At 37.5% G+C, this 71,680-nt stretch overlaps 6 protein-coding genes across 6 annotated transcripts; 4 read left to right on the top strand and 2 right to left on the bottom strand.

Annotated features, from left to right (window-relative positions):
- Window positions 1–24,348: 24,348 nt before the first annotated feature.
- Window positions 24,349–28,290, top strand: LOC147859804 (pectin acetylesterase 3-like). The gene is made up of 13 exons (XM_087325173.1): window positions 24,349–24,481; window positions 24,603–24,659; window positions 24,769–24,851; window positions 24,975–25,101; window positions 25,501–25,604; window positions 25,733–25,819; window positions 26,153–26,277; window positions 26,419–26,479; window positions 26,561–26,614; window positions 26,796–26,873; window positions 27,132–27,237; window positions 27,431–27,570; window positions 27,983–28,290. Exons 1-13 carry the CDS (start codon window positions 24,409–24,411, stop codon window positions 28,073–28,075), a joined length of 1,188 nt encoding a protein of 395 aa, XP_087181299.1. The 5' UTR covers window positions 24,349–24,408; the 3' UTR covers window positions 28,076–28,290.
- A 3,796-nt stretch (window positions 28,291–32,086) lies between these two features.
- AXR4 (alpha/beta-Hydrolases superfamily protein) lies at window positions 32,087–35,283 on the top strand. Its single transcript, XM_087324739.1, has 2 exons — window positions 32,087–33,360; window positions 34,937–35,283. Exons 1-2 carry the CDS (start codon window positions 32,155–32,157, stop codon window positions 35,216–35,218), a joined length of 1,488 nt encoding a protein of 495 aa, XP_087180865.1. The 5' UTR covers window positions 32,087–32,154; the 3' UTR covers window positions 35,219–35,283.
- Window positions 35,284–40,694: 5,411 nt separating this feature from the next.
- Window positions 40,695–43,379, top strand: LOC147859802 (uncharacterized). The gene is made up of 5 exons (XM_087325126.1): window positions 40,695–41,979; window positions 42,387–42,480; window positions 42,564–42,682; window positions 42,802–42,899; window positions 43,130–43,379. The coding sequence occupies exons 1-5, from the start codon at window positions 40,723–40,725 to the stop codon at window positions 43,227–43,229; spliced, it is 1,668 nt and encodes a 555-aa protein (XP_087181252.1). The 5' UTR covers window positions 40,695–40,722; the 3' UTR covers window positions 43,230–43,379.
- A 5,902-nt stretch (window positions 43,380–49,281) lies between these two features.
- LOC147859801 (phospholipid-transporting ATPase 1-like) lies at window positions 49,282–55,802 on the top strand. The gene is made up of 7 exons (XM_087324190.1): window positions 49,282–51,429; window positions 51,575–51,896; window positions 52,348–53,224; window positions 53,359–53,482; window positions 53,822–54,041; window positions 54,454–54,918; window positions 55,213–55,802. Exons 1-7 carry the CDS (start codon window positions 49,479–49,481, stop codon window positions 55,394–55,396), a joined length of 4,143 nt encoding a protein of 1,380 aa, XP_087180316.1. The 5' UTR covers window positions 49,282–49,478; the 3' UTR covers window positions 55,397–55,802.
- A 2,817-nt stretch (window positions 55,803–58,619) lies between these two features.
- Window positions 58,620–61,473, bottom strand: LOC147859800 (thiamine phosphate phosphatase-like protein). Its single transcript, XM_087325098.1, has 5 exons — window positions 61,198–61,473; window positions 60,798–60,937; window positions 59,489–59,690; window positions 59,269–59,402; window positions 58,620–59,170 (listed from the first exon to the last, which is right to left on the bottom strand). Exons 1-5 carry the CDS (start codon window positions 61,330–61,332, stop codon window positions 58,945–58,947), a joined length of 837 nt encoding a protein of 278 aa, XP_087181224.1. The 5' UTR covers window positions 61,333–61,473; the 3' UTR covers window positions 58,620–58,944.
- A 2,237-nt stretch (window positions 61,474–63,710) lies between these two features.
- On the bottom strand, window positions 63,711–67,072 carry LOC147859799 (pentatricopeptide repeat-containing protein At2g33680-like). Its single transcript, XM_087324493.1, has 2 exons — window positions 66,916–67,072; window positions 63,711–66,645 (listed from the first exon to the last, which is right to left on the bottom strand). The coding sequence occupies exons 1-2, from the start codon at window positions 67,025–67,027 to the stop codon at window positions 64,157–64,159; spliced, it is 2,601 nt and encodes an 866-aa protein (XP_087180619.1). The 5' UTR covers window positions 67,028–67,072; the 3' UTR covers window positions 63,711–64,156.
- Between the last annotated feature and the right edge of the window lie 4,608 nt (window positions 67,073–71,680).

Here is a 71,680-nt window from a genome sequence, read left to right as displayed (position 1 = left end):
TGACCGGCAACGGCAGACCAGTCGAGCCTTTGAGAGGCAAGCACGCGGCAAGAGACGAAGCGATGAGTTGTCGGGATCGGCAGATGAACGACGAGAGCGGAGGATGGTGCGTGGAGAGCAAAGAACTACGCACCGAGGAGAGAAAAAGTGGTGTCCCGGGGGACGTGCAAGGCCAAGCGGGCCAAGAGGATGCAAGTCGGGATGAAGCGGTAATGAGAGCCGCGAAGGACCCCGACACGAAGGTCGGGATGACGATACACTCTACTATGAGAGAGCACGGAGAGCAAGGGAGAATCGAGGTGCACGTAATGGGGTCACCTAAGGACCAAAGAATGAGCGTGCATTCAGAGGAGCCACAACGAGTGACCGACGATGACAGCCGGAGGAAGCCTATGGGAGGCAAGCGCGGAACGGGAAGAGTCGACACATCGAGGTGTTCGGCATGCGGAGATGATAAAACCAAAGGAGCGGCACGCAAAGGGCGGAAACCGGAGTGCGATCGGAGAGATCCGGAGCGCATCCGGAGGACATACGAGGCGAACCAAGAGGGTGTACCTCGGGGCGAAGCGGCAACATCGGAGGTTGCGGAGGACACCGAAGACGAGAGCATCGACTCGGATGTCAGGGAAGCAACGTACCTTTTCGAAAGGGTACACAGAGTGGAGCGGAGTGCGAGACGTGCGATGTGGCCGCGTAAGGGTCGAGCGACGAGCACGAGGATAATCGACAACGAAGTTCGGTGCGTGTCAGTGCCGAGTCGAGGAAGCGGCCGAGGTGAGACAAGCCTGGACGAAGAGCACACGGTGCAATATCCGGCAAACAGTCGGGAAGAATGAGGATTCGGCCTAAGGTCGTAGGCGAAAAATGAAGGAAGCCGAAGAGAGGCATGCGAAGATCAAGTCTGGCGGATCGGGCGGAGACAATGGTTCGGCGAACTCCGTCGAGTATGGTGGATCGGATGGAGCCAACGATTCGAGAGCATACGACAGATAAGGCGGACTGGGAGGCTACGGTGGTCGATGTGGGACGGATGGGCTTGCTCGAAGTGGGAGACGAAGTCGGGCAAAGCTGAAAAAGACGTTAAGGACTCGGTTGACTGCCATGGCCGAAGATCTCACCTATTTCCCCTTCCTGGCACATACCGGTGGATGTGCGGTTTGGTGGGGGCGGATGTCGTGAAGATTTTCGTCCATAGGCGGAAACCGGGGTAGAAAGGGCAAGTCGGTGGTGTGCAACATGTGCACACGTGTACTAGGAAATGGTGTATAGAAATAAAAGGGAAAATTTTGTCCCACATTGTAAGGTCCCTCCCTCCTTGGGCTATAAAAGGAGGGGAGGGGTCACTTATGAAGGGTTGCCTATTTTGCGTATGAAAGGTATACCACTTAGTGTAGAGTTCTTACCGTTTTAGGGTTAGGGTTTCGTTTAGGGTCTCCTTGTTCATCCCCGGTTAGGGTTTTCTCATAGTTTTGGTGCGGTCCATGCGGCCACCATCGTTGTAATCAATCGTTCGTTTTAATATATCTTGTTGTGGATCTTGCTTCCATCTATTTTGGTCTATGTTTATGTGCTACTCTTCATCTTCTCATCCGGTGTTAAGCTTCCATTTCTCATATCTTATTCTTTCTCCTCTACTCCCTAGTCCAAGACCCCCGTGGTCCCGCCCCTTCTACACACACGCGCGTAACAACGGGACAACGCTCGTCGTGGTTTGGGGGTCGTCGAGCTTTGGGCAACAAGACAAAAAGGACTAGCAATATGTTCACGTTCACAAGTGGAAGGATTGCGCATAAATGGAAGGATAAGGAATATTCCTCTTGATTTTGTGGCTTTTATATCCACTTCACAAAATACATTGATACCAATATCATAAATATTCAAAAAGATGTTTAAAAAGCTCAAAATTTAACCATTTTGAAACATTGAAAATACGTAAATTTGGGACAAATTCAAAAAGTTATATAACGTAATTTTTCCCGGAAAAAGGAAAAGTAATGGTTTTCTAATGTCCACTCAATTTAAGGAGTTTATGTTATCAAAAATAATTAACTTTTATACCACTCGAGTTCTTACAAAATTGTATTTGTTACATCTTTATGCCAAAAATATACATTTCTGAGTGTTTTAAACTCTTCCATCACTCCTTTCATGAGCATCATTACTATAGCTAATATACAATGGTGATTGATCCTCTTCATCTTCAGATGTTCCAATCAAAACATTATCCTCATCTAAAACCATATGGTGTGACTCTAAATTATGAGTTGTTGATCTAGTTCTCCCTCGATCAGAGACACCTTGTAGAACTGGTAATTTCTCCTTTATTATATCTATCGTTGTTTTCCTTAAATGTCTAGCTTTTGTCAACGTAAAGTCATACACAATAATATCCACTTCAGTAATGTCAAGGATCGATGTATTACGGATATTTCTTTTCCTCTTTCTGTTTCCCCTTGACCTTGGGCATTCCAACATCTCTAAAGTATATTTGACAGTAAATGCATTTTTACTTCTAGTGTTGTACCAATGCATCTTTATAGAGTCGATCTCATTTTGGTCTTCATGCATCATCACATCCAACACTTTACCAATCCAAAATTGGTGCCCGAGGTCATTGACATCTGCAGGTGTCACAATTAACATCCCAACGTTAAGCTCTTGTAAATTTCCTTGCCACCTAGATTTTGTTGCTTTTGTCAATCTTGGTCCCACATAATTGTTCCTTTGTTGTGGATGAAGCAAATTCTCTATATTCCCATTGGGTGCATGAATTGGTGATTGTGAGCCACCAGAATGTTGTACATAGACCATGTAAATGGCATTTCCAATGTCCAACTACCAGCAACACAATTATCAATAATTTTTTCTTGATCAATGAAGAAGTCGTCCCACCATGACGTATCTTGTTGTGCAGCATACTTCTTTGCATTATCAATATGCTTCCTTTTATCTTTTAAGGCTTGCATCCAACAACTCTTCTGTTCATCTACCAAAACACTGTGCAATTCCTGTTTTGTCTCAATTACCATTTGTGTTGCACCATAAATTGTAGTAGATGGCATATGAAGCAAGAATTGACAACCACATTCAAGCTCACAACATGGAGAAGATGAATAGTGCTTTGCATATAACAATGTACAACCAATTAAAACAGTTTTCTTTATTAAGAAAATGTGATTGAAGCTTATATTATTTAATTGGGCTAAAACTTTATAATTCCCCTCCCCACCATCTGATATGTATCTCCTAAAGTTATATCTGCTAATGCACGAGGGAAACGTTAACACATAAGCACAAATGTCCGAATGCCTTTGCGAAGGGAGAGGTGCATGGGCAAGCCCCAAACGCTCCCCTAGTCACGAGGTGAACGAACGCACAAGATGAAGACTAACACACAAACACGGATGTTCAAACGCCTTTGTGAAGAGGAGCAGTGCATGGGTAGGCCTAAAATGCACCCTAGTCACAAGGCGTCTGAACGCACAGGAAAGAGACGAACACACAAAGCACGAATGTTTGAACTCCTTTGCAAAGAGGAGAGGTGCATGGTCAAGCCTGAAACGCTCCCTAGTCACAAGACTTCCGAACGCACAAGAAGAAAATAAACACACAAAGCACAAATGGATGGAAAAAAAAACAAACACACAATGATAACGCAAGAGTGCCCTTTTACAAAATAGGCTTTTTGATTAAAAGAAGGAAAGAGATGAGGGGGGTTACAAAGTGGCAACTTCTAGTTATCCACAAGCTCAACAGGAGTAAGGAGACAAATGGAGCAAAATAGTATATGCCCTTCGCAACAAAGGCTATACTCGAAAACCAAATGACAAGCACACGTACACCGAAGACAACAACTGAATACAAGCACATGAACTGACAACAACGAACTCACAAATATAGGAGACAAAGAAGATGATGAAGAAGAAGAGCTCTCAAAACAAAATGGCCAAAATCTCCTCCCCAAAAAATGAAGACCGAAAATGGGCCCTCTACTCCTTTTATAGGGAAAGGGGGAGGGGGTGCCACATTTGCATTTAATGCATATATTCCGTCTCCACTTTTTGAAAGGAGGGAAAGGAAAAAAGTTTCCTTAATCCACACTGCACTGTCGGAGATTTGAACTCCGAAGCTCTAGTACTAAGTCAATGGCGAGCCATTGACCATTTACTTTTCTTTATTATATAATTATTTACATAAGTATATGTGCATAGTCTATCTCCTTTTCTCTCTCTTTTGTTTCACACATTCTTGCATCTCTCCTCTTTCTTACTTTTTCTCCCATGCCTTCACACCATCCCTTACCTCGTTTTCACCTACGTTTCCCACCTTCAGCATGCCACATCACGACAATGCGTTTACACAACAATGTGGTCAAGATGGAGGAACAAAGACGATGAAGGCGAGATGTAGGAAATGAAGAAATGGAAAGCTCACTACCTTCGTCGCCGCCAATCATTTTCTCTTTTTGCCATATGCCGAATGATGTGCGGTTTGATGGTCGTGGATGTCATGATATGGCGTGCTCATAGGTAGAAAGTGTAGAAAGTGGATAAAAAGGGGGTACATCCACAATTATAACAACATATAGACAGTTAAAAAGATGTACTTAATAAATAAAAGTGGTTTAGTTGTAAATTGTTAGGGTCATTAACTATTAACAAAAGGTGTAGATTTTGAATCGTTGGTAGTTTGTATTAGGGAATTGTTTCCTTTTTGCAATTTTGAGACAAAAAGAGAAAACTAAGCATTTGACATAAAAAACAGTTACCTCTTTCTTTATAAAAAAAAGTAGAAAAAAAAGCATTTGATGTAAAAAATAGGTGCCTCTTTTTCTTTAAAAAGAGAAGGGGACTTATTTTGAACTCTCTCATTTTGTGGTTTGGAACATACTTGAGGTTTTTAGGGTTGTATTTTTTTCTTCTTCTTCGTGAATATCTAGGGTTCTTTATCGTCATTTTCATCTTCTTCTCAAGTGTACCATCGTTTACCTGGACCCCTACGTTCGCATCTTCGTCTTTCATTCGTGTCAACTCCTTTGTTCATCGACTCTTCGTTTGCATCATCGCTTACATTTGCGATAACTCCTTTCTTAACATCATCTCCTATGTTCACATTGTCGCCACGCAAAGAGAACAACGAAGTGGTCAAAAGAATCTTTTGACTTGGTGAATGCCCCCCCCCCCCCAGGTTCAGTTCCCGTGTGGTCTAGCTCGAGTAGCACATATGTGCGCTTCTCTACGTGACATCGTTCCTTCCCTACACCCTACATGGTATGATGACTCGACGGCACTTGAACAACGTTATTATAAGAAGAGGGGTGTTGGACCTTTAATTCATAATTTTCCAAGTGTAGCCTACTCGATCAATGTAGTTGATAATGTCAATTGCTCTCATACACCTGAATTGCCATCCAAATGGGGTTACTCTACCCAAGCCTCAATAAAATGAACCAATGAGGTGTTTCCACTGTAAGTTTAGGTAAGACAACCACCAAAATGAACAATTAAATTTTGAACATATTGTTTATTTTGACATAAAGATTACAAGATAATAAAAGCCCGCTTAACTACTACTTAAAAATGCCAAGTTACTTAACCTTTATTATTCAAAATTTGATAACGTATCGAAAATTTAAAAGCCCATCTGCTAATTATCTCTTACTCTAACCTTCTCTACAATGCCAATCTTCTTATCTATTTCCTACAAGCGCAATGTGACATGCACTTAGATTGTGATAAGCGAATTGGACATGCAATTGGATTGTATGTGTAATTGTGGACCATCACAACTTCTATGAAGCAAGAGTTCTAGTTTGACTAAAGGGTTACGCAATTAACATCAATCGAGTTAGTAATATAATGATCGAAAATCGAAATCAGTATTTTGTTTCACCTTTGGAAGAAACCATCTCAAAGAGTTGCAAGAAGTGACCACATATGGCTTTATTAAGCACAATTGTTGAGTATAGGGGTGCACAAATGTTGAAGTCATTTGGCTCAAGAAATCCTCGATAACTTCAAGGAATCTGTCCAAATTTATTGTGCTAACCCTAGAAATATGTATTTGGTATGAACATAGCATTCTATACGAAGCAAGTCATGGTGCATAACCGGTAGATCTAAAGAGTAGATCATCAATATATTTAGATCGATTGAAACATAATGGATAAGTTACCAACCACTACCGAACCGTTTGTCGATTCCTACAGGAACTTTCTGAAGCTAGAGTGTTGCCCAATCGCAAGGCATTCTATTCATGGAATCTGGAGATGTGTACTCCAATATTACTGCTTGCAAAAAACCTTGTTAAAATGTTAGCTTCTAAGTTCCGTTTTCCCCAATTCTCTAGATTCCTTTCTCCTCTTCTTGAACCAAATTCATGTACAAGTTTTCCTAAAATTTTACAATAGAAATCTAAGTGGCATATAACAAAGATAAGTTATGCAACTAGCCTCCCAAAAACCCATTAGGGTCATTGCTAGGTTAGAGAAGTAGATTTTCCTAGATCCTAACCCTTTTTTGGCAGACCACGCACGACAACTGTGGTCATTTCAAAGTAAGCCGGTGGAACATCTTAATTGGGACCTGGCTGATTATGCATGGTGGTTGGTTGGAAAGGCCTCGGCAAATGAACAAGAAAGTAGGATTCTCCCTTTTTTTCAGTATTCTGTGGCCTATGGGAGACACTTCTTGTTGCAATGCCATTCCATAAGTTCTGCTGCACAAAAGTATTGGGAGTTAGGTGCAATATCACCTCAATATTTGGCAGCTTATTGGAAAAGTTTATGGAATTTACCATGTCTACAGAGAGCCATTTCTTTTAAGTGGTTATTACTTCATTATGCTTTACCTGTAGGTTGTCATCTAAAAGGACAGGTTCAGGATCGTCATTGTTATCATGATATGGCAAGACTCGAACCCATGACCTTATGCTACATGGGTCGAGCTCTTGACCATTAGATTATACATTGTAATACGTAGAATATTATTTTCATTTATGTTTTATTATAGAAAATTGATGTATATTCCAGATTTCTCTGGAACATTCTAAAAACTTCAGGAGTATTCCTTAGAACACTATAAAAGGAGGCACAAGGCATTATTTCGAACCAAATCGGTTCAACGCCAGTCTTAAGCCTCCTAGTTAATGTACATTTTCTTCACATAATATATATCTTTTCTTATCATCACTCTCTCTCTCTCTCTCTCGATCTCTCTCTCCCTCCCTCTCACTCACTCTTTCCTTCTCTCGAGAGTTCTTCACCTCTCTTAGTACTAATACTTCTTTTAGTACTAAGTCCTTCTCTGTCTTAGTATTGTTCCTGACAGTTTGAAACGATTTGCCCTACCTTCTGTCTCTCTCATTTCCTACTAATCTCTTATTCCTCTTTTCTTTCATCCCATAGCCACTGTTAGTGCTGAAGAATATCAATCTATTTTCTCGGAATTTCAATGCTTGAAAGAGAAGTTCCATGCTTTGGAACAAGAAAACCAACGGTTGTTGGGGGATCTTCAACAAATCTCCTTAGAAAAGCAGCAAACGCAACAACAGCATGGGGAACTTGCGTTACGCGTGCAACAACTCGAAGCAACCATCGTAGCGATGCAACAACAAGGGCCCGGAACACAAGGGATTCATAAAGAACCCAAGATTGGCCTTCCCACGAAGTTCGATGGAACGTGATCGCAATTTAGAGGGTTCCTTAACTAGGTACGATTAGTTATTCAAATGTATCCTTCCCTGTATCCCACCGATGCATCACGAGTGGGTTTAGTAGGCACTTTGTTAAGTGGCTCAGCGTTGGCATGGTTCGCTCCACTATTAGAAAAGGAATCTCCGTTACTCAACAATTTTGAAGAGTTTCTAGGTGAGTTTAAAGCATGTTTCAGAGATACTGACAGCATCAGGACCGCAATCAACAAAATTCGGCGATTACGCCAAGGTGACCATCTAGCCTCCACATACGCTGCAGATTTTCGCCTACTCGCCGCCGATATCCCTTGGGATGATCAAGCGTTGATGGAGCAATTCCGTTATGGTTTACGCAACGATGTCAAGGATTTACTCTTGACCTTCCCCGAAGAGCCAAAGTCCTTAACAGAAGCAATCAGTCGCGCGGTGAGATGTGACAACCGCCTCTTTGAGCGACGTTCGGAACGACAGCTACAGATGCCGAGGGCAAGATCAGAGCCCACCTACGCCTCAGTGGTAGCAAGACCTTTTCCGAGGGAGTCATATAATGTGCCTCCAGCGAATACTCCGACTCCGATGGAGATTGACACTACACGTCGTCGAGGGCCATTATCCGAAGAAGAAAAGCAGCGACGCCGTACAAATCGACTATGTCTTTACTGTGGTGGACCAGGACATATTGCAATAAATTTCCCCCATAGGCCAAGAAGACAGGTAAACCAAATAGTCGTTAGTTCTAATTGTACTAAACCCGAGCCTATTTCAGTAGGGATATCTGATAGTCCTAATAGTATTAATAGCCCAGATCTAGCGAACAGATTTGATGTCCTTAGTCAATTAGAAGAAAAGTTAAACGACTAAGTCCAGCCAAAATAGGAGCCGTTTGGTTGGACAGTCCTAGATCTGTGCAGCCCATTAGTGGTTCCATTCCCTCTAAGCAAGTTAGTGATGTGTTCGTAGCCCAAGTAATAGTTAGTACTAAAAGTACCCCTCCAATACATGTCCTAGCACTCCTAGATTCCAGAGCTAACTCTTGCTTTATGGATAAGAAATTTTCTCAAGCTCATAAGATACCCCTAAGAAAACTCCAGTGTCCATCCTTTGTAGTAGTCATTGATGGACGTTCCATTGCTTCCGGAAATATCATAGAAGAGTTAGAGCCCATTAATATTGTCCTAGATAACTTAGCATGTGTAGTATCATTTAATATTATTAGTATCCCAGAACATCCCATAGTTTTAGGATTACCGTGGTTCGAGTTACATAACCCAGACATAGATTGGAGAACAAGAGAAATCCGGTGTCGACAAACCCAAGGGTCAACTCAGAAGATGGCAACCATTTCGCTATGTCAATTGCGTAAAGAAGGGCACAAGGAGGAAATGTTCCTCTTTGCAATATTAGTAAACCCCTCCAGCACCACTAAAGAAGAATCCACCGTTCAACTTCCCGAGAAGTATCATCATTACGCTGATGTGTTCGATAAAGTACAAGCCAACACACTTCCTCATCATCGACCGTACGATTGCCCCATCGATTTACAACCGGGAAAAGAGCCGCCATGGGGACCGATCTACAATTTGTCACCAACCGAGTTGGAAGTCCTTCGGGCCTATATAGAGGAGAATTTGGAAAATGGTTTCATCCGGCATTCGAAATCTCCAGCGGGCGCGCCCATTTTCTTCGTCAAGAAAAAGGATGGATCGCTTCGTCTCGTTGTAGATTACCGTGGCCTGAATAAGGTTACAATCAGGAATAGGTATGCTCTTCCCCTTATCTCAAGTCTTTTAGAACAGATCAATGGTGTCAGGTTCTTCACGAAGATTGACTTACAGGGAGCATATAACCTCGTACGGATCCGACCAGGAGACGAATGGAAGACCGCGTTTCGCACCAGATATGGGCACTTCGAGTATACGGTCATGCCGTTCGGCCTCACTAATGCACCGGCAGTCTTCCAACACATGGCTAATGATATATTCCGAGATCTTTTGGATGATTGTTTGATCATCTATTTGGATGATCTACTGGTTTATTCAAAGACCCAAGAAGAACAGGATTCTCATGTACTATTAGTACTAAAACGACTTCGAGAATATGGTCTACATGCAAAGCTAGAAAAATGTAGTTTCGGATGCAACCAAGTGGAATTTCTCGGCTACATCATTTCGTCAGAAGGCATCTCCATGGACCCAGCTAAGGTCAAAACGGTGGTAGAATGGCAGACTCTACGTTTGGTGCGGGATGTGCAATGCTTCCTAGGCTTTCCCAATTTTTACCGGAAGTTCATACAAGATTACTCAAAGATCGTTCTACCTCTCACACAACTTACCAGGAAGGGACAATCGTTCATCTGGTCTGAAGAAACGGATGTGGCTTTCGAGAGTCTTAAAAAGGCATTTACCTCGGCTCCAATTCTAGCTCATGTCGATCCGGAAAAACCATTCATTATCGAAGCTGACGCATCGGATTTTGCATTGGGGAGCATTCTGTCACAACAAGGGAATGATGAGAAGCTACATCCTGTGGCTTTTCACTCACGCAAGTTTGACGCCGCTGAAATCAACTACGAAATTCATGATAAGGAGCTATTGGCAATAGTGGATTCTTTTATGCAATGGAGGCATTTTCTGGAGAGATCCTCTCATCCAGTCACCGTATTTAGTGACCACAAGAACCTTGCCTACTTTCAGGATGCTCGTGTGTTGAATCGACGTCAAACTCGGTGGGCCCACTTCCTCACGCGTTTCGACTTCAAAATTACATATCGTCCGAGGAAGCACCAAGGGAAGGCAGATGCATTATCACGACGTTCGTATCTAGCACCCCGTCCCGGCGAGCCAGCTTTCGATAACCAAAAACAAGTCATCTTGGGACCGGCACGACTACAAGCAACACAGATCTTTGACATGCCCATGGATTCCCGTGTTATCGATACCATACGTGAAGACTTGAAGACAGATGCGTTCGCCCAAGCTATACTAGCACAAATTGATCCCTCTCGAGCGTCGTGTTCACAGTCGCAACCACCAGGTACGGACTATCGGCAATTCAAATACCATGATGGATTACTCTTCTTTAAAGAACTTTTGTATGTTCCTAATGGTTCTTGCCGCCTTCAAGTAGTACAAAATTGTCATGACACATATACAGTTGGGCATTTTGGTAGTACTAAAACACTACATTTAGTACAACGATCATTTTGGTGGCCCTATATGCGACAATTTGTCGAGGATTTTGTTCGGACTTGTGATACATGCTGCAGAGCGAAAATGCCAAGGCATCATCCATATGGTTTATTAGAACCATTACCAATTCCAAGCAAGCCGTGGCAGTCCATTGCTCTAGACTTCATCACAGATCTTCCAGTCTCTAAGGGGTTCAAGGCGATTCTAACGGTGGTCGATCGATATACGAAGATGGCTCATTTCTTGCCATGTACTAAGGAGATCTCTAGTGAAGACACTGCCGAAATTGTCATGCGTGAAGTATGTCGGCATCATGGACTTCCCGATAGTATCATCAGCGACCATGGACCCCAATTCGTGTCAAAATTCTGGAAGCATCTTTTTAACATGCTCAAGGTCAGTTGTAACCTCTCCTCCGGCTACCACCCACAAACCGATGGCCAAGCCGAACGAACCAATCAAACGCTGGAGCAGTATCTGCGGTGCTTTCTCAGCTATCATCAGGATGACTGGGCAGATATTCTCCACTTCGCCGAATTTGCCTATAACAACTCTATCCACGCATCCACGAAAGTTACGCCATTTTATGCTTATACGGGATGTCACCCCCGGTGGTGTGTACTTGAAACCCCAGAGGTGTCCACAAATCCTTGCGCAGAGGATCGTTTGGAGAGGTTACACAAGATACAAGCGGATTTGTCTACTCATCTCCAACAAGCTCAACAAACACACAAGGTTTATGCAGATCGTCATTGACTCCCATCTAGTTTTAACATTGGAGATCGGGTATGGCTACTCCGACGACACATCAAGACTACTCGCCCATGCGAGAAGTTGGATTATCGGCGATTAGGTCCTTTCCGTATTATAGGAAAGATTAATGATGTCGCTTTTCGTCTTGATCTACCTCCACAACTTCGGATACATCCGGTGTTTCATAGTTCTCTCCTCGAACCCTATCAAGAGAGCACCATCCCAGGCTGTATTACACAGCCTCCACCCCCGATCGAGCTTGAAGATGGACCTAAGTACGAGGTTGCCGCCATCCTTGATTCCAAGTTTGTTCGCAACAAGCTCTACTATCTAGTCGATTGGCTAGGATATAGTCCCAGCGAGCGTACTTGGGAACCGATAGAGAATGTCACCAATGCTCGTACTCTTCTTGAAGACTTCCATCGTCAATATCCAGACAAACCGGGTCCTCAATCCAAAACGACTCGTTACACTCGTCGTTTTAAAGGGGGGATAGTGTCATGATATGGCAAAACTCGAACCCATGACCTTCTGCTACATGGGTCGAGCTCTTGACCATTAGATTATACATTGTAATACATAGAATATTATTTTCATTTATATTTTATTATAGAAAATTGATGTATATTCCAGATTTCTCTGGAACATTCTAGAAACTTCAGGAGTATTCCTTAGAACACTATAAAAGGAGGCACAAGGCATTATTTCGAACCAAATCGGTTCAACACCAGTATTAAGCCTCCTAGTTACTGTACATTTTCTTCACATAATATATATCTTTTCTTATCATCTCTCTCTCTCTCTCTCGATCTCTCTCTCCCTCCCTCTCACTCACTCTTTCCTTCTCTCGAGAGTTCTTCACCTCTCTTAGTACTAATACTTCTTTTAGTACTAAGTCCTTCTCTGTCTTAGTATTGTTCCTGACAATTGTGTGTGTTGCCAATTACATGAGGAGACTTTGAAACATTTGTTTTGGACTTGTATTGCAACTCAAAAATATTGGGGAAGAATATTAAGGATGTTTTCTTGTAAATATAGAGGAGCGATTTTTACATGGGGAGTTGTTCTTTGGGGGTCTTTGGATGTCCAAGTATCCATGTACGAGGGGGAGCAATATGTGGAAGCATTGCGTGTGTCGAAGAATAGAATTGAAGTAGTTCTCCCGAATAGTCCGGGTGGTAAATATTTTAAAAAGTCTTTTGTTTGGATATTGTCTCGATTAATGCTTTATGGGTGTGGTGGAAGCGTCAGTGTAGCAAGAAATATGAAGGTATCAAGTATAATGTGGTGGATATGATAAAGATGTTCTGATCGAGTATAATGTGGTGTGATAGGGAGGTATTTATATATTTCTATTCAATGTAATTTGTATTGTTTGATACTTTTCGGCAGGTTTTGTTACTTACCTAATGGACTATGGAGCAGTGTCGTTGGATAGGTACCATGGACAGATGGTGAGCGTGGATGAAGTATTTATTAATACTATTAGAATGGATAGTGAGTGGACGTGATGAAGCATTTCTATGGAGTGACATGGAGGTTTATGTTAAATATTCTTTATTATAACTTATTTCGTATTAGTTGATAAATTTTCTTCTATAGTTGATGGAGGGTGTTGGATGAAGCATTTACTATAACTATTCAATGGTGGGGTGAATTTATTTTTCAAATTTGGGGATTGATTTTCTCATTTTTCTTAGGAGGATGAATGGAGACAAATTCTAAAAAGGTGTTGTACTAGGAGGTATACATTTGGCATTAGGATTGAATGTGAGTAGGTTGAAGGTGGAGAATAGAAGAGTGGTTTGGTTTTGCTCGGGGAAGTCTTTTTTTTTTCTTTTTTTTAACTTTGTGCTTGTGACAAAGATGGATGATGTTAAAGGATGTTGAAGCAGTTCTAGGGAGTGACACGGAGGCTAGATTATCTTTCAATTACTTTTCAAATTTGGGGAGTGGTTTTCTCATTTTTCTAGGAAGGATGATTGGAGTCAAATTGTCAAAAGGTATTATACTAGGGTGTATACATTTGGTTGCAGGTCTTATGTATGAATGGGGAAAATAGAAGACTGTCGTAAGATGCAGCTATTTTGTGTACGTTGAAAATGGAAAATAGAAGACTGGTTTGGCTTTTCTTGGGGAAGCCATCCTCATGGGAAAATCTTTTTTCTTTCTGCTTGTGACAAAGATGGATGATGTAAAAGGATGTTGAAGCAATCCTAGGGAGTGATAGGGAGGCTAGATTATGTTTTAATTACTTTTCAAATTTGGGGAGTGGTTTTCTCATTTTTCTAGGGCGGATGAGTGGAGACAAACTGTCAAAAGGTATTGTATTAAGATGTATACATTTATCGTAGGTTTTATGCATTGCTGACTATGAGCAAGTTGAATGTGGAAAATAGAATATTGCATTAAGATGCAGCTACTTTGTGTAGGTTGAAAGTGGAATTAGAAGAGTGGTTTGGCTTTGCTTGGGGAAGCCATCCTTATGGGGGAAAATCTTTTTGCTTCGTATTTTTGACAAAATTGGATGATGTTAAAGGATGTTGAAGCGGTTCTAGGGAGTGACAGGGAGGCTAGATTATGTTTCAATGACTTTTCAAAGTTGGGGAGTGGTTTTCTCATTTTTCTGGGGGGGATGAGTGGAGACAAACTATCAAAAGGTATTGTACTAGGATGTATACATTTGGTACCATGCCTTATGTTTTGCCATTTATAAGCAGGTTAAATGTGGAAAATAGAAGATTGTCTCAAGATGCAGCTACTTTGTGTACATTGAAAGTGGAAATTACAAGAGTGATTTGGCTTTGCTTGGGGAAGCCATCCTTATGAGTAAATCTTTTTACTGTGGGGCAAAGATGGATGATGTTAAAGGATGTTGAAGCAGTTCTAGGGAGTGACAAGGAGGATAAATTATGTTTCATTTACTTTTCAAATTTGGGGAGTGGTTTTCTTTTTTCCTTTTTTTCTTTTCTGGGGAGGATGAGTGGAGACAATTGGTAGCAAGTTGTACATATAGCTAACTATGCGCAGGTTGAAGAAGGATGGTGTTTCACGATGCAACTTCTTTCTGTGGAGACAAAGTAATGGAAGACGCTAAAAGGCCGCCATATGACCCTCATCTTGTGTGCTTTACCTATGAGGAAAGAGGGACTTCCGGTTCGGGTTATGGCTTCTAAAAATGCACTAATTTTAGGATATTACCAACAGGTGGCACTGTAGGAGTGTTAATAGGCACAGAAACTCGCAATGGAATCATGAGTAACATGCTACTAGAAGAAAATATTGAGCTTGGAAAGGCTTTGTTGGACATATGCTATATGTGGATAGATGGATCATGGCTCAACAAAGATTTTTTTTGTGGTTTACTTGCTGAGGTATAAGAAATATTTTCAACTTTGATTTCGAGATACAAGGATGTGGGATGCACTAATTTTGGCCTTGAGAAGTTTGCCAAGGTGGCAGTGAAAGAGTGATTGACATGCATAGAAAATCACATTGAAATTATGAGTAAGAGGTTGTTAGAAGACAATATTGAGCTTGGGAATGCTTTGTTGGATATGTATGTTATATGTGCCAATCTTGAAAAAAACACAAAAACAATCGATGATATTTCAGTTCGAGATGTAAATGATATTCTTGCAAAAAGACATGTTCTCTTGTGAAATGCATCTATTACAAGATATATTGCGCATGGATCAGCGAAGATTGGTACTGTAAAGGTGGAGCAACAATCGAAGCATGAGCACAGTTTGAGAATTTATTGTTGGTGGAAAGAAATGGGTGATCCTTAGGATGTTCATGAAAGTAATGCTAATAGGAAGGATCAAGGATTTCATTTCCAACAAGGAGTGGATGTGGCAGAACGATATAATTTAAAGAATGTTCTGCATGTTATGGTTCTCCGAAGTTGTGTGAGCATACAAGTGGTTCATTGTCTTCATGTATACGAGGTAGTTTCAAGAGAATGGAGGGAATATAGAACCAGGTTGGAAGCTTGTTTACTCAAGATATACAAGACGTTGTGAAGCAATGGTTGAAGCTTCGATTGGACCTACGGTTTTAAGATGATAGCATACATGTTGGAGGAGCGATCACGAATAATTATACTTGCAAAGTCTTATGTAATGAAGGCAAGTTGAAGGTCACCATTTATCACATATGATTCAAGGAGATATGATACAACGGCTTGCCATGTTATTGGGATATATTGAGTAGGATCAGAATGAGGATGTTATACAACTCTATCCTTGAAGGCATGTGTAAGGTGTCTAATTATTATTATGATGTCATTTTCTGGTATGATGAAAGTAGGCGGTAGGATCCATGGCTAGTCATTGGGATAGTCCTTTTTCCTCTTCTTTTTCATCTCTTTTGTAGTTTGTACTTGATAGGTTTTTTAAAACTAATGGAAGGATATTTTGTTTTGGAAAAAAAAGATAAGTACATTTTGTAGTTCCACCTTGCACAAGTTTTAATCAAAAGAAATGAATGGTGGGTGATGGGTAATTCCCTTAGGCTAACACGGAAAGAGTGTCTCAATAAGTTTCAAGAGAATACAAACATGTTCTCTCATGAGAGCCTCATTGAGCGCTTCTTTTGTAAATGATGAGTTGCCCACTTTGCATACACAAGAGTATGTATATGCAGGCACTACACAATTGGTTTCACTCATGACAAGTCATATCAAGCCATATTTTTTGTCGAGCCTATTCAATCACCTTGTCAACAAATTTGCAAGGGTTTCCCCTCTCTTTTCTTTTGCTTCTTCCTTTGGACATTGTTGCTATACAAAGAGTTTTGATATTTAAATCGATATTCGAGCAATTTTTAATACATAATGAGGAGATTTTGGCTATACATCATGTAGTTTACAATAGTTTTTCGGGGAAACATATCAAATTAGAATGAGTTTTATAATAATTAAACTCTTTTACATAGGGTGACCATTGTATCCATTAACAGAGAGTTGGGGGATATCCTTTGGTTTCGATATGGTAAGTCTACAATCAACGACAACATTGCCTTCGTCATTGTTGGCCTCAACGTGTCCTCAAGATTTGTTACCAAAGCCTTGGCACTTGATTCCCAAAATTTACAAACCTAACCACGAGCTCACTTGCTCAATATATGTATAGCCTTCAATAACTCTATTAACATATAAAAAAATATTATCTCTTTGTAAAATGCACCACAACCTTCCTATTTTCAACAAGCACATATTGATGTACTCATATTTATTGAATTGTTCCTTAATGTCACTTATTTAGTTCATTTTGAACCCTTGAACCTTTTGAGCTATGTTTTGTTATTAATTTAATTTTCTTGTTCCCACTTTCTTTGCCACTAATCACTTCAACTAAAATTCTGACCCATTATAATATGACTTTTGGCTCCTTTTGTCCTTTGCACATGCCACATAATGATAACATGTTGAGATAACAAGCCAAACCATGTTCTAGAGTCTAGAGATCATGATTGACTCTATCGATGGCATGTGGATTTGCATTAATTGAAAGGGATTTTTTATTACCCCCTTGCACTCACCCATCATTACTAGACTTATAATAGCTTCTATGAGTAATTGCATAGAGGTTTTATATAAATTGTTTTATCTTTGCAATAAACTCTTCTGTTTTTTCGCCATCCTTCACCTACTCAACAGGCAACAAATATTCCATGTTTTGAATCTTGGAACTCATTCTTCATCTCATAATGATCTTGAAGAATTTTTTGTGTCTATCGTGTTTGTAGTGTGTTAAAATTAGTGACAACAATTGGCTAATCTCCATATGATTGAGTACAAATAATTTTGCATCAAACTTTTCACAACTCCTACGTTTGCTATGAATGAAGATATCATTTCTATCGCGTCCATTTCATGTGTTGTTCCAAACGGCTTAATATCAACACTAACTCAATACTGTCTAGTATCTCAAGTGAAGTCAACATAATGGTCACTTTCGGCTTCCACAACATATGGTTCGACCCATCACATTCCCTTCAAATATTGTTGGTGGCGTTGCGTATGTCATGGTCGTTGCATCGAATCATATGATTTATTCAAGGGGAGGGCGCAAAAGTACATGAGAAGGTTTGGGGAAAGAGCATGGGATTATGTGGAATAGATGTCGAAGAGGATGAAGTGAACTGAATACTGTTATTACTTGAATATATCAATTTACACCACTTAAACAAAAGATTTCAATTGTCTCGTGAATGTAAGATGGCTTACCTTACAAAACTCATACATGTGTTAGGAACAAGATTCGAACTTGTGTTCGTCACTTAACAAACAAAAGCCTTTGTTTTGTTTTTCACCTTCCTTTGTTTTCGTTATCATAAGAAGCCCTTCCTTTTCTCCTTCGTATTCTCTCTTATCATTATCTTCTCCTTCTCCTATATCTTTATTCTTCCTCCTTAATTCACACTATTGTTTCCCAATGCTATCGTCTACTTCTTTACTTCATTCCTTGATTGATTATTTCGTCTTCATTCGTTTGTTTCCACTTTCTCCTTGAATGGTTTTTATAGGCTACTCACTATCCTCATGGGTTGTTGAGATGTTTCTGGGTTTCTTGAGAAGTTTTAAGAGGTTTCTAAAACCTTCTTTTAAAAATTATAAAAATAATCAAGTTCAATTTTAGGTCAATCATTCCTTGTAATCAAACATATGGCCTTAAATATATAGTGCATGTATTAATTCATAATTATGAAAATGGTCTTTATTACTTTCAAATCGATCCTTTCTTGAATTTACAAATATAGCCCAAATATTCAAGAGGCCAAAGCATAGTCTTTAAAAGTCTTTTGTTCTACTAAGCCCCTTATCACTAAGTGTATCTGTCTATGCCAAAATTCCACAAATTTCATCTCATGAAGTGTGAACTTCATGATAGTAGTCATGGAGCTCTACTAATAGTTCAACTTCCTACACTCTAGTGTTATGTTGATTGGGTTATTCTCTAACATAGAATAACCACTTGGGCATGCTAATACAAACACCATTGTTCTTTGATTTAATTGGAGATGTACTAACAATTCCACGTCTACAATCTAATGTTATGTTGATTGAGCTATTCTGTAACCTAGAATAATCACGTCAGCACACTTATACAAACCATTGTTTCCTTAGTAGAACCTTAAAGTTGTGATATCATGTAAGAATTAAGAAAGTGGAAGCATGAACAACAGGGCTGCATATACATCGTCACATAGAAAAATTGAGACAAAACAACAAGTTGTGAAGAGACATTTTTTAGCTCAAAAGGCTTTAGTACAACATAGAGTTATCATATACAAAGACATCTCAAAGGGCAAGGAAGGAATCTAGAGTGTTCTCGTAATCCTCTTGGCTAGACTATGCTTATCTAACATTGGACCCTCTTCCAAGTTTGTTTTTAATACGATGTTGTTAGCTCAATGATTAACCCATCAATGCATTTTGCATTCCATTGATCATATGTGTGAAGTGGTTAGCAATTGTTCACATCCAATCATTTTAGTGTAGTTCTGACAAAGGGGAATGCAATAATGAATATTCAATAAATAAAATCTTCAATGCAAAGGGGTTTACAAATGTGATTACATCAAGTTGTTATGATATAGTAGTCAAGACATTGATTTAGGGATACAAGATCCCTTTTTATGCTCTTGAAATTTCTAATTTTGTCAGTATACCAATGAGTCCTCATTTTTCCCATCCATGACGAATAGTCTTCATGGGAACGTTAGATAGCTCCACATGGTAACAACATATTGAGCAAAAAGATTATGAGTACGAAACTTCATTGCAAACGAATGATGGTGACAACAATATCAATTTCTTGTAATGAAAAATTCTATCTTCGATATTATCCATATTGCTTATTAGGGTACTCATATATATTTCTCAAGGATTAATATTTCATTCATGTAGGTAAAATGTGATAATATCAAATACACTTGAGTTTCTCAAGACTTAAGATTAAGTCATGAGTTTCATGTCAACTATCGATAAAATAAATTTGTTCAGAGACTTAAACTTAGGATCCATGTGCAAATTAAGCCGAAGTTTTTTTGACTAGTATTAGACAACATCGCTCTCCAAAATAAGACATTAAATTTCACATTTATATTTAAACTTTAGGTGGCTTGCTATCACATTTATGTTTTGTTGTTAAGACTTCATTTTCGTGTAAAGTGTGACAACAAGAGTTTTGCAATACTGGCTTTTAACTTTAATGTAGACTTTGAGAACATATTGTTTTTTTCCCAAGACTTAATCTTACTGTTATTGTGTTTGAAGGTTAAACTTTCCTTTCATAAAAACACTTTAACTATAAATTCACACTTGGACTTTTTGAAAGAGACCATTCAATGTTGCATGTATCAGTTCAAACTTTATAATACTACTTCTAAAATAAACAACACAAAACTTATATTCATTTGGGAGAAAGCGGGGACAAAGACCCCACATCATGAGGACTAAGAGGTCTATGCATTTGAGTGAGAATGTGGGTAGTAAGTTGCAAGGGGGCTACCTTGGTAGATTGGCCTTCCTAGAGAAAGTGTCCTACATGTTTTGCCTCTTGCCTCATTACATTGGTCAAAGCCACTACATCTAAATATTAAAAGGAGTTGCGTGGAATCTTAATGGAAAGTATTTGCATACATTTTATTTGCACCTTATGCAACATGAGGTGGTATACTTTATGATAATTTTAGTGAAGGTGCAACTTTGTTGGAAATCTGAGGGTATGTTAGGGAACATAAAGTTCTAAGCTTCTATGCAACAGGGAAATTGGATGAAAGCAGAAAGGGCAAGGTCAAAGTTCTTGTTGAAATGGGGTGGTTCTCCCATGATGGTCAAACCTTCGACGAGGTGTAAGTGGAACTATCGAGCACCTAGGTGGCTATTTCCACCGACGACTCCCAATATTGTACATGGGATGTAATATATGTGTATATAGTTGGAGCACAAGTGGGTTATCATAGTTGTGTTACCCGGATAACTTTGTTATAAAAGAGTACGTCGGGATAAGTAGAGTCGGAGTAAAATGGGATTTATTCCGGGTTTGTTGGGGATAAGGGCCACGTGAGTTTTGTTGGGTTTTATTCTGTTGGGTTTGGAGTTGGTCCTCCGTGTTGTATATATTGATCCCACTATGGATTCGGGTTGAACTTTGATGTATTCCGTTTGCTAACTAATGCGAAGTCGTGTTTTTTTGGTATAAAAAAAAACAAGTAAATGGGTAGGTAGGTATAAGTGTACCCTAAGCTTGGCATGGCCTTGTAATTGCACAATGCATAACCTTGTATCGTTTGTGGAATGGGATACATACACAATGCAAGCCCAAAATATTACGAGGACATGTAAAGCAATACCCTTCTAGCATGGAAAATATCATATTCTTGCAAATGTTTTGAGATCGGTATTATATTGTTAACATCCATGGGAAACTAATGTATGATTTGTGGGACATAGCTCAGCCTAGGCAAAAATTGAATTTTGAGAGTTGAATAATCATCAAATACGTCAATCATTTATTACTCTAATCCTTCTCTTTCTCTCTTTTCCTTTCCTCTCCTCAATCGAATTATTCAAAATCATTTATTATTTCCCTTTGTTTTCCTTCACCGTCTTACTAAGATATGTTTAAAGTAAAGACAAACCTATCTATTCATTTAATCTACATGGCCATGCAAGTAGCTCAAAAAACTCTTTCTATGGCCTACCTGAATGTGGCTAATGCTTTTGTGTCACATCAACATAGATTTTGATTAGGTTTCTCACATAATGGCCTCACTTCTCTTTTTGAGGATTTGCATCTTGATGCTCTGGTTTCAAGTAACCAATGACTTCGTGCCACTTCAATGTAATTATTAAGATTGGCACATGACCTCAAGAAAACAAATAAATATAGGGAAACCATATAAATATGTTTGCTTATTTGCAAAATTGCCCATGTACCCTTCATCAATGTGAGTAATCTTGATCACATTAGATATAATATTAAGCACAAAATTACACCTTGACTGATAAGTAGGAAATGAGTTCATTGTGAGTTTTTCATTAATTGCTCTCTAATTAGAAAGAAAACTTGCCTTTATTGGTTAGAAGCAGAATTTGCTAACTAGAAAGTGTGCACTGGGCATGCATTAATTGGACAAATTTGAAGGTAACCTTACTAGTTACTATTGAATGGGTTTGCATTAATTGCAAAGTGTGAACAACTTGGACCCTTTTTTTTAATTAGCACCATATGCATAATAATTCAATACATTAGCTAATGTATTATCTTTAATTATGAATACAAGGTTGATGAAGGTGATGTATATGCAAAACCTATCCTAGGATGGATGCGGATTGCTTTTGAAATTCTCGTATGGGTTGGGAACCCCCAATTGTGAATATATCTATATAGTGGGTTGTTAGATCACAAATTAGGTCATGGTCAAGGAGGATAATCTTGTCGCCCTTTCATTGGATTTTCTTTATAGAATAAATTTGAGTCATTGTTTGATGGTTTTCATGGAATATCACAATTATCACGTAGGTTGAAAAGAACGTTGATGTGGGAGATGGAGCTCTACCTTGTCCTTACAAGAGTTGCTTTTATGTCAACTAGTCCCCCAACACTTTAGAGGGTTTAACCTTGCCATGAGATCCTCACTATTGTGGTGGGGTCAACAAGGGGTTTTTTGTATTGTGATGTTCATCTATGAGAGTACCTTATGGTCGTTGGAGTTGCTTTTACATTAGCTAGTCTTACACCACCTTAGAGGCTTTACAATACTATAAAATCCTAGCTATTGTTACTTGTAGTAGTAGGCTTAAAGAAAGGGGTTTTTTGTATTTTCACGTTATTTTAATGTACAGAGGGAAAACAAATAGACAAAGAAGAAAAAGGTAAGGAAGATGAGAAAACGAGAGAGAAATAATCAGATTTATTGGGTTGTCATGACCACTAGTCTCTAATTCATTTATCTACATATTTATAGATCATTTTTTCTTGCCATCCTTCATTGACCATGTTTTTTAACACACCCATGTATTATGAAATTCTTAGATTGCAAAAAATTTGACTTCGGAAGAATGTCCAAGGCTTGCAAACATTATATGTATGTATGTACACATTCATACATACATAAATACAAACACGCATACGTTCGGAAGAATGATACAACATGGATGCATATAAGGCTAAAGAATAAGTAGATTTCGAAGTTCTGATTCGATGGTTTGTTTGAATGGAAAAGTTGCATGTGCCAAAGTATTCTAAGGAAGAGTTTAAAACCCCTCAAACTGCATGCGCTTGTAAAGAAACAATTTAATTATTGGTAATGATACATCGATTGATTGATTGTTGATGTATAAAGTGATATGCTTGAATGGAATTATGTGATGGATGAATGGAAAAGAGCATTTATGATACAAGATCGAATTATTTGGACGATGATATACGTTATAACTCATTTTTTGTGTAGAAAAAGAAAGAGCAAAAACTACAACAAAATGAGTTAGAGTGGTGGAATCATGACCCATAATCGACTTGACATTTGTTTGGTCTTATATGGACCCTACTCTTAGAGAAAAATGAAAATGATTCACATTTGGGTTTGCCCTTTGGCCCTCCAGCTAAATCTAGTTGGGTTTAAATATGCATTAGACAAACAACCACATTCACACACATGTATGTATGTGTATAAAACAAAATGTCATTTTCTTATATGATAGATCCATGAATAAAGTGGATGTTGCAACTTACACGAAAAAGGACATTACTTACTAGCATTCCGTGATAAAACTTGGACATTTATCGTGTTAGATTCATGGACTAGTTGGGGAGGGGAGTACTCTTAAGGATAAAAAAATATCAAAAGGACATTTTTCCTAGCATTGAAAGGTAGATAACATATCATGGATGGAAAGGTAAAACTTCTATGCTTAGCGAGACAAAGTGCTCGAGACGAGGCACACAAATGCCCAATAACCCTGATAACATAAAAGAATCTACTTGCTTGTTTTCTTGTTTTTGCTAGGGGTGTTTGTGTTTGTGGGTGTGCCTCGATTTGTTGTTGGCTTGTTAGCTTAGTTACAAGTTTGTGTTAGCTCATGGTATTATATATGCATAACAAAGTTCGTCCCTAAGTTTGGTGGAGTCTCTTTGCACAGTGGGGGGGGGGGGGGGGGAATAGATCCACATTCGTCATAACATAACACCTCTTGTTCGGAAACATAACATAACAAGTTCGGAAACACCTCTTGTTCGGAAACATAACATAACATAACATAACATAACAAGAGGTGTTTGGAAACATAACATAATGGGAGGTGTTCGGAAACACCTATTGACAACCCACTTTTTACCGTCTTTTTGATGCCTTGAATTCACACTCGGCATCCGAGGCGAGGGCCTTATGCTTGGCAAAGGCATTGCGTAATGGACCAAGTGATTGTATTGCTGTTTGTCTGATTGTACATACATATTGATATATGTATATGTGATGGATAATGACTCAGATCCTTCTTGTTATTACAAAAGGCTTGAAAGTTATTCCATGTTGTAGCATTTAGTTTGGAAAAGAAGAAGCTATTGTACCATTTTTACTCCATCCCTTCTATATACCATGGTGTAACAGGGGGCCATCTCATCTCCCATATTCATTCATCAATTGCAGGTGTAACACTATTAAAATTAGAGTTATTCAGCCATAATTCCTACAACAAAACTCTCTAATTCTCCCTCTTACACACACACACACACACACACACACACAGAGTAAGCAAACAACCATGGCATATAATTGGATTTTCATGTGTTGGGTCTTCCTTCTCTTCCTCATTGCCATAAGCTCATGTACCTTAGGTAACTTCCTTTGCTACTAATTCCTCTGGATCATCATCATCACCACCACCATTTATCTTCTATCTTTAATCTCACAAAGCCATTGATACTTCTTTTGTGTGTGTGTGTTCTTTTGTCACAGGAGATCCTACTCTAATCGACCTTACACTTGTCCGCGGTGCTGATACCATAGGAGCAGGTGAAAGAAATAATCAATTTAAATTGTAGCCTATCCAAATAGAAGAAGGAAGATAGATATAAAAGAAGACATTGTCAAGAGTTTCTAATAACCTTTCCATTTTTGTTAGTTTGCCTTGATGGAAGTCTACCAGGCTATCATCTAGATCCTGGCAATGGAAATGGTGCCAAAAACTGGATAGTTCACCTCCAAGTAAGAAAAGAAAAGACAATAATGTCGTTGAGGTCGAAATCTTTTGAAAACAAAACAAAAAAAAACTCATTCAGTTCTTATGAAATTAATTATATATATTAAGTTCTGTCGTTCTAAATTCAGGGGGGAGCATGGTGTGCAACTGCAGGTTCATGTGCAGAACGCAGCACCACATCGCTCGGGTCATCACGTTTCATGGGTCCCACCACATTTCTAGGGATCCTAAGCAATTCACCTGCTGAAAACCCATGTATGTTCCTTTAAACTAATACTCTTTTACATGATTTCAGTAAAACATCGTATATGTGTGTGTGTATGTATGTATGCATGTGTGTATATGTATGTGTGTATGTGTGTGTGTGTGTGTGTGTGTGTGTGTGTGTGTATGTATGTATGTATGTATATATGTATGTATGTATGTATGTATGTATGTATGTATGTATGTGTGTGTGTGTGTGTATGTATGTATGTATGTATGTATGTATGTATGTGTGTGTGTGTGTGTATGTATGTATGTATGTATGTATGTATGTATGTATGTATGTATGTATGTATGTGTCAGCATATGTTGTAACTTGTATGTATATATGTTATGCATATATATCATATATATTTCAGTTCCTTCTTACGAGATGTTTGTCTGCTATAGATTTTTATAATTGGAATAGAGTTAAAGTGAGGTACTGTGATGGGGGATCCTTCAGTGGAGATGTAGACTTGCCTGCAGAAGCTCGAATTCCCGGAAGTACTCAGGTTCTTCTGCTACTACTACTGACCATCTCTATATTTCATACCAACCTTTTCTCCATATAATGGTTGAAAAATCAATTGTTTTCTGACTGTATCTTTGTGTGTGTGTGTGTGTGTGTGTGTTTCCATAGGTGCAACGGCTTTACTACCGCGGACAACGGATTTGGGAAGCGGTCATAGCAGAGCTTCTTAGGAAAGGCATGGCCTATGCTACTAAGGTACCATTCTAAGGTGAAGAACGATTAACCTTTTACGGAAATTAAACGATTTTTGCTTTAGAAAGATTACGCTTTCATGCCTCAATACCAAGGCGCCAAATATAGATGGTTTGTGAGTGTGTTGGCACATAAGCATCTCTCTTTATGTGCGAGATCAATTGATCCATATATTATAAACATCCATGAGAGACCAAAATACATGAAAAACAAAGAAAGAAAGAAGAAAACAAGCTATGATGTAATCTATATAATTATATCTTGGAAGAAGAGTTATGGCTTATAGATTTTGTGTTCTTTCCTTATAATTTTGTTAAAAGAAGTGGTTTTGTGTAGGCCATTCTTTCAGGAGAATCTGCTGGTGGGCTAGCTTCACTAATACATTGCAATGATTTTCGGGATCGTCTCCCTGCGAGAGTTGATGCAAGATGTGTTAGTGATGGAGGAATTTTTCTTGACATGTTAAGTTATTACCATTTTTCTTCTTCCTAGTTTGTTTTTTATTCTGAATATGTATTTGTAATGTTTCTGGAGATGTAATTAATGTGTCCTCACAAGTTAAAACTTCTCTTGAAAGTTCAAGCTGTTATATTTCCATGCAGGTTAGATTTTAAAGGGTCACAATTTGTGCAACCTTACTTTAAGCAACTTGTGGAGTTACAGGTAATCGAATTAACTGCTTGAAAGGTTTTTTCGTTATGTCTGTATCATATTCATTTAATGCTTCCTTCTATTCATTTACAGAACATAGGTAAGAATCTTCCTAAAGGATGCACTTCAGAAAGAGATCCCTCACAGGTAAACTTAAAACAAATCTGTTGGTTTTCCTAAAGATATGTATATAATGTAATTGTATGTATATATGACATATCCATTTTGTATGTGTATTTATGCACATGCGCATGCGCATATGCATATGCATTGCGGTTTCCAGTTATGATATGATTTCATGAAAATTTATGTTTCATTCTTAATACAGTGTTTTTTTCCTCAATATTTCTTGGAAGACATTTACACTCCAACATTCATTCTGGAATCAGCATATGATACTTACCAGGTATAAGCAAAAAGAGATGAAGCTTCTAATCTGTATCACTACATTGCCATGCTATTGTCATCAATATAAGCAATAGAGATAAACACCAAAATGCCCCCAAGTTTTCAAGAAGGTACCCGAATACCACACTGTCTTCTCAGCAAATTCTAGTATGATGGAGGGGATATTTTGGTAACTTTTGAAAACTAGGGGGGTGACATCTTTTTGGTTCCAATATGAAATGTGTTTATGCTAAAAAAGGAAAACTCGGAATTTCAGCTTCGCAATTATTTGGTTCCACCTTCCGAAGATCCACAAGGGGTATGGGTATCATGCGAAAATGACCCTAGCCATTGTTCTGCAGAAGAGATTAACATTATACAAGGTAACATCTCTCCCAACTTATGTTAACAACAAAAAACAAATCTACAAAAGAAGCAAGATGTTAATATCATACAGCAAATAAACTAAGCACAAAGAAGTACATGATAAATTCCAAAGCAGATTTCTTTAGGTTTTTAATTGTTTTTTGTGTTTTGATTCATTTGAGAGGAGTTTTTATTGTCTCGGTAATACAGATTTCCGCAAAAAAATGGTAAATGCGGTGAGCTCCGTCCGAACCTTCAATGATTGGGGTGTGTTTCTCATATCTTGCTATTACCATACCCAATCGCAAAACAATGATAAGTGGAATGGTCCATCTCAGGTTGATGGCTTGGTAATCCCTCACTCACTCTTTTGAGTGCGTGCGTGCGTGTGTGGATGTGGATGTGGATGTGTGTGTATGTGCATGTGCATGTGCATATGTGTGGATGTGGATGTGTGTATGTGCATGTGCATATGTGTGGATGTGGATGTGTGTATGTGCATGTGCATGTGCATATGTGTGTATGTGCATGTGTGTGTGCATGTGCATGTGCATATGTGTATGTGCATGTGCATGTGCATGTGCATGTGCATGTGCATGTGCATGTGCATGTGTATGTGCATGTGTATGTGTATTTGTATGTGCATGTGCATGTGTATGTGCATGTGTATGTGCATGTGCATGTGCATGTGCATGTGTATGTGTGGTTGATTGATTTGTAATGGTGTGATGAAATTGGATCCTTTTTTTTGTTTCAATTTAGAATCCTATGAAGGCAGTTGGAAAATGGGCATACAGTGGAGTGGGTGGAAAATATATTGATAATCCGTACCCAAGCAACCCTTCTTGCAGATGATTAATATGATCTTTGCATTGGTTGAATGGTTTAATTCGACTCACCTATTATTATATGTGAAGCGATTCTTCATTATTACTTATCGATTCTTATAAAGCCTTTCACCCTTAATAAAAAGCTGATGAGCAATAAGCTTGACAAACATTTGAAATGTTCAAATATTTAATGGCCGTCTTGAATCACCAATCAATAAAATATTCGGAAAATTCAACATAGTTTCTTAAGGATAAAGAAGTTTCTTAAAGTTTTGGTTGGTACTTTGTTTTGAGAGAGTGGAGAACGCATAAAGAAATGGCTAAAGTTCTTTTGCCACTTATAACCTCAATGGTAAATGCTTGCCAACAGAATTAATCTTCTCTGCAAACATTTGGAATGTTCAAATATTTAATGGCCGTCTTAAATAACTACTCAATGAAATATTCAGAAAATTCAATATAGTTTCTTAAGACTAAAGAAGGTTCTTAAAGTTTGGTTGGTACTTTGTTTTGAGAGAGTGGAAAAGGCATAAAGAAATGGCTAAAGTTCTTGGCCCCTATTTGTGCCACGTATAACCTCAATGGCAAATGCTTGTCGACAAAATTAATCTTGTTAAGTCAATAAACTATAGCCATGTTAGCATGAAAGTGATGGACAACGGTCAAGGGGATTATTATTATTTTAAGATACCCTAATGTTCTCATAAAACATAAAAACTATGTTATGGAAAGATTCTCACTATTATAATAAAAATCGGATTTCCTAGGAACAAATAAAAAAAACTAATAGCATGTGGAATGAGGCTTTGTTCACTAGGGTGTCACCCCCTTTCTAGAGCCATGAAGCCAACAACCTATCCAAGCATCGGTCCATGACCATCATAGACATTTTGCAAACCAATTGAATGGCCAATGTTAGTCTTGACAAATGGGGGAATTTCCTCCTTACCACTTTGAACAACCCTTTGGACACACAATTGCTCCATATGCACAATGTGCCCAATGAATTTGGACCAACAGTCATTATCACTAGACCGCCATCACGTGACAAGAATATATATACAAAAAATGCCATCCCGTGACAAGAATATATGTGCAAAATATTAAACATGCAAATCTTTAATCATAAGATGCTTGTTTTGAGTAGGATACTTTTCATAAAAAGATAAATGAATCTTCTGATAAAACGTAATTCCACACCATAGTTCATATTGGTGTCCCATTGTGACTTTAAAGCAATACAAGAGAAAATATTCTAAATGATGTGAAATTCTAGTGTCACAAAACATACTAGTATATACGAGGGAAAAGTGGGATAGACTTGACACCTTGCCTTTTTATCTCAAAATGAGGGAATTTAGATAAGCTCTAAACATCCTTCAATGTTTGCAAAAATGCACTCAATTAGATGTTTAGTAGCTTTGGAGAGAACAGACATGTTATGTATAACCTCCAACATTGAAATATATGTGACAATGTTTTTATAAATTTAAAATTTTACCATTGATACACTAAATTGTAGTAGAACATGGCTAAGGCATAAAAAAAAGCTTCCCATTGAGGTTAATGGTCAAATACACACTAGGTCGCACAAAACATAAAAAATAGTGTTTTGTTTTGTTCCGTCTTTCTTGTGCTGTAATTTTGCTTGACAAGAACTTGTTCTTCAATTATTGCTACAAGATAGTGGGGTGCACATTTATAATGTCTTTAGAAACTCACTTCACACAATCCAACGGTTACAATAGTAATTCCTTCACATGAACACATAGATGCATATAATCTTTGTTGAGGTTCCAATTTTTAATTATGATAATGACTTGTTTTGTAGTGGGAAACAAATAGTCTAAAATAAAATATCACACAAGGGGGAATCAAGGGGGAAGGGTGAAGCCACAACACCAATGCGAGTTAATAAAGCAATGAAAGATTAGTCTTGTATATGATGAATTTGGAATATAAAATAGAAGATGGACAATAAAAGAAATTCTCTTCTTTAACCTAAAAAAGGGAAAATCTTAATAGGTTAGATACTTTTGATCCACTCAATACTCCCAAAATTTAAAGTTGTTAGGAATTTAGTAACGGCCAAACATAAAAACGATTGAAAATATGTACAACATAGCTTAGAAGATTACCTCCAAATTTGGTCAACAAGGGTATCCTCGAGAAGGGTCACAATTGGAAGCTTGTATGCATCTACCCTAACTATTGACCTTAACCCAAAAGTGTGCCTCCATATTTTGTTTAATTGTCACCATTGAGACATATAATTGAGTTCACCCCCAACAACGACAAAATTTAATATGCTAATATGTTACATTCTAATTTGTTGAAGGAGAAGAGCTTGAGTTAGGTTTAAACCTAATAGTGAGAGCAAATGCACACGAGTTCAATGCCCTTACAGCCCAAATGAGTGAATGTAATAGATGTAAAAGAATTGGGTTAAATCAAATTTGTTGCCCTTGAACTATATAAGTGAGATTGGTCCACCAATCACAACCTTTTCTCTAATAACATGTTTACAATGCTTGAGGAGGTTAAGTGCTTCACATCATGTGTTGTATGGCACTTCTAAACAAATGATAGGTACCGATAACAAAGGAGTGCAAGACAACTTTTTATTTAAAATTAATGAACATTGCACTCGAAAGTATACTTTTTGAGCCCCATGAAAGTAAACCTAATCCTTCACGATCAAAGTACATGATTCTTTTGCACTAATAGAGTGACTTCCTCGCGTAATAACATAGTCTACAACCCATTGGAGGATGTGAGTGAGTTCTAAACATGGTATATGAGAGGGGCTTTTTGGGACACAATGTGAATCACAACCAGTAATGTAGAAAAGAGGTTGAAAGATCAAAACTAAAAATGCACGTAACGAGACAAATGCCAATTGGGCTCAAGAAAAATTAGATACACAAAGTGGATTCCAAAATCCATTGTGGGCCCATGAAAAAGGTAAACCTAAGTAGATGTACATGAGTCAAAGATGTGATTGAAAAGCAACTAGAATGGTCGAGCAAGCTACCCTCCATAGTGAGACACATTCCTCGTAAAACCCAGCTCACGAAACTGACGTAAGAGTAAGAGTTCAAAGAAAACCCACAGAAAGGGCCAAGAAAGTGAAACTTAAGTGGGTGTATGGTGCGAGCTCGAAACCTAGCAATGGGCGCAGTTTTGACTCAAACCGAACCGAACCATTAAGCCATGGCTTAACGGTTTATTGGTTCAAAGATGAATAAACCGTTTGGTTTGGTTTCAAATATTATGATCCGGTTTGGTTTTGAATTTCATGGTTTAGCGGTTTATCGGCTTTTCGGTTTCGGTTCGGTTTGATTTTGAATTTCGCAGTTTAACGGTTTCGGCTTAAAGGTTTAAAGGTTTAGCGGTTTGGTTTAAAGGTTTATAGGTTTATAGGTTTATCAGTTTATAAATTTGGTTTGGTTTTGATTTATGATAAACCGATTTGGTTTGGTTCTAAATGTTTCATAAACGGTTCAGCTCTAAACGGTTCGGTTTAAATGGCTTCATACAATTAAAACAGTTTGGTTTGGTTTTTAATATAAATAAATGGTTTGGTTTAGTTTGGTTTGGTTTCAAGGCTAGGAAACCGAACCGAACCGAAACCGAACCATGCTCATTGCTATCGAAACCCACAAAGTGACGTCAAAACCCAGGGAAGGCCAATGGAGGAGCTGATATGTGTATGTGAGCAAGTTCGAAACCTGCAAAGCCGAGTTTAGATTCCTCTTTCCTTTTTGGGCAATTCGCATATGTATGTATATGTATGTATGTATGTATACGTATGTATGTATGTATGTATATGTATGTATGTATGTATACGTATGTATGTATATGTATGTATGTGTGTATGTATGTATGTATATGTATGTATGTATGTATGTATATGTACATATGTATATATGTATACAGTATAACGTATGTATATGTATGTATATATGAATAGAGTTCTCAAGTTCATAAGACCTAATGTAATGGACGCGAGTTCGAAACCTTCTAACGCCACTTCTATTTGTTATGTATTAAGATCAAATTCAAAAGCTTCCTTGCCTGACATCTCTGAAAGGGAGGACAGACATGTCTGCAGAGAAGAAGAACCCCAAGCTCCATGTAGCAGCAGCAGAAGAAGAAGATCATGGAGGAATGGGGAAATCAGAAGAAAATGAGAAAGAAGAAGGAGAAAGGGAAGGAGAAGAAGACGAGAAAGAAGAGAAGAGGATTCAACAGAGCACAACGGTGTTTGTTTTCTGGCTCTATGTTATATCTATAGTCTCTATCCTCACTCTTTCGCTTGTTCTCCTTTCCTACGTCTTTGAAGGAGAAGAAGAATTAGAGTTCTTCTCTATGCCTTCTGATGTTCGCCATCACTCCATGAAAGGTAAGTTTCTTAAACTTGAACTTGGATATGAACAAAAGCCCATCAAATTATTTGTCAGAGACGAAGGTTCCGTGGAAGCTTCCTCTGAGTGTATAGTGTTTTTACATGGATTAGGCTCAAGTTCTTTCATATATAGACATATATTTCCTCATTTAGTTGAGAAAAATTATCATGTTATAGCAATTGATTTTCCTGGATCTGGGCTCTCTGAGAAGCCCTATCTAGATCTAGGTTGGGGAATTGTTTCCATATTTAGAGACATTTTTAGTGAGATTTCGGAAAAGGGCTTGTTTTGGCGGTTTGAGCAGTTATTCGAATCTGGTACGTTTCCTGATCCAGTGACATCAATGAATAGGAAGAACGCTCTTTTTTACAATGCTGAAGAGCTCGCAGATAGTGTAGATCAAGTAGTGAATTTGTTGTGTAATAAGAAACCTTTACATGTTGTTCTTCACGATACAAGCGTTGAATCAGGGTTAACGTGGATCAATAGAATCCCTTCTTTGGTTAGAAGCATAACTCTAATGGATGTTTTTCCTGGTATCCCAAGCTTTCCTGCCGCTATTTTAAACTTCCCTCTTCTCAGTTCCTTGATGCTATGTTCTCCATATCTTCAGCATATTGTACTGAGTCAATGTTGTATGAGGAACCCCTCGATGAGTGAGACGAGAAATCATGCATTTTTGTTGAAATATAAACATGGAAAGAAGACTACATTGCAAACTTGGAAGTCGGGAAATTCGTCTTTCGATGTTGTTTCAAGTATTGAAAGGCTCAGCGGAGTCCCTGTACAAGTGCTTTGGTCAAATACCTCCGGAAGAGGTTGGTATAAACTTGGTGAAAGTCTCGCTTCTCGTCTACACAATGTGTCCTATGTAAGCCACAATGGTGGTCGGTGGCCTCAAGTAAGTCTCTTAATGCTTTTCTACTTTTTGAATAATTACATTATTTCTAGTAGTAACATTTCCCATATGTGGGAAATTGCGTGTAACGTTTATTGCTAGTAGCCTCCGTGTTATATCCATTGTTATCTTGTTGTGAATAAATACAAGGGGTCATTATAAAGCTTCCATTTTTGAGAAATTCTGACAAGCTACAAGGAATGTAAATGTATTGAAGGAGAAATTAAATTATTGTATCGACAGATTGAAAAATTAAAGAAGCCAACGTTCTTTAATGAGATTAGCTATAAATAACTGAAAATGTTTACCATCAGTTATCGTCATAACTGACAATATGCGATTGAGCAACATAATGATAGGTAACGGTTAAAGATTATTCCTAATGTAAGCATAAGACAAGGAAATAGAAGATAGATAAAAGAAAGAGAGAGAAAGAAGGGTGTCGATCCACCCGACCGCTCCCGAGCGAAGGGATCAAGACAGACCTAAGCCTTGATTGGTGTCCCATACCACCGCCATGGCATTGAGTTGTACCTGGTACTGGCGCTTTCTTGCCATGAGTCTGTTCACCAGAAGGTCACAATCTCGACGTAATCGAATAATGTGTCTAATGAGGGTAGCTAGGCCTCCTCATATTTATAGCCAAAACTAAGGCCCCCAGGAAAGTTCACACTTTTATCGTCGCATGTAGAATACCACAGTACAATCCCTTCATTCCCTAGGATTAAAAGTATTACTCCCTTCTTTACACTCTCAGTTAACCCCCACACTTTTATCTGCATGTGTCGAATACTACAATACATAAATTTTGGTCATGCCCATAACCGTAACAAAACAAAGAGGAGCAAGAACCAAGGCATTCAAAATCGATATGGTAGAGAACATATTGTAATTAGCCACGCTAGGAAAATGGATTGTCTTTACCTACAATTGAGAATTCTAATGTTATCTGTGCACTTTGGTTTCAGTATTCAACATGAAAATAGAAACTATACAATAAATTGTCAATATGATCCTCTGCCTCTTTCATGTATTTGCTCTTACATTTATTTAAAGTTAGAATTTAAAGAAGAATTCAAATGTTGCTCAGCATGAGCAGAGGGAAGAGAAGGTTGAACTTGGTTGAGATAAAACGATATCAAAGATGACTGCTTGGTTCTCTTCTATGAACTATGCTAATGCTGGTCACTTAAATGTAGGATGTAATTATGTTTCCTCAGGATGTAGGTCTCAAAGTTATTAAAAGTTACTGATGGCAAACAATAATAACTTAAAAGCACTTTAACACTTTGAAGGTGCAGTAATTTGAAAACACTCGAGGTCCATCACATTACTTATCTTCCTTAACTCAAATGGCCTATGCCAGGACAATCAGATCCATGCCATAAGCTTGTACCGTCTGATATATTACAATCACCCTTATTGTTAGGATTCATATTATAACTTTTGATGTGCTAACTGTAATTAACTTGGGACAAATTCTTTTTTTGAGTGCCTTAAGCAATTTGATTGCAAGTACTGTTATTCCTTTTACATTTTCATTTCATTTTATTCAAGGAATACATGAATTAAATTACAGGAAGAAACTTCTCGAGAGATTTCTGAAGATATCTATCGGTTCGTTTCATCTTTGCCAAAAATGGCAAGTCCTTTTCCAGAAGAAACTGAGCATCACTGTGATAATATACAAAACACATTCGAAAGCTATTCACGTGGGGATGAGGATGGATATGAACATATTGACCATAGTCATGAATATGGTGGTCATGACGATCATGGTAGTCATTCTCATGGTCACTTCCATGACCATGGTCTAGGTTACATGGATAACATAGGTCATGGTGGTGGTTGGGTCCTGTAGAGAGAATTTGAATATATTTATGTATTCATCCTTTTGTGTGCTAATATTATTGTTTTTTGTCCTAATATTGCTGAGGGCTAGGTTTCTTCAAGAGCAAAAACTACTCATTGCAATTCTTATCAATGTCAAATAGCATAAGACTTAGCTATCACATGTTAATACAATTTTGACGATATGTTTCTCAACTTACTTTGTACTTTTTCAGCATTGTCTCTCAAAGAGATGGAAGCAATGCATATTCTATCTTTGACATGTAAGCTTCATGTATCATGAAAATTAATCAATGCATTTAGGGATTTGTGAATGAAAATAATGCTAATTTACCAGCCATTTCAAGTCATGAGGAAATGGGTAATGGAATTTGGACAATTTTCAATTTTGTCATTTTAATTTCTTCATGTAACATTTTTTTTCATGTGAGAGAAATAATGCAACACTTAATATCTTCAATGGGGACCTATTATTAACCGATGCAAGCAAAACATAATATTCAAGATATTCTCTTGTTAAAAAAGTATTGGGATTGAGAATATGGGCAAAGTTGCCAATCATGCCCATTGATTCTTGTAATGAGAGGTTTGACTAGGTTTTGTAGATTTCTTGAGAGTTTTCATCTTTCTTTGTGAGAAGCAAGGGAAAATTTGCTGGAATGAGTTTGTATCTTAGGCAATTTTCTTGGACATGGACCTCATGTTTTGTAGTATAAAGATGTGAGGTGTATCCAATAAGATGCTTGTTTGTAGTTATTCTAATAATGAACTTTTCAATTGTGAGAGGGAGAGATCCTATGCAAATGTAGCAAAAAAATAAAAGTTTGCATTGATCTCTAGTTAAGCCACTTGATTTAATGAAACTTTTGCTTGTTTGCAGTTATTCTACTAATGAACTTTTCAATTTAGAGAGATCCTACACAAATGTAGCAAAAATGCCAGAAGGTCATGCATTCAAACCATATGTTTTGCAATGGCATTCGGTAAAGTAGCTTGATTTACTGAAAATTTAGCCAAAGTGAACACCTCTCTTCTTTTTCTATACCCCAAAAAACTATTAGCTCATCAGCTTCCAATATTGATTATTCTTAAAATGAAACTTTTATTATTATTGAATCTATCACTTCGGGACCAAAAAAGCATCTAACAAGGATTCTCTACCCCAAGCATCTATTTGTTGGTTGTATTCACCAATGCGAATGTTGGGTACTAAATGGAGGTGATGAATCATATACCAAAGTACTTTTTTCGAGTAGAACTCAAAGCTCGATCCGTGTTCCTATAGTTATTCTCTAGAGCTACTTTTTTGTGAAGTTTGGTCACAACATCAAGAATAGCTTTGGGTCAAACTGACAAATAAATATATACATGAATTAATTTATCCACCCCACGTACAATGTTGTAGGAATTTGTACTAAACATACCTCTTGTAATTGTGCAGGCTCCCATAAAATTTACATATTTTGGCTCAAGCATATTTTCACATAACCTAACCAAGGGTGGTGCCATTTGTTGGGAAACCAGTCCCTCCAGATGGGAAAAGAAGAGCCAAGCTGATGAGTAACTCGGCCGAGGCCGAAACCGAAATCGAGAATATAGCCAACTCAAGAGACTATATTTGTAAATAGTCGAAATGTGCCCCATGTGGGCTATGTATATAAATAGCCATAAAGTTGTATAAGTATGAGTACAACTAGAGCAAACTTTAATAAGTAATGCGTAGATCACTATTGTATGATTAGGTTGTGAGTTACAAGAAGGTTGTCACCTCTGTAACTTAGTGTGAGAGAGTGTGTGTGTGAGAGTTAGAGTGTAATTCTGCAGCCGTCTGTCGACGAAGAAGATCTCGAGGTTGTTGCCTCCGAGTTTCTTATTGTACTCCTCTGTATAGTGATCCGTTTTTGGAGTTTGTGGACTCCACGTGGTTTTTCCTTATTTGGGTTTCCACGTTAAATCTTGTGTCCTTGTTTCTAGTTTTACTTCTGTTGTTTTTCTTGTCTGTGCACATTCATCTTGATTTCTTCACCCGAATATACGAATGAGAAACCGGTTGTGGCCGGTCACGTTTCTCAACACCATTTTCATAGTAATTGTACCGGCTCTCACGATGAGGTCAACCCCATACTCGTGCCTCACATCAACTTTACTATAGCTAAAGAAAGTTTCCATTTTAAAGAGATCATAGGAGCATATATATTTACCTTTTAAAAATAATTTGGAGTCAAAAGATTGCAAATGTATACTTTCCTAGATCTTTGATGATTGTTTGCAAAATGGAGTAAGCCTAAGATATGATGTTTCCAAAAGGCATAAGTAAAAAACCAAGGTCTAGAAACTTACAATGTAAATGATTAAGATTGTGTAGTTTTTAGGTAGTTGCCATAGGTAAAAAACACCAATGATTTTAAGTGAATGTTTAGATAAAAATACATTTGTTACAACAAAAACTATGCAAGCAAAGATGAATTTCCCAAGTTTTCTTCCATTGTGTGCAAGGGATAATGTTTAGCTATACCTTTGGAATAATTTTAACTTCAATGGATGACACAATATATTATCATAAGATTGCTCTTCAATTGAACACATGGAAAACACCATAAGGTCTATTTTCAAGGCTAAACATCTCCCAAATTTCACATACTCTTCACGTGTGATTGGCCTATTGAAATGCGAATAAAAGAAGCAAATGTCAAGAGCATTGGAATAAAGTTTGTTTCAAACATGTGTGAATTTACATGCCACAAGGTATGTTTTTTCACTACACAAAGGACTTGTGCATTCACAAAATGTGATTACCCTATTCAAAAGTGTTTTTGAAGCTTGCAAATGTGGAGTGAGATGCAAATGTCATTGAAGGTTGTCTCCAAAAAGCGGATACGTGATTCCCAAACTTTTAAGGAGAAAATCATCCAGAGCAAAAAGGGATTTTTGAAATGCGCATGTGCGGAAAGAGATGGAACCAACCAACCAACATAACATTTGCTTTGGATAGCACACGAGTGATCATTGTAAGGTTATTTCTTACCTTTACAAATCGTGGATCAACTTACGCACTAGAAAAATGCCATCCAAAGGTTTTTTTAGAAATAAATAATTCTCCTTGAGGAGATCCAAAATATTCTAATAACGAAAAGCTCAAAAGGCCTTTGTTTGTGCCTTTTAGATTCATTGGTGATCATCATGTGTTAGAATTAAGGTGGATTCACAATACATTGGCCAAACAAACTACTATGCATTGCCCCACATTGCATATCTGAGTTGCATAAGTGATGAAGAAGTGCAAAATGTACTTCGTTGATGTCGGTCATCAATCACATCGGCAATTAATTAGATTACATAATCAATCATGCTCCCTTCTTATATATGCATTTCATTTTTACCATCCTTTTATCACATAAAGAATCACATCATTTTGTGTGAGAAAGATTAGGGTCCTTAACTAAGTCTACATCAACAATGTCATTGGGATGTAGTGCAAATTGGTAGCACATTTATTATGGCTACAATATCACAAATGTTCAAACCCTATCATCCATGCCCAAAGAACGGTAATAATATCTCTCAAATTGCAATTTTAACTAGGTAGATCCACAATATGAACATTGACTAAGATGTGACGATATAATTTGATCGATTCTCTAGTTTGTGCCAATTGAATGTATACTTTTTGTTGCTATGTAATCTAAGAAATATTAAATCCCATGAGATACAATAATATACAAATTTCAATTGAGTGAATAAGCTCTACCACACAAAGTTTTATTGTTGATATCCCAAATGTAAACCATGGGTTAGTTTTAGGAGTAAATTTAAATCCATGTAATCAGGAAAATGGGAAAATTGTGTGTGTGATGCATGTAGGTCCAAGCATGAGAGAGAGAGAGAGGCCTTATGAATATGCACAAGTTACAATTAACTAAAATGCCCATGGTAAGGAAACTTAGGGTTACATTCAAGATAAAGGAATTCTTAATAAAACCAACAATATAAGTATAGTGAGAGAGTGTAGGTGAAGCAAATTGCAGACAACGGTAAATAGATTGACTCAAAGTGAACTTCAAGATTGGAATAGAGACATTTCTCAAAAATGCCACTCTTTTTAAGAACTATTCGTGAAAATGCCATTGATTTTTTTTTATATTTGCCAAATTTAAAATGTTTTTACACTTTCTCATTAGATTAGCTAATTTCAAAACTCTTGGTGCACAAGTAACATGCTAAGTAAGTGAGCATATTCACAAGATGATAATGGCGAACAAATCAATTGATTTTATTATAGGTTAATCCCTTAATTATAATGATTAAACTTTATAATATCAATAAACATATAACTATAAATACGTGTTATGTTTTATTAATACTTTTTGAATGCTAGAATATTGTAATCAAATTTTTGAAAAATTCCCATTCCTTTGTACAAATCAAAGCTTCGACTCTCATTTTAGGTGTGTGTGGGGTGTGTCACGTGACATTGGGAAGAGAGGTGGCACGTGATTTAACATAAACTCATAATGGATTGACATGGGATCCATCTATCATCAAGCAAGGGCATGGTTTGGTTCGGTTTCAAGGCAAAGAAATCGAACCGAACCGTTTATATAAACAAAAAACCAAACCAAACCGTTAATGAACTCTCGAGTCTCAAGTATTTGAACCAAACTATTTAAGAAAAAGTAAACCAAACCGTTTAAGGAAAAGTTGAAACCAAACCGAACCATTTAATAAAACATTTAAACCTAACCATTTAAGTCAAACTAATTAAATATTTAAATAAACAAAAAAGAAATTAAATGAAATAAGCATTTAAGTTAATTTTATTAAATCAATATGTAAAGAAACTTTAATTGGACCATTAAATTAAATAAACATTTAAGTTAAATTAATTAAGTCAATAAAACACCATTAAATTAATAAACTATTAAGGTAAAACAAAAGTTAACCAAAAACATATAAACCTATAAACCCGAATTTTAGAACCGAATCGAACCTCCCTGCTTTGCCCCGTTAGAGCACTTGTTTAAGTCAGTTCCTAGAACTACTTGTGGCTCCCTCTAGGAGAGTAGAATCCACCAGGAATGCAATAAATATTCACGATCAATTAGCGTCAAATATAGCTATGAAATCTTTACGTGCAAGCGGTGAACCGTTTATTGAAAATCCAAAACCATTAATTCTTTTTGGAACCAATAAACCGTTAAAACCATGGATTAAAGGTTCGGTTCGGTTCGAGCCGAAACCGTGCCCATCGCTACTATCATCTCTCACTTGAGCTTAGGAATCGGTTTAGAGGTTCGGTTCGGCTCGGCTCGCGGAGAATACAAATGTTTTTTGTTTTGTAGAGAGACACAGAGCGAGAGAGACGTTGGCTTGGCTTGGGTTTGCTGGTTTCCTCTTCTCTTCGTATTACGCACAAAGAAACACTCAGAGAAAGAAACAGCGAGAGACAGTCGCATACAGAGAAACAGAAAGAGAAAGCAGACAGAAACAGAGTGATTGCAGAGAGAAACTCTCAAAATGGCTTCTTCTCGCTCTTTCCCATTCTCCAAGTGGAACCCTTTCTCTTCCTCTGATGATGAAGACGAAGAAGAAGGACATGGAAATGGAAATGGAAATGGAAATGGAAATGGCAATTGCCTTAGCGCTGCATCAAACGACAAGACCAGAAGCTTCAATCCTTTCGGTGATTCTGATTCTGATGAGGACGCGGACTCCGTTAAGAAGATACGATTCCCTTCGCATTCTTCTACCAAGAAGAAGAAGAAGGTAAGCTTTTCTTCACATTCTTCTTTCATCGAAGTTCAGAAATGGAAAGACATTAAATGCCAAAATAAAGGTTCTGAAGCGTTTGGAGTAGTAGAAGAAGAAGAACAAGGAAAAGGAAGACATATTCATTCTCAGACTCAGAGATTCACAGAAAAAGGTACTTATACAGATTTCAACAAGAGTTATCCTAATGATATTAGTGATTTCGATGGTATGTCTTCTGGTGAAAAAAGGTACCAATGTCTCAGATCAACCCATGGCTCGGACCAACCCATTGATTCCAGATCAAAAGAAAGAAATAGTTTTAAAGCTTTTGAGGATGTTTCGATGGGTATAACTGATCCAAAATGTATGAAATCTTTGAATGGTATCAGTGACACAAATGGTACCGATGCTTTTAATGGTATTAGTCATTCAAATGAGATCCATGCTTTGAATGGCATCAGATCTTCGAATTTTGTAAATGATTCAAATAGTATGATTGATCCTAATGGTATACCTTCGGGTGAACAAAGGAAACAGCTTCTTTCTGGTGGAACAAAAATGTATAGCTCTGATCGAATCATGGCTCCAAGATTGAAGGGAATCAGTACCTACACACCTGGCAAGGAGAATGATGGCGCCAGGCATTCAAATAGTATAACGTCTTTGAATGGTATCAATGATTCAAATGCTATTAGATCTATGGGTTGTAGTACCAAAAAGAAGCTTCCACATTCTGGTGAATTGGGAAATTATGATTCGGATCTACTGATTGTCCAATCTCCTCCTCATCGCCTTCATTTTGATGGATACGAATTTTCAGAGGAGAAGAATAGCTTGCAAGAATTAGAAGACTATGCTCTTCAGGAATCTGAAGATACAACAAAGAGTATCTGGAATTGTATTAAGGTAGCTGAAGACATGAAGGAGGAGGCGTCTCGGACTGTTATCAATCTTCACCAACAGGGTGAGAAAATGATTCAATCTCACCAAGTTGCAGTTCATATTGATCAGAACCTTACCATGGTACGGGTAGCTCATTCTTTTCAACTGTAGATTTTGTGAGGAAATGTTTTCTGAGTATTCAAGAGTTAAAATACTGAACGTATGTGAAAGGAGTTTCGGGTTTAGGATTTGTTCAACTTTGGAGGGTTTTTTTTTAAAGATTTGCTACTCGATAGGTTTCAAATTCACTCTTCAGGGAAATTTCAAACCATTTGCCAATAAACTTTAAGATGTATGCAATGGTATCTGTTAAATAACTTTTTGCTTTGTTAAAAGTTTTAAATTAAGTACGGAACATTAAAATGGCAACTGGAATAGATATATGCCAACAAATGTAAAACAAACAAATCATTTAAAAAAAGCTTTTTCTTTCTTTTGTTTGTTATCAACTTGATATGTTGTCTTTGTGATTACTTCGATCATTGAAGGGTGAAAAGCTTTTGGGAAGTTTAGGAGGAATTTTCTCTAGGCCATGGAGGCCCAAGCGGGGTCTTTCCTTAACTGGTCCACTCATAACATCAAGTAAGCTTTTGAAGTAAACCTACATTCCATTTAAAACATTTGTGTGAAATTTAGTTATGTTAAATACATTTATCTTTCAACAGATGACCAGTCTTTTCAAAGCAAAGCCAAACACATGAATGTTAATGTAAAAGAGAATAGGAATCATTTGGTTCAATTGTTCCCTGGTTCAGATCAGAAAACTGTACAAGGAAAGCTTGAGGTGAGGATATTATATGTTCCAATAATGTATATCAAATAGAAATGAGCTTGGAAAACAAAATCTTATGGCAATATTAGAATGATGTTAAATATACTGCATTCTGAATTTATTTTGACTAGATGGAGAGAGTGAAGCAAGATGATGCTCTTTCAGACCTAAGTAACATTCTCGACCAGATAAAAGATATGTCTATCGACATGGGATTGGAGATTTCGAGGTGCTCATTTTCGTTACTGATTCTATGCAAATTTGCACATTCCTGTAGCCAGACACATATGTACATGTACATATACTGTTATGTGTGTGCAACTTCATATGATTTGAATTGAAGAGTTAATGCATATATACATTAAGTCTCCATATCAAGTCATATGAAGTAGTTTCACACATAACAATTCTTCACTTCAATTCATGAATTTTTACACACAACTCGAATGGATTTTGTAGGCAAAATGTTTCCTTGGAGAGTTTTTACAATGATGCCAGTAAGCTTGAGGATAGAGTGAAAGATGCAAACTCACGTGGTCGACGCCTCCTAGGAAAATAAGAATAAAATCCCCTGAGTTGTTTTTTTTATACATTCTTATGTTTATATAACAAGCTGGAACTAAAAGATCTTTTATGTTATGCGAAAAGATGCCATCCAAAATCTCCTCAATTGCTTGAAAGTTCTTGAATATCAAAATTAGTTTGTTGATTCGTTTGCTTTTGAGTTCTATATATTTTGTGGGACTTGGAATTGTTATTAATCATATCTTCTTTTATACATAGTGATAGAATGTTTGAATCGTTCACCACATTGGGATAGTTTTTGACGTAGTGATATTAAGAAACATGATTCAATGTGGGTCCGTTGATTCATGTCAAATATGTAAAGTAATATTTGCATAACTATGCTTTTTTGTTCTCTTGCAATATAAGAGTCAATGAGAGATCAAGAACAAAAGAACTTTGATAGCAAACTTGAATATAAATACAAGACTTACTATGGTAACTTGAATATGATAACAAGACCTTTAGATTACTAGGATTGCTATGATGATGTAAGATACACTTTCAAATTTGAAAAAAAGAAAATCATATTAAAATTATTGTCGATATAAAACAATGAAGTCAATATTCAGATTAGTCAAATTATTCTACTTATAGTTCATCATATTTATCCAATAGATTCTTTAATCAAATATTTGGTACATGGTTATTACATCTATGGAAGTTTCTCTTTTTAATGATTATGTGAGAAAATGTCATGCTGTAATGTTAACAGTTCTTCCATCATTTAAAACAATGCATTGTGTATATAATCACCACTTTAATGAAAATTTGTTTGTCAAACCATCATTCAACAACATGAATGGGGCATTGAGAGAGAAATCCATTCATTTGAAATGCAAAATTTATTGTATAATTGTCCCACATAATTAGTGTGAATCAACTAGCTTCATTTCTAACATTGTAGAACTCTTATTGACATTCACATCTAATGATACATATTGTTGGCAACGTGTAGGAATAATCATGTGTCACTTTCACTATCATAAATATGAACATATCAATTCACATGTAAATTGTGGTGGCAACGCTTTCTTTAATAAATGGGGTTCGGTATAAGACATTCATAAGTCTTTCTCAATTATCTTCATACTTATAAAGAAAATAATGTTTTCATTGTTATCTAGAAGATAGAGACTTATGCATATGCATTCTGTTAACTATAATCGATGGTGTGGTGCAAATCTTTTTCATGTGGTGATTATATTGCCCCTTTGAACAAATAACACTTGGAATCTTATCTAAGGTGGAGATTTCTTACCTTTAAACCATTTTCTATATGCACTACACCCAACAATCAAATGGTGTCTTGAAAGATTCCCTAAATAGTTAAATTTGGCCTTAGGAAACCGCACAAAATCAAGAGAATGCCTTAGGAAATTGCATTTGATCAATAGGTGATGTCAAGACACTCAGAGAGATCCAAAAATGCATTCTTTGATCGGATGAAGAAGCAAACATACAAGAAAAAAATCCTTGAACCAAGGGAAGAAATGTAAAACCACCAGAAAGAATTTCGCCTAACGAGAGGAAACATCACGCATATGATGCGATTAGGATGAGGCAATAAATTCACTAGCACTCCAAATAGTAAGACACACAAGGCCATGTGATACATATCCAAAGCTCAAGCATAGGCACGTAATGTCAAACCAATCAATTAAAAATGTGACTCTCAAATTGAAGAACACATGCAGAAGCACCACCAAAATAGATAGATAGATGATTTTTTTTTAACATTCATAGAGAGGCCAATATTGACCCATGGAACTTAAGGAGGCTAGAACCATAATTTAAAGAATGCACTAAAAGCCCTTGAACCATCTTTATCGTCAACTTTTAATGCCATGAACACTACTCTAGTTTACAAGGTTAATTGGGGATCAAAACTCAATGGGGCCAAACAAAATTCAAGACTTAATCAAGGTTACTAGTGTTACTCCAAATGAGCTTCCAATAAAGGTTGCTAATGTCAAATGAGGATTCTTACCCTTAGAAACAAGTAACATATGACCTTTATTGAAATATTCTTAGAAACAAGTAACATGACCTTTTCTCTCACTCTTGAGTCTTGACTCTCCAAGTTCTTGTTTTACTAGAGAAGACCATATCCTTAGCCGTGTTGGGACACAATCATATTGACAATCAAATGAAAAAGTGGGTGGCATGAAATGATTAAAAGAGAGAGAGAGAGAGAGAGAGAGAGAGAGAGAGAGAGAGAGAGAGAGAGAGAGAGAGAGAAAGAAAGATATATTAACGTATTTTAAGACCAAATTTGGCCCATGAGACAATTCGTTTACAACAAAAATGGGGTATTTACCCATTCATCGAAAGTAAAATAAAAAATATATAAAAATAAAATAGAACTTAAGCTGAGAGAGAGAGAGAGAGAGATTAACGTATTTTAAGACCAAAATTGGCCGATGAGACAATTAGTTTACAACAAAAATGGGGTATTTACCCATTCATCGAAAGTAAAAATAAAAAATAGAACTTAGCTGAGAGAGAGAGAGAGAGAGAGAGAGAGAGAGAGAGAGAGAGAGAGAGAGTAATGAGAGATATATGCAATGTTATAAAGCCATTAATAAAGCATAGAAATGAGATGGTTGATGATGAAGGAGAAATAAATGAGGTGAGTCTATGATTCAGAAGAGACAAACATTTGTTACATATGGGTCCAAAGCTTACATTCAATACCATGAAGTGTGAAATTTAGCCCCTTTGCAACTTGTGGAACTACTCCACCAACATGGATTGATTCAACATTGTTGTTAATCCTTACAAGTTGGTGAATCATAGCGTTCATTTTTACACTAGTTTCCTAACAATCCTTTGGTCACATTACATTCACTAGTGGTTCTTCTCTTCTCATGTTGTGAAAAGGTCATATTTTTGTACCATAATATAAGCATATGGAATTTTTTTGGAGCATTCTGTTTTTCAGCGTTACAATTTAAATGTTCACAACCCATGGGTAGGAAACAACGGTATTGCCCTTTACAAAAAGTAGCTAGCCTTTGAAACACTTCTAACTCAACTAAAAAGATAAATATCTAATATTGAGCAATTATTGTCCAAAATCTCAATTGTACCTTTTGGTTTTGTAAAGAATGGTGAAGGCCCGGTATTTGAAACTATGGATGTGTTCTAATATGTTTTTTTTTGAGGGAACTATTTAATACTCTAGTTGAAAAGTGGCAAAATAATGAAATGAGTGCGTTCAATGTTACAATGCATGGTGGAACTCTTTATGAAGCAACGTAAAATAATGTCCAATATGTTGTTGCAATTGAATCCAAAAGGGTTCCCATTGTGGTAGCTAACATTACATATTGATCAATATTGTGCAAGTTATAATATGTAACTCATTCGGCGGTATGTCTTGCAACACAAATAATGTTCTCAATCCATGCACACAATATAAGGTGAGGATGTTCCCCATTCCTTTCCAAACCTTGCCACACAAGTAACGTGCCAAAGACACATACATAAGCTACTTATATATATATATATATTATCTAAGGATATAGATATGTAGATTTGAGCATCATGCACGAGATCGAATACCTTTATCGATAGTAAGTTCGTATTATTTGCATATCTTATGGAACCAAATAAACATTAAATGGAGTAAACACATGTATTATAATTAATTAGAAGAATATCACAAATAAGGATGAGGAACGTATGTGTTACGAGAACCAAGAGTACAAAAAAACCGTGGACATTTTTTTCTGCCCTTTTTTCATGTCAATCCCCAACACGATGACTTTGAAGCATACGTAGGCAGGGGTGCCAACATGAGGCAATAGGGTTTAGTATACATATAAATAAGAATTTCGTAGTATATTTTCAAATGTTCAAAAAGGGACGACAAATTATATACAAAGAAAAAAGTAGAGTAAAGTGTGAGTGTAAGGTAAGGGATGAGGTCATGCAAGGAGTTTCCAAGTTGGCATTTGACCAAATGCCAGAGGTTCAATGAGGTTGGAAGTCCCCACTAGGAAAAAGAGACTAGGCGAAGAGAGCAAGGGTGTCTAGAAGTTTTGAGGCTCAAAACCTGATAAACTTTGACTTTTCTAAAATCTCATGTAATTTTTCAAAATGGCTTTGGATGAGGGTGTCCTTCATCTCATTGTACAACTTTATGATCATATTCAAAACATAGCAAGAAAATCTTCGTGCACGCAAATATAACCCTAAATGTTGACAAGTGATACACCTATATTCAAACAACAACTATGTGTTGAGTTCCCTCTCAATACCTAGATTCTAAGGATATATGTATAATTGAACAATGAACAAGTTAAATACAAATAGGATTCTTGGAATCAAGGTATTTGATAGAAGCATGAGTACTTTGTTTCTTATCAATAGTGTTGTTCTAGATTAAGGATACTTTCTAGATGATGAAACTTGGAACCCAAGTTAAATACCTCTAACCAAACTACCCTCTCATAAGGAGGAGTTATTGTTTTTCTTTCCATGTAATGATGGGAGGGTAAATTATCAAGGTAACGAGAAATACTAATTACATGCACGTGGTGTGCAATACAAACACATAAGAGATAGGGTAGACTTTGAACCAATGTTTGGAAAAAAGCCGTTTCTCATGCAATTCTCACATGTAAGATTTGAAAATCATGGTTACGTCGTGGAATTGTCACAACAAAGCTTCCAAAATTGGAGGTGTTTTTCAGAACCAGGAAAAAACAACCATCTAGAATATGAGATATACTTGCGACGCAAAGGACTTGTTTGCATTTGAAACCAAGCCTACATATATTTTACAGGAACCAAATTTGTTTTTTCTTTCTCTCTCTCTCTCTCTCTCTCTCTCTCTCTCTCTCTCTCTCTCTCTCTCTCTTATTACGATTGGTTTGACAGTGGATGGACGTGGTATAAGAAATACGCAATAAATGTACGAGTCAATGCACGATCATAAAAGCATTTGAGCAGAAAGGGGTTGACTAAAGGGGAGCGGGATGAGGGGTTGGGGCTCAAGGGACAAGTTGGTCGAGGAGTTTGATGGTTTGCCCAAAGGAATGGCTTTTTCTTAACAAGAATGGGGAAGTGGGGGGTCGAGGTCAAGGTCGAGGTTGAGAGCCCAAATGGATGTAGCTCAATTGGTAAGGTTGCCGAATGGAGACCAAGAGGTCATGGGTTCAACCCTTACATTTCACAATGGCATCTAGTGAATTAAAGAAGATATGTATGAAGTATGTAGTAGAGAGGTGAGATAACTGGGTTTCGAACCCAAGACATAGTGCTTGTAGTGTAACAACTTACCATCTAGTGAATTAAAGAAGATATGTATGAAGTATGTAGTGGAGAGGTGAGATAACTGGGTTTCGAACCCAAGACATAGTGCTTGTAGTGTAACAACTTACCATCTAGTGAATTAAAGAAGATATGTATGAAGTATCTAGTAGAGAGGTGAGATAACTGGGTTCTGAACCCAAGACATAGTGCTTGTAGTGGAACAACTTACCATTAGGGTAAGGTACTTACGAGAGAGAGCCCTGGAGACCAGGTGGTCATGGGTTCAACCCCTACATTCTACATTGGCATCTAGTGAATTAAGAGATAGGTATGGTAGAGACCAGGTAGTGACATCTAGTGAATTAAGAGATAGACAAAAACACGAGATGTGAAGAAGACGACTAAGCAAATGGCTTGGGATTTCATTTGGAGGTAAGGGTACAAGTCATACAAAAACACGAGATGTGATGAAGACGACCAAGCGAATGGCTTGGGATTTCATTCGGAGGTAAGGGCAGGGTGGACAAAAAAACATGAGATGTGAAGAAGAAGGCTAAGCAAATTGGCTTGGGATTCATTCATTTGGGTTTTTGTATGCATGAATTTGGACACAACACACATTTGTTGACTTTAGGATTTAGAAAGAGAAAGACAAAGCAAAGAAGAGAGAGAGAGAGAGAGAGCCCTGCAATTTAATTAACAATATTCAACCCCTTCCCCCCTTTCCAAATTCCCCTGTTTTTCCTCCTTCCCCTGTTTCTCCCCTGTTTCTTCTTCTTCTTCCTTCAGATTCTGGCTTCTCCCCCCATCTATGGACTGAGTGAATTCAAGAGAAGCCTTAGCCTTCTCTAGTAATCATCATAACATAATCTGTCTCTTCTGTCTACACATACATACATACATACATACTCACTCACATACAACTTCCACATTTTGTGATCCTTCTTCCTGCCCACCATAGCCAAGCTCTCAATCCCCCCTCATGTCTTTGTCCCCTCTGCCTCTGCTCCCTCACAGTTCTTCTTCTTCTTCTTCTCCTTCTTCTCCTTCTTCTCCTCCCTCCCCCTCCTCCTCCTCCGGCTTCAACAACAGTGTGCGCCATAGCCATAGCCCTATCTTCTCCAGTTCTTCAGCTCTTCCCGAATCGAGTTCTCTCGAGGCCCCCCCCATCATCATCACATCTTCGCAGAAGCAGCATCGCGGTACCGACACCATCGCCACATCAGCATTGTCGGAACCTCTTCCTCCTCCTCGGCACACCCTCCACCATCACTCTTTGTCTGCAGACCAAACCTTCTTATCTTCCCCCAACACCACATCATCATCATCATCATCACGCAGGGAGAACCCATTGGCTGCTGCTTCCTTGTCCACGGCCGCGCCGAAATTCAAGACAGCCCCTCCTCCTCGTCGCTACCGCCACTCTTCATCTGCATCTGCAGACCAAATCTTAATCTCTTCCTTAGTGGCCGCTAATGCTGCCCAACAAATTGGCCCCCAGGCAGAAGAGGCAAAAGCCGCCGATACCACCACAACTACTACCAATACTATCCGGACCCGCACTTCCCTTAAGTCTCATTTTCAGCATCCCCTGGTCTCAGATAGCGAGTCCGCGTGGTCCGGACATATAAGCCGCTCAGGCTCCCTTCGCAGCAGTTCCCGCCACAACAATGAGGGCCGAGTCATCTTCATCAACAACCCCGACAAAACCAATGACCGATACCAGTTCTCCGACAACAAGGTCCGGACGAGCAAATACTCTGTCCTGTCTTTTGTGCCAACCAACTTGTTCGAGCAATTCCGCCGCGTTGCCTACATCTACTTTCTAGTCATTTTATGCCTCAATCAGATCCCACAACTTGCCGTCTTTGGTAGGTTCGCATCTGCCCTTCCCCTTGCATTTGTTCTCATCGTTACTGCCGTGAAAGATGGATATGAAGATTGGCGGCGGCACCGTTCTGATAAGAAAGAGAATAATCGCATCGCTATGGTGTGTAATGAAGAGGGTGTATATGCCCCTAAGCAATGGAAACACATAAGGGTGGGAGAGGTTGTGAAGGTTCAAGCTAATGACACCATTCCTTGCGATCTCGTGCTTCTTAGGACTAGCGATCCTAGTGGATTAGCTTATGTGCAAACCATCAATTTGGATGGCGAATCGAATCTAAAGACACGATATGCCCGCATCGAGACGGCAGCCGAGAAGCCGGGTGCCATCCATCCTACCATATTCTCAGGTCGAGTGATATGCGAGAAACCGAATCGGAACATTTATGGATTCACTGCCTTTGCTGAGATTGATGGGAAAACCATCCCACTGGTGCCTACCAATATCATTCTTAGAGGATGCGAGCTCAAAAACACTTCTTGGGCTATAGGCGTGGCTGTATACACCGGCCAAGAAACGAAGGTCATGCTCAATAGCACAGGTGCTCAATCAAAATCGAGCCGATTAGAAGGTAATATGAATCGTGAAACGTTATGGCTATCCCTATTCCTTCTCATATGTTGTTTCATTTCGGGTATCGGAATGGGTTTTTGGCTTAAGAGGCATGAAGAGCAACTCGATGTGCTGCCATACTTTGGGCAAACAAAGGCCAATTTCTATGGGTACTATGGCATTACTGGAGAATCTATCTTTGCGTTTTTGAGTAGTTTGATCTCATTCCAAATCATGATACCCATCTCTCTATACATATCCATGGAGTTGGTTCGGCTTGGACAATCCTACTTCATGATCAATGATGCGGAGATGTATCATGCCGAGACTGATACCAGACTCCAATGTCGTGACCTTGGCATTAACGAGGATCTTGGTCAAGTAAAGTATATCTTCTCTGATAAAACTGGCACATTGACCGAAAATAAGATGGAGTTCCGGAGAGCCAGCATATTTGGCGAAAACTATGGAGATGGAGTAAAAGTCATGAACGGTGAGTGTTTGTTAAGATACAAATTGATCTTGTTCGTTTGGTCGTCTAGCCTTTGATGTTTTCTCTTCATTTGTGGTACTATATAAAGAAGATCACATTGTACATCTCTTTATCCTGAATCCTTTATTATTATTCTTGATGACAGGGTTTTCCACAGATCCTGGCCTTGTTCAAATTCTACAGGATGACACCAGGAAAGGCATGGAGAGAAAGGCAATACATGACTACTTATTGACACTCTCAGTTTGTAACACAGTGGTTCCCACCAAAGTGAGTAAGACAACTTCTGGTGCTCTAGAGATGGAGATCGCCCTCGGAACCGATAATAGCGAGACAGCTAAACTTGAGTATCAGGGTGAATCACCAGATGAGCAAGCCCTTGTCTCGGCTGCTGCATCATATGGATATACATTGTTGTCTCGAACTTCTAACTACATCATCATCAATGTCCTTGGAGAAATACAGAGGTAACAAATACACTGAATCCCATTCTAAAATGCTATATCTTAAAGTTTTCCTAACTTCAAGTATCAAAATTTAGTCTTGCACCCAATTAATTGTTTATGGGGTCGAGGTTTGTACCTTATGCATCCCTGTGCACATTACATATGATCAAGCTGTACAGTACCCATCAGTCATATGTGAAAGATCCACACTCAGGCTACTCATATGTAGTGAGGATGTAGAAGAATGTGTAAGAATAGAGAAGTACACAAGGGTATGTAACCCATTAAAAACCAACAATGGGCATCCAAAGTCTGGCAAAATGGGCCTAATCTAACTTCACTTAACCCCTCTTAATAATATAGTTATGCATATGCTCATAACATCTTTCTAGATTGTGTGTATATGTCTGGTTTGTTTTTCAATGTCATTGTCCTAAAAAGGCTGTTTTTCCTTTTGAATGTCCTGAAAAAGGTTTGAAGTTCTCGGTATGCATGAGTTTGACAGCACAAGGAAGTGCATGTCTGTGGTGCTTAAGTGTCCAGACGGCTCTGTCAAGGTGCTAGTTAAAGGTGCAGATAGTACCATGCTTAAGAAGGTCGTGCTTGCAAAAAACACAACTCAGATTGAGGACGAAGAACAATCACGGATTGTGTTTAACACGCAGATGCATCTGGCTGAGTATTCAGAACAGGGGCTTCGTACACTGGTGGTCGCCTCACGGTCTCTTACTGACAGTGAGCTAAAACACTGGGAAAGACTGTATATGAAGGCAAATTCATCTCTCAATGATAGGGCACAACTTCTTAGAGAAGCTTCTGAAGTTATAGAGAAAGACCTTACCCTTCTCGGAGCCACAGGAATCGAGGATAAATTACAACAAGGTGTACCCGATGCAATCGCTACACTACGTGAAGCAGGGATAAAAATCTGGGTCTTAACTGGTGACAAGCAAGAGACAGCAATATCCATCGGCTTCTCATGTGCGCTACTTACGAATGAGATGAAGCAAATCATCATAAATGAGCCTGAAAAGGAGAGTTGTCGGGAGGCCATTCGGAATGCTAAGGCGACCTATATCTGGCCAATGGATAAGAGACAATCAAGCACGAGAGGACTTAGCTTCGATGTCACATCAAGTGGTCGTATCGAGTTACGTTCCGACTCAGTGAGATGGAATTCTAGAGCATCGAGTGGACAACTGCCCGAATATTCTGGCCATTTGTCAGATGGGAATTCAAAAAGTTTACGAAGAGAGTCGGGGAAATTGTCACAAGGATCCCGGACATTGGCACTTATTATCGATGGCAACAGTCTCGTCCATGCCCTCGAGCCTGACTTTGCTCCAGAGGTACTAAACATCAAACACCCTAAACGTGTTGCAGATATTTTTGTGTTCTTTTTTTTCTGTCAATTTTGCCTCAATCAAAATGGGATGGAAGACAAACATTGCTGGATTTGAACCAGATTCTATGATATTTGCAGCTATATGAGCTTGCAACGGCTTGTCAAGTTGTGATTTGCTGTCGGGTGGCACCACTCCAGAAGGCGGGAATTGTTTCTTTAGTAAAGCATATATCGGGAGAGATGACATTGGCCATAGGAGATGGTATGCTGCTATAATATTATTGCAATTTGAGCATTGAATACTTTATGATGTTTTGTTTTGTTATGTATTGTTGTCTCTCATGGATGTTGTTCAAGGAAAAAGAACATCATGACTAATAGCCACCCAATGGCTACTTTTTCAAGGTTTTTGAAATAAAATAAATTCTAAGAATTTTACTCATAATTTTTACTGAAAAAAAAGATCAAATTTGTGATGGAAAAACTTATTTAAATGATATCAGGTTAGAAATTCTCTTGATGATCAATTGTTTATCTTTTAGCAAGTCCTTGAGTTTTGAAATATTCATTGTTATTGTGGTCTGATATATATTCATTGTAGGAGCGAATGACGTATCGATGATTCAAATGGCTGATGTCGGAGTTGGTATCAGTGGACAAGAAGGGCGGCAAGCTGTCCTTGCATCAGATTTTGCTCTCGGTCAGTTCAGATTTTTGAAGCGTCTATTGCTCGTCCATGGACGTCTGAATTATAGAAGGATGGGTTCGATGGTTTTGTACAACTTTTACCGTAATGCGATTCTCGTCATGCTCTTGTTTTGGTAAGCTTCCAGAATCCATTATAACAATATCTCAAAATTTTTCGCTGTCAATCTAAGAGATGGGAAAAAAAGCAATTGCTTCATTTGTTTCAAACAAATGAAACATTTAGAGTATAATGAGTGGTTTTCGATTCTAATAAATACCCAGCAGAGCCAATGGTTTCCTAGTCAGTTTGAAATTTAGAGGGAATTAATAAGTATATATGTATGTATGTATGCATGTATTTATGTATGTATGTATGTATGATGTATGTATGTGTGTGTGTATGTATGTATGTATGTATGTATGTATGTATGTATGTATGTATGTATGTATGTATGTATGTATGTATGTATGTTGTATGTATGAGCTTTTAGAATGAAAGGGGAGCAACCATAATGCTGATTCTTTGTTGGTTTGCTCGTTGAGCAGGTACATGTTATATTCTGCCTTTTCTACTTCCCCTCCTATAACACAATGGAGCCTTGTTCTATATTCCATTTTATATACATCCGTTCCTACGATCATCGTAGCAATTTTAGACCGAGATCTTGATTCTGAAACATTATTGCGATGCCCAGCCCTCTATAAAGGCGGACAACATGATGACAGTTACAATAAGCTTCTCTTTTGGCTCACAATTGCTGATACGCTATGGCAAAGTTTGGTCCTTTTTTATGTTCCTTTTCTAACCCACAACGGGTCTACCATCGACATATGGAGTCTGGGTAGCATTTGGACTATATCAGTTGTGGTTCTTGTCAATATCCATTTGGCTATGGATGTTGAAAACTTCAATTGGATTACACATCTTGCTCTTTGGGGCTCTATAGCTGCAACATATGTCTGTATCATTGTTCTTGACATGATCACCGATGAAACGCAAGCTCATTATTGGTATGGCATTGATCTTTTATGGTTTCCTACTTTTTAAGCAAATTTTAAGGATTTTGTTGGGTTTTTTGATAGTTTAATACCAGTACTAGGGGTCAGGAAAAATGAAATCCAGTAAAATATGAAAACTCCAACTTTTGTGCATTGTTATGTCACATGCTTAGGGAGTCAGATGAATCATAGAGGTAGTATTAGAAAAACAACTTGATGGTTTTTTAAATGGTTTCCGGTATATTTTAGGCCTGTTTTCTGCTTGATAGTTTTTAGAACTCACACTTCCTCTTGCCTCTCTTGTAGGGTTATTTTCCATGAGGTCAGAACAGCTGGTTACTGGCTTGATATTATCCTGATAATAATATTGGCATTGCTTCCTCGGTTTATTGTGAAGATCATCCGACAAAGATTCAAGCCATCGGATTCTCAAATTGTCCGAGAGAATGAAATCCTTAATAATGCCTATCAAGATCCTATCTCACCATAATTTCTCACTGACCATTATATTTCATTCATATTACATTCCATGATATTCTTTGTCCATTCTTTTGGTTATATGGGGGTTGAAGTGGGATCGGCATACATGTCGTTAGACTAAAGAGTGTCGATCAATAATCGACCAGCATGTTTGTCCGCAAAAGAGAGCCATTGATTGGCTGCCACAAAAAAATTGTGTATAAAATTTACCTGTTGTATAGAAATCACATTCCCACATTTGTATCCTTTAACCTTTAAGATTTTCTTCCCTCTCTCTCTCTCTCTCTGTCCAATAAGTTTCCAACATTCAAATAGTGTAATCAAGCTCTTGTACAGAGTCTTGGATCAGTTGTACACATTTTTGGCTTCATTTTATGTTTAACAAACTTCACTCCAACAACAAAAACCTTGGATTTAATATGGCGCTATTATTGCCTTTAATCCAAGTTTGATTCTTGTAATGCCCTTGGTTTCATCCCAAAGATCTCATATGGATTTTAAGGATATATCTCTATCTTTTTCTCTTGCATTATATTGGTGTTGTGATAAGTCAATGCAAGGTAAAAACTCGCAATAAATGACTGAAAGGAAGTGACATATATCAGTGCCCCAAAGTTGGAAGACTTTCAACAGAGACGGTATATTGATGTAATATATACACATATGTGTCTATGTAGATCTTTACTGCAAGAACATTTAAAGTTGTCTTAAGTCAAAGTTTGAATGTCCAAAATGTTTTGGATTAATGCAAATCTATCTTTCTTATTGTGAAATGCACATAAGAAACACATGCACACCAATTATGTTCAAAATTGGATATATTAAAACCACTAAAATGGTCGTTGTAAATATTGAGCATATGTATGTTATCGCCATGGAAATGATTGTGCCTTGTCCTTGTGAGAATCCTTTACTTATTAATAAGTGTTTGTATTCATTTAGGAAATGTGCTTTGATTGATACATTCTAGAGCATTCTAATGGACCCCGGTTCAAACTTCTAGATAGAGAGGGTGAGAGAGCTGTTATTTCTGTATAGAATAGCGAGCTGAATTTCCAACCCATTGACATATGTTTGTCAAAAAACCATGACGACCTAGAAGTGGATGGGATGATGTAGTCATGCTTGATAAATATTGAAAGGGTTGAAACTTGGCTCTCAAATAGTGTCACACATAGTGGAGAAATAATTGGTTGTGCCCAAGGTAGGCATGATGAGAGAAGGAAATTGCTTAGCGCGGACATTGTGCTATGTAAAGTGGCTAATATTGATTGGATGGTGCATGATTCATTCATGAGTGGTTGATAGATACCATGGTGTGCATTGAAACAACGCGAAGGAGACAAGTTTGGGTTAATAGCATATCATGGAAACTGATGATTGGTTGTGCTAAATTGGGCCCATCATTAAAGAATAGTGGAATATAGAAAATTAGTTGCATCTGCCAAAAGCCCAAAGGGTCAATGTATAACATCATTATTTAATTTCCTATCCATATTGTTGATCCATGATTCTTATGAGCAAATACACATATTTTTTTAGGTCTCTCAATGAGATTGAAAGACAAAGCATGTCTTCATACCGTCCAAAGTGATTACTAAAAAGTATTGTTGACTTTCTAAAATTTACAAAACCATATTCAATAGGCCATCTCATCCATATTATCCACATATGGGAGTTGAAAGTAGAAACTTTGCCATTTTATAACTTAAACCTAGTTTTATTAACTTTTTGACACAAAGAGTTCCAAGTCGAGAGGAGTAAAGCTAGATCTAATGAGGGTCCAAGCTGAATGAGAGGTCATGAGTCATCAATAATAACTACAAGACAAAGTTGGCCCTTGAGGTACTATATATTTTGGACATAGGTTTTGAATGTTTCTCATTTCTCAATGAATTCTTCCCTAAACAGTATTTTTTCACCACCCACTAAAGTTCGTTTGACTAGAGTTTGCTTTGACTCTTTTCATGAGATTTAAATTGTTGAAAACAATGCCACAATGCCTACATACAATATCTCGATAATATACATGTACACACACACACACACACACACACATATATATATATGCATATGCATGTGTATGCTGGCATTGCCAAAATTTCAATGCTTCTATGAATTAAGAGCAGTCAAAGCTTGTTATTTTGTAACGATTGACCAAATTACAATTCTTTTGATTGATTGCTCTCATACCGAGTGAATCAAAAGCCTGGACATTCTAGCATAAAATCCTATGCAATGACACCCTTTGGAAACTGTGAAAGTAAATCTTTTAATGGTTTGCATTTGTAAAACATGCTTTCAGCATGCGAATGATGTTGGGAATTTCAATGTTTGTTAACTTTTATGTCGATAAAGTTTGATTCACCCATAAATTTGTGCCAAGAACCACAACATTAACTTGTTTCCGTTATGTGTTCATGTATGGAGTACAAATGGATTTGCTTTAGTGTGTGAGTGTGTTTGTAAGCAACAAATGTATCATGTATCCAAATGGAAACTGTTTGCAATTGTCTACAACCTCCTAGATTGTTTATGATTAGGTCATGCTTTTTGTTGCTCATTATGGCTTGCGATTTTGTGACATGGTGCTATTTCTTTGCCTTAAAATAATAAACATCCAAGTCTTGCATTTCAATATCATAATTTATACTCAACATGTAGTTCATGATGTATGTAATTTGTAACTTTACATTAATGATACACAATAGTATGGGCTCAGTATTTCTTGTTATATAATATAGTTTTGTTCCTTTAAGTTTGTGTTTATTATAAATCTATAAACAACAAATAAGTAAAACCTACATGAAGTGTCAATGATTAAAAAACTAACCACTCATGGATAGTTTCTTTGGTGAACCTCTTTGAGTTTTCTTATATGTTTAGTTCACACAAAACTCGCATAGAAGATATGAAACAATGGGCAAATAATATATAAAAAGCCAATTAAACATGTAGAAGTGGAAAAAAAACACACTTGTTAAGATTCTTTAAAAGACATAGTATTTTGATGAAAATCTTTGTCCTAGACTTGCTATCATAGGTTGACAATATATTTTTACTTTGGAAAAGCAAAACCGTTACTCTTGTTGAACATAAGAGGCTGTTTTTAAGGGTATAGGGTTTATTGGTAACATGCCATTTTAACTTATCCGATAAGACAAGGCTTCAACATAGAGAACTTGTAACAAATGAATGTGTATATGAGAGAATGAATGATAATCATGCAATACTTGAGTCAACATTATGGATTCAACGTTATAATGTACAAATTGGGAATAAATATGTGTTGCCATGTCATATGGAAAGAAGATATATCATATATGATATAGTATATGTGTGATCATACTTCCAATGGAAATTGACAATTGTATTATCATTTCTTTCTTTACATGATACAAAAATCCACTTACATAAAAAGCCTAAGTGAAGGCAAACACTATGGGATTACTTTTCATAATTATTAGTCTTGATTTGTGCATGACAACTTCCACACATTAATTAGTTACACACGATGATTATTTTGAATGGTATGATAATGAGGAAAAAAGACACTTTTTATGCCGTTACTCGTGTAACTGCAACCACCTCATTTGATTGGTCTAAGGCACTCTGTAAACAATTTGCCCCTATAACTCCAACGCATGCATGCTCATTCTCTAATAACGGTTCAACATTAATCAAGTTGAGCAAGATTTTCTCCATCTCTTCTCCGGTACCCCATGGATGAATGCTTGCTTTAATGTTTTCTACATTCTCGAGGATCAAGTCTAACAGTGGGTACCTAGGACCAAGGATATATATATATTTATCACTTTATCAATACAATTGTTAACATTTGTCAATGCCAATAATAAGGGTAGTATTGTTAGAGATTTTTACCCTTTTCTTGGAAGGACACAATCGCCTTCACGCAACTTTAGTGAGGGACAAAAGTCACCACGACCATCACCAAGGTAAATTATTCTCTTCGATTCATTTGTTGCTTTGACTAAGATTTCATTGAGAATTCTTCCCTGTGATCCAAGGTATAACATAAGGCTAGTGTCTTATAATGTACTATATAATGTCAACATCACAATTAGGTGTAGATTATATAAACCTTGCACATATTAGGTGGGCAATTTGGGCAACCATGTGGAACTTCGGACTTTGGATGGAATGGTTGTATATGAAGTCTCCCTTGCTCATCCACATAAATCGGATTTGTATGAATCTCACTAAACATGTGGGTCACGTTGTACTTATCAAGGATTGTTTTGATAAAAAATGCATTAGCATCACTAATGATACGGAGTTCACACCTGCAAATGAAAAGAAAATGTCTCTTTTAAGAAAACATTTTTAAGTATGTAGAGGAAAATAGCAAAAAGGGTTAACAAATGTTCTTTTATTGGCCTATTGCACATAAAATATGTATTCTTGCCAATATGTTATACGTTTTTCTCCACTCATGAGGAGCAATTGGGGAGAATAGTTACCTAAAAGGTGGTTCTCAATGTCATGTTTGTTGTATCTATTATCTTTTAAGAGAAGGATTCTTCAAGAAAGAGTTCTTGTGTAGTCAATGGCCCCACTTTTCCTTAACACTTGGGCAATACAAAGTTTCAATTCTTGACTAATTTTCTAAAGAATGTTTTGGTGGTCATTTGCATTAGTGAAAAACCAAACATCTAGAACAAAGTTTCAATTTTTGACTAATTTACTAAAGAATGGTTTGGTGGCGATTTTCAATAGTGAAAAATCTAACACGTGGTTGAAGGAATAAAATGCATTCCATGCACATAATAATATATTTGGATAATATTACGCCATAGCATTAATGTCATAAAAACATCGAGAAAACACAAGCTTCATCCTAGGTCTCATGGCCAGCTCGATGCGCAATTATCTAATGGGAGAAAGATAATATACCTACCTATTCTATCTCTCAAAACATGCACTGCATCACTTTTATGATAATAAGCTCATCTTTAGCGGTCGGTAGCACACTCTAGCTTTTCACAATGATTAGGAACAAGTAACATACCCATGTGGTGCTAAGCACCACTAGTATGGTTGTTCCCACCACCAATTACATAACTAGGTTATTGAGTCGTGGAGTGCTGATACTATCTATCCTTTAGGGATGGGGACCCATGGAGCATACCAAGGGCTTGATGGTAGGTCAACATTCTTGTAACAAACTTTTTATAACTAATGAAAGGATATTTTTTTTTGGGGGGGGGGAAGTAACATACACATGGTGAACATACATACCATACACATGCACAAAGACATACACAATTTTGTTTGTGTGAATGGCAAGGTGTGGGGGCCTTGAGAAGAGAGTGGGTGATGTATGTATGTGTATGTGTGTGTGTGTGTGTGTATGTATGTATGTATGTATGTATGTATGTATGTATGCATACCCATGGGAATGAGTAGTTTGGATGGTAGAGATTTTGGAGAGTTGCATGGGAGCACAACGTAGGGCCTCCACCACCTCTTCCACCATACTCCTCTCCCCTCCTCTCCCTTGTTGTTGCTGAACCACCCCAAGGAACACCTCCTATAGTCATGCCATAACAACCAACATCATCATCCATCATCCCTCCCTTCCATCACATCCCAATCATATTCCTTACCCTTGCAAACTCTTGATCACAAGCACTAATCATGATTAGGATTCATGGACATAACAAGTTGTTGGCCACCACAAGTACTAATCATGATTAGGATTCATGGACATAACAAGTTGTTGGCCACCACAAGTTACTAATCATGATTAGGAGTCATGGACATAACAAGTAGTAGAAGGGTGCTACTTACCATCATGTCATTCCACGGCATCTGAGCCCTCAATTCGTCGAAAATGGGGAGTAGCCCCAGCTGCTCAGCTACCCATGGATCGCTATCCACATCGATGATAGTGCAATCGAAATCGAAGATCACAATGGTATCCATACAAGTTGTCTAGAATGGTGATGTTAATTATAATTGAAGAAGAGTGATTGAAGCAGTGCAATTTGGGAGAATGGGGGGGACACTCTACTATGGATTGGAATCAAACTTCATATAACACATGAATTCAGGTGAATTGAATGGAATTGGACCGGATGGAAGAGTATATATATACACACGTACATAAACATAGTATTTATTTTTACTTATCCTCCAGCATAAATAACCAATAGTAGGACTAGTAATAGAATATTCAATACATTATCTCTCGAATATGCCCTGCCCCTCAACAAATCATTCTTGTTCTTTCTTTCCTTTTGCTTTTTTGAGGAGGGTATATTACCTCGTGATGCTTTTTTTCCCTCCCCTTGTTTTTGCTTTTTCAAAAAAAATTTAAACAACAAAAAAATCTAAAAAACAAATATGCTAAACATATTACACGGACCTCTCTCTTTTTATGTCTTGACCCTTCATCCTTCTCCTTTTTTACTAGTACTACTAATACCCCTTTTAAGTCACCCTCAAGTGTAAAAAAGGGCACTATATGTTTGTCTCACTGGTGTCTCGACTCTCTACTTGTTTTGTTACTCTCATCGACTCTCACAAAAGGAGTTGCTACATGTTGGTATCAACGTTTGTGTTTGTTTGCATATGTGCATGTATGTCCATGTCCATATCAGCTATTTAGGTTTTCTCTCTGAAAATCCGTGTATGACCCTCATGTTAATATGTCCCTTAAGACATCCGTCGTCATATTCATGTTGTATTTTTATTGGCTCCAACCTAACATGGGTTTTTAGGTTTCCTTCACTAATATAATACATTTGTAAAATGTGTGTGTGGTTTGTGTGCGTGTTGAATGTGTCTTCCGATGTTGATATCTTCTTGAGCATCAAAGTTTCAAACCTCATATTTTTAAACATGTGATGTACCGACCCAACTTGAGTTCTATCTCCTTTTCAACAATTTCAGTGCTTGAACACCATTGATTGGTGAGGTACTACACCACAAGACATTAGTAATTACATGTTCACGCAACGCATTATACATTGTAAGATCAACCGATACATCCCATGTTGGCGTCAAGCTCAACAAAAATGATAAACGTTGGACTACGTCAACTTTGGTGCTCTTCAATAATAATCTAAACACATAAGGTGGGCATCTTTTATTTCTACACTCCTTTAATATAAGCGTTTTACAAAACTATATGTGCACGCTCGCTATATCCTTTTGGATATTGGAATGATTCGCGCATGAGATTGGATGTAACAGGTTCCATTTAAATGATCTAAAATAGGGGGCTCCCATTTGTGACTCGAATCATTACGAAACGAAGGACACTTGTAACCTCCCTCTTAAAAGGATTGCATAATACATGTGACTATGTTATTTTCTTAGAGACCCATGATCAATCAAAAGGAAAGATCATTTTCATGTTGGGAATCTATCATTATAATTTTCACTATAAAGGCAATCCATATCCATCTACTAAAAACATTATACTCATTTGTGATAAAGCAAAACATGTTCAAAAATTTGTGAGAGATAGCTAAAATACAAAAATTAGTTGAAAGCCAACTTACAATAGAATCTAGAATTTATGCATGTGAATGATCTCATTCACATGCATTTACACACTCACAATCACTCACTTGCTCTTATTTATTTATTTTCTTATAAATATGTCCTTTTCATTTTGCACTTTAATACTTTTCTTAAAATTGTACCAACCACAACTGCACTATCCTTCAATTTTGTTCATTGGTCATCATTTGATTCGTAACTGTCATGGGGGATTTCTTGAGGACTTATTTGCTGCACTTCAAGATATCCATGTGATCTTACACAAAACGAGAATGCATAAAATGAGAATAAAATTGGAATACTTTAACTATGAATTCTTCGTGGAAGTGCACGCGCTCTAAATAAATTTAGCAACTAATGCCCAATTGGCTAGGAATGTTATTTCATTCATAAAACCATAAAAAATGGAATTATACAAAATTGCCATGTTGATAGACAGGGGCAGAGAGTCTAAGTGATGCTGTATTTTATATATACTAGTTGATAAATATGGTGGAGCCTAGTTTATAAACATGCAACTTCAGTTGTATTCATGAAACTCGTGATGAACTTGCAAGTAGGCGCACATACTCGCTAGTTTATGATGAATATATTGCTTTAGCCAATGGAGAATGATTGTATCTACATTAGTATATATATCTATCCTAATTATTAAAGGTAGGTCACGTGTCTGGTGATAACATTTAGTGTACAACAAACATGTGAAAAAACATACCTTTATGGCTTTAAGCTAATCCATCTAGAAAACCTACCTTGTTCCATATAAAGGTGAAATGCTAGAAGTGCAACATCAGAAAGTGAAATCGTTGTTTTAATGTAGAGAACCCACACAAAAGTGCCATAGGTAGCACGAAACATGAAAGACAATATTGTATAAATTGGTGCACTTTATGCATAATCTGCTCCATCAAGACATGGAATTCTGTATATGGATGGAATAAAATGTCTTTTACGAGCCTTCTTCTTCATAGGTACAACATCTCAACGCCTTTTGTTTCTGTACAGATCGTCGATGAAAAACGACCAGTTATATGAGGGAACTTTACACTGTCTGCTACCAAACTGGGCCGGTTTGTGTACAGTAACACACTCTCATAGAACAAACACATCACATGAATACCCATCGAGACCAAGTCCAACAATAGTGTGGTTGTTTCCACCAGAAAAATATACATCATCGATGAGGGCATGGTACAATGTTCGGGGAATTGTGAATGAGTGACATTGGAACATTGTGGAATCATGTTGTTGTGACACAACCTTTTGCATATGTATTCGACAAAAACACATAGGCTGCTGGATCTTGTGGTTCAAGCTTCAGTAGTTGAGTTGATGCGACTTTTGCAAGTTCGAGATTACCGTGGTTCCAACAAGCACCAAGTAACGTTCTCCAAACCGTGGCATCAGGCTGAATCGGCAACTCTTTGATAATATGCTCAGCTTCATTTAAACAACCTGCCCGCCCCAATAGATCAATAAAGCATGCAAAATGGTCATTTGTAGGAGTAATCCCATGGTCATGAACCATGGAGTTGAACAACTGAATACCTTTGTCCACCATTCCCACATGGCTACATGCTGATAACACTGACACATATATAGTATCATCTGGTTTTATTCCTTCTTTTAACAACATCTCCCAAAGCTCCAATACTTCTTGATAATATCCGTGTTGAGCATATCCTGAAACCATCACCGTCCATAAGAACAAGTCCCGGTCCTTGATTCTCTCAAACACATACCGTGCATCTTCTACTAGCCCACATTTTGCATGCATGTCCACAAGAGCACTCGCAATGAATAAATTCATATTATACCCCCACTTGACATAGAGACTATATAGAGATTGCCCCTCTTCCAAGGCAGACATGCTTGCACAAACATTCAGAACACTGACAAAGGTAAATTCATCGGGAATTTCGTTTAGTGTCTGCATCGTGTAGAATAGTTTCAAAGCTTCTTCTTCATCCCCAATGTCACCATATCCAGCTATGATAGTGTTCCATGCAGCAGTACATTTTATCGACATTTTGTCAAAAAGAATCCTTGCATCACATATGAGATTACATTTTACATACATGTCAATTATAGTACTAGCAATAAAAATATCTCGTTCAAATCCAGCTTTGATAGCACCATCATGAATCTCAAAACCATGTTTTGAAGATGGTATAGTAGCGCAAGCACTAAAAGCACTAACAAATGATACTTCGGTTGGATTTACGCCATCCTCTTTCATTGCTTGAAAGATCTCTAATACACTAACAGCATGCCCATGTTGCAAGTAACCTGACATCATTGCATTCCAAGAGACAGCATCCCGTTTTGGTATCGAATCAAACACCTGAAGGGCATCCTCTACGCATTCATTTCTAATGTACAAGTCAACAAGAGTGTTTTGCACACGTATTTCAGAATCAAAGCCAGCAGAAACCAGTTGAGAATGCATGAGTCTACCTTCTTCCAAGGATCCAGTTAGTGAACATGCATGAAGGGCACTTACAAAAGTGACTTCATTTGGTTTTGCATGCTCGTCACTCATCATCTCAAATAACTGGATTGCTTCTTCACTATGCTCAGCATTATTATAGGATGCAATCAATGTATTCCACGACACAGTGTTTCTAGTGCTTAGCTTTGCAAAGACTAGGACTGCCTCTTCTAAGCTCTCACATTCACCATACATGTCAATAAGGGAATTGCCGACTGAAACATCCAAACCTTTTCCAACTTCAATTGCATGAGCATGAACCTCCCTCCCATAGTCAAGCCATGTTGGTCCAATAAATGCATTTAGAATGTTTACAAAGGTAATTTCATCAGGATCTGTACCTTCTTGTTGTAATCCAGTATATATTACCATAGCATCATCTGATTGCCCATGATTGGCATATCCAGCAATCATGGCATTCCACGATACCACATCTCGTTCAAGAATTTTGTTGAAACATCGGTAAGCAATATCCATATCCCCATGTTTAGCATAAAAATCCACAAGCATACTCCCAATGTATCGATTCAGCTCATATCCTGATTCGACTATATGGATATGTGTATTCACTCCTCCCTCCACATCCATAACACTATTACATGACTTAAGAATGCAAAGAAAGGTTACCTCATCTGGCCTTAATCCTTCACTCATCATCCGATTGAAAAAGGTGAGAGCTATTGCATCATTTCCAGATTGAACACATGCCGAGATAATCGCATTAAACGATACGGCATCCCGTCCATCCATCTGATCAAACACATGGACAGCATCGATCATACTACCACATTTCGAGTACATATCCACCAATGCATTGTACACAAATGTATTGATATCCATGCCGAGCACTATTATGTGGGAATGGATAAGCTTACCTTGTTCAAGGTTAAGTGCTTTTGTGCAAGCTTTGAGGGCGGTTACAAAGGCGACATTATCAACATTTATACCTTGTTGCTCTATTTGCCAAAATAGTCGAATTGCTTCTTCAGGACGCCCATATTTCTCATATCCAGACAACATCAATGTACATGAAAACACATTTCTTTCAGACATCCCTTTGAAAACATCTATTGCATCATTTATGCTTCCACATCTCACATACATGTTGATAAGGGTATTTTGCAAGAAAATATCTGGAAAAGAATTCTCTTTGAGAAGATCATCATGGGCTCTCTTTGCTTCAAGCAAACTCTCAGCTTTGATGCAATTTTGCACAATCTCTGTTCGGATTTGCTGACCTAATGATGAAATAAAAATGGCCCAATTGGATTTAAACAATGCTAAAAGTACCCAAAATGATTCTAGGATAGAAAACTTTGAAAGAACTCTGACGTTTTTAGGGAGAAAACAAAAAGCTATATCGAGATTTGTTGGCCTAATGATGAGATTTAAATGAATCCAAATTGATTTAAGAAATAAATAAGAAAAGGATATAATGGATAAGATCACAGAAAAGAGAAGAAACTCTGAGACCCTTTCTTGCTTTAGAAAAACAAAAAGAAGCTTACCCTGTATTGGCTTTGTTTGCAAGTTTCCATGGATTCTTGGTGTTGGAATGGAGGCTTGGAGCGCACAGTCTGGTTTGATTACAGATATTGAGGTTGAGAATAGGCATGTCATGACCGAATGCTTTCTGTCGAAAATCGATATTTTCTGCTTTCTCTATATCATGAATCCCATCGGACTCTCTATTTCTGCTTTCTTCTGCAAGATAGACTATACTTACCAAATTCGCCTCGCCTTTCTTTGAAATTACAGAAACAGCCCAAAAACTTATCCCTAATTACACCCCTCCGTGTTTTCTTCATTTCACAAAATGCCCACAACAATTATGTGTGCTTTTTGCTCTTTTCTTAGAGCTCGTATGGTCAAATTTCCTCCCGTTTGTCCCAATTATGTGTTCAAATCACATTTTATCAATCAAACACATCATTTGCTCGAATCCCTTTTATCTCCAATATGTGTTCGCATCACATAATCAATCCAACACATAATTGTGTGAATCCCTTTTATCTCAATTATCTGTTCAAATCACATAATTTGATCGAACGCATAATTATTTTGAATCCCTTTCTTCTTGATTAAATGCTTTTGCTTCTCCCTTCCATGGACTTGATCAAGGTGTTTGCAAGAATAACAAAAAAATAGGGGGGGCATTTGGGGAAACTCGAAAAAACCAGCACTATTTCAGAGTTTTCCTAGAAATAAAATAAGCCTTTTATCTTTCTTTGCAGTTACAACTAGTTGGAAATGTTGATGCTAATGTTGTAAAGCCAAATTTCGGAGCAAATTTTAGTACTATGGCTTTTTAGAAAATGGCAATGTCTATGCTCTTCTTTTTTCAAATGCATCACCTCGTTGCCTTCTTATGTGTTGAGAGATGCGACTTTTGTAAAAAAGCATTACCTTTCTTTGAAATTTGCAAAAATGGCCATTTGAATAGATCACTAGGATTAGGAGGTTCTAACCCTTTTCCATTCGAGAAATGTGGTGAGCAAGTAGACAAGAACCCAACAAGTGAAAAGAAAACAAATATGTGTCCCTGGTTTCTATTAGTTTCAATATGGTGCGCATTGATGCATCCCAAAAGCTATGTCAAGACATTGCGAGAGCGGTCAGGCCACCACGTACATGCGTCAATTTTTAACTTCAAGATGAGAAACAGAAAAATGTTTTAAATAGGTCATTATTCTAGCAACTTCCATTTTGCCTTATATTGATTTCTTCGTGCTTTGCCTTCCATTCTATGTTCCAAGGAAATGTAAAATAACTTGGTCTCCATAATGTTAAAATTCATATTACTCAAATGTTATTTTAGGATTTGGTATTGTTTGCTTGTATTGTTTATAGGACTCCATCATTACATGCCATTTTGTTTTTCTTGTTGTTTTAAAGTTCTATTCCACTCAAGACTCACTTTGTATCACCCATCACTTATGTCCATGCATAAAGATATAACTACAATTCCATTTTAAGCACTTTTTATAAGGTTGTGGAGATTGAGCAATGTATGTGTTGTATGGGACATGACCACTCCCTTACCCTAGTAATTGTTTATTTACCGACTCAAGACCCTAAACGATAAGAGGTGATCTTAATGATGTTACCAAAACCCTATCACATTGCATGCCATAAAGGTTTGTACATGTTCTTAGTGATTTTAGCTAAAGGTTTGATCATGGTCTTAGTGAGTTTAGGTAAAGGTTCTATGTAGATGCTACCAAAACCCTATGCATATCATTGTAAATATCTTAGAGACATCAAGGTTATGACATATTGTCTACAAAGTCAAAATTTCCCCAAGGAAGAATGCATTTTCCCTATTTCCGAATACCCATAAATCGCTAAAAGGTCCAAGATTAAGTCTACAATTTTCCTAATTAAACCTCGAGAAGAACTTTCTTTAGGAAATTTTATCAAAATGCACTTATTATTCTTGACACTAGAAATATTTTTGGTTTTTCTCAAACTTGTAACAATGTGGTTTCTTAATCTCATATGGATATGTTTGGAACTATGTATGCACATATGTATGATTAGTGGATGGATGGATAAAGAATGTATGCATACCTAAATATAAAAGCTCATTTGTCGTATGAATAATGAACTCGATGATATACATATACACACCATGGCCTGATTGCTTTGATGTTCCCATCATTATCACAAAGCAATTCTTTTTTCTATGATGAATGTTAACTTAGTAGATGTAAGTGAACACACTCATATACAAAAAACATGTCCAGTATCACTCATGTTCCCATATAAGCCCCATCATTCATCCTCACATTCCCTACAACATTAAAGCATAAATGCCTTTGACCACAATATTAGGTTGGTTTAAGTTATGGAAAACCCAAAATATCAACCATTGTGTTGCTGCAATAATACATGTCCATCCATGGACTTGTATATAGCTTCATATATATTTTATTTTACTTTATTTTCCAAAAACAAACTACTTCCATTACATAAGAAAAAGTACATAGGATAATTTACAACTCATATGTTACAAGCCAATTTGCATGGGTACAAGAAAACAACATGTATAAAGGAAACAACAAAGCATCAACATAGCTTCATATATTATGTATTGGTTCATATTTGTCTCTGTTTTAGAACTCTCTTTTGCTTTTATGTTGCCGCAAAATTATGACACGACGTGTGAAAGCTAAGTGAGACTACCAAGAAACAAAACAAGAGATGACATACTTAATGAAGAATTGCACGTGAATACTTTTCCATTTGATACGTGTCAATGGGGCTTAGAAATTTCCCTTCTTGAGAATGTCGCTTGCAAGTGAATGGCAACCATTTGGAGACATTTGTTTAAATATAATCTTAGCTTTTGGTATTTTCTTGCAACTTTGTATTAACGGGTATATGGGGCTAAGTGTAAATACGCATGTCTATAAATATATAAGAGTGTGGATGTTGGAATAAGTGGGAATAAGTGGTCAAATTGCATTGACGTTCCATATTAAGTGAAAAAACATAAAATTGTATAAGTGGGAAACCTAGGCTCATGTGGCCAAGGGTTAGTGTTAGGCATCAATTCCCAATTAAGCGAGCAACAATGATAGCAATAGCAATTGTTGTGTTAGAGCGTACTATAGATAATATGATGTGTAGTTTCTCGTTTCGTGCTTAGTTTTTGAGCCAAACATTTCTTCACATTCCTCGTCGTTGAACGAATCATATATTATGATTTATAGTGTTATTTTGAAGTACATAACAACTTAGACATTAAAGGGGTTGTATTTCCCCAGAAATTCGTCAAGAAGAACACAAACATTCAAAATATAATCCCGTTACAATAGGGTAGGTGAGATCAAGATAAAATATCAAGGAATACCCTTGAGTTTTGGTGTGGTGAGTCTATGATCAACAACCACTTTGCCTTGGTCATTGCAGTCCTCCCTCGTGCTCTAATGATTCAACACCTTGTAGTAATTCGTATGCAGACAAAGGTTGGACCCTATTTCTTAAAAGGCCCATACTTGGCAATGTCACTTGTCCTTGGATGAGCACTTGCCTTTCACAAAATATACATAATTCTAATCATGTTTATTGCATGCTCCATTCCCAACTTTTGTCAATCCTATTCAATACTCCATCAACCCTAGTTGTGTTTGGAACCTTGACCTCATCTTTCAAGTAATTAACCCTTATGATTCGAGCTATGTCTTCTTCTTCTTCTTCTTGTCTCCTTCGTTTTCTTCAATAGTCTTAAATAATAGTTAAGCTTGGCTTTAGGCGTTTTTCTCCCTTTACACATGCCACATCATGGCACTATTTCCAAAAAGATAATAGTAGGAAACTTTTAAAGCTACCCCCATTTTGTCCACCTTAGGGTCTCTTAACCAAATTTCCCAACCATTGATATCTTATAACCACAAGAGGTTCTTTACATTTTACAAACATCTATGCAATTTTCTCATCAAACACCTATATCGGTTTTAGAATGGACACTTTTTTTTTTCCTAAAAAAACACTACTTTGCATTAATTAGCAAACAAATTATATCATAGACCACCAAAAATTCATCAACCCTCACTCTGGCCTTCTCACCAAAGTGATCATAGTTCCCACCTCATTTTCAACAAAAGTATCCCAACAACTCTTATAACCTAGTAATTTGTACCATATCTATACATATTTACACCACCTGGTCCCTGATGGACGCCATTGGCGGAAACAACCATCGGGGTGCTTGGTAGTTCCATTCAGGCCCTGATGATGATCTGCCCACCATAGGAGATCTACCCCATTTCAGCATGAACTTTGACCGAGCTCTTTCAGCTGCATCAGATTCCCCCTTAATCGAGTCGTACTGTCCCCGCAGCCAAGATACCAGATCGAACCAGATATTTAACAACACCTCACCGCTAGGGATCTTTTGTTGTTGAAAAACAAACTTGCAACGCCTGGTCCAAATGTGCCAGACCAATAAACAAGTCACCATCATCCATATCTCTTCAAAAAATTCTGAGTTAGTGCCAAGTCGAACTCCAACACTTTGAAACACCTTGCCACCCTCCAATATAAATCCATGACCATGGGGGTTTAACTGTTCAGCCTAGCCTTCCCTTGTTAACTTAAGCCCCTGTACGAACCCCCATACAACTCTCCCATTCACACCGCATGTTGCCACTATCCTGAGACTTCTACCCCAAACGCAAATAGCCTCTCTGCAATTCCAAAAACAATGAGGAATTGATTCCAAAGGGTGTCCACATATCTTGCAACCAACCTCACCACCACGACACCTGA

Source organism: Azolla caroliniana, unplaced genomic scaffold (assembly GCF_043228905.1).
Source record: "Azolla caroliniana isolate FFs.n. ecotype wild unplaced genomic scaffold, voAzoCaro1.0.p SCAF_9, whole genome shotgun sequence".
In the NCBI taxonomy this organism is placed as follows: domain Eukaryota; kingdom Viridiplantae; phylum Streptophyta; class Polypodiopsida; order Salviniales; family Salviniaceae; genus Azolla; species Azolla caroliniana.
The sequence above is the reverse complement of the archived record's forward strand: the minus strand, read 5'-3'. Positions and strand labels throughout refer to the sequence as shown.

Excerpts from the sequence above, each read along its gene's own strand:
- LOC147859802 (XM_087325126.1), top strand. The coding sequence starts at position 40,723 with ATGGCTTCTTCTCGCTCTTTCCCATTCTCCAAGTGGAACCCTTTCTCT. Across the intron at positions 41,980-42,386 it reads TTGATCAGAACCTTACCATG|GGTGAAAAGCTTTTGGGAAG; the intron begins GTACGGGTAGCT and ends CGATCATTGAAG. Across the intron at positions 42,683-42,801 it reads CTGTACAAGGAAAGCTTGAG|ATGGAGAGAGTGAAGCAAGA; the intron begins GTGAGGATATTA and ends TATTTTGACTAG.
- LOC147859804 (XM_087325173.1), top strand. The coding sequence starts at position 24,409 with ATGGCATATAATTGGATTTTCATGTGTTGGGTCTTCCTTCTCTTCCTC. Across the intron at positions 25,820-26,152 it reads GCATGGCCTATGCTACTAAG|GCCATTCTTTCAGGAGAATC; the intron begins GTACCATTCTAA and ends GGTTTTGTGTAG. Across the intron at positions 26,480-26,560 it reads AGCAACTTGTGGAGTTACAG|AACATAGGTAAGAATCTTCC; the intron begins GTAATCGAATTA and ends ATTCATTTACAG.
- LOC147859799 (XM_087324493.1), bottom strand. The coding sequence starts at position 67,027 with ATGACATGCCTATTCTCAACCTCAATATCTGTAATCAAACCAGACTGT. Across the intron at positions 66,646-66,915 it reads GCAAACAAAGCCAATACAGG|GTCAGCAAATCCGAACAGAG; the intron begins GTAAGCTTCTTT and ends TTTCATCATTAG.
- LOC147859800 (XM_087325098.1), bottom strand. The coding sequence starts at position 61,332 with ATGGATACCATTGTGATCTTCGATTTCGATTGCACTATCATCGATGTG. Across the intron at positions 60,938-61,197 it reads TGCCGTGGAATGACATGATG|GAGGTGTTCCTTGGGGTGGT; the intron begins GTAAGTAGCACC and ends GCATGACTATAG. Across the intron at positions 59,403-59,488 it reads GCCCACCTAATATGTGCAAG|GGAAGAATTCTCAATGAAAT; the intron begins GTTTATATAATC and ends CTTGGATCACAG.
- LOC147859801 (XM_087324190.1), top strand. The coding sequence starts at position 49,479 with ATGTCTTTGTCCCCTCTGCCTCTGCTCCCTCACAGTTCTTCTTCTTCT. Across the intron at positions 51,897-52,347 it reads GTCCTTGGAGAAATACAGAG|GTTTGAAGTTCTCGGTATGC; the intron begins GTAACAAATACA and ends GTCCTGAAAAAG. Across the intron at positions 53,225-53,358 it reads AGCCTGACTTTGCTCCAGAG|CTATATGAGCTTGCAACGGC; the intron begins GTACTAAACATC and ends TGATATTTGCAG.
- AXR4 (XM_087324739.1), top strand. The coding sequence starts at position 32,155 with ATGTCTGCAGAGAAGAAGAACCCCAAGCTCCATGTAGCAGCAGCAGAA. Across the intron at positions 33,361-34,936 it reads ATGGTGGTCGGTGGCCTCAA|GAAGAAACTTCTCGAGAGAT; the intron begins GTAAGTCTCTTA and ends ATTAAATTACAG.